This window comes from Schistocerca nitens, chromosome 1 (assembly GCF_023898315.1).
Source record: "Schistocerca nitens isolate TAMUIC-IGC-003100 chromosome 1, iqSchNite1.1, whole genome shotgun sequence".
Classification (NCBI taxonomy): domain Eukaryota; kingdom Metazoa; phylum Arthropoda; class Insecta; order Orthoptera; family Acrididae; genus Schistocerca; species Schistocerca nitens.
The window spans coordinates 814,268,410-814,340,498 of record NC_064614.1 but is presented as its reverse complement, the minus strand read 5'-3'; positions in this window follow the sequence as shown (position 1 = coordinate 814,340,498).

The following is a 72,089-nucleotide window of genomic DNA, read 5'->3' as shown; positions in this document are numbered from 1 at the left end:
CTGCTTCTTTCCGATGCAGTGACATGCATCCTGACCTGGTGTAAGATCACCCACAGCTTCACCTCGGCAGCTTGTTGTCTAGTGGCCAGCGTTTCTCGGTCCCGAGTTCAATTCTCGGCCGGGTTGGGGATTTTATGTGCCGGGGACTGGATGTTTGTGTTGTCCTCATCATTCCCTCATCATTCGTGATAGTAGCTAGATTGGACTGTGTACAGAATGGGAATTTGTATGGGCGCTGATGACCGCGCAGTTGAGCGCCCCACAAACCAAAAACAACTTCACACTAATCTCGTGTAGGCAGAGCTATCCTGAACAACAGTCTGTGGATATTTTTCTCAAATGGCAATTGCTTTACAATCATCGCTGATTTATTTAATCTAGACGAATGTGAAAACTGCGACGTCGATAGACAGTGGACGAAATTAATCCAAACTCCAAAGAAGACAACGGCTGCGCACTAACAGTGGAGGATTAAGATATGACAGATGTAGTATACTCGTAGACTCGGCAGTGATCTTTCTCGTGTGACCAGAAATATCGGTGTAAGGAAAGTGAGGTCCAGACAGGCAGAATTATGTGTTTCACGCTCTGGAATTTCACCTCGGAAGGAATGTGCTTATAAGGCAGTGACGTACGTGCAGAGACAGTGGGCAGAAAAGCGGCGTATGATCTGAGGAGTGTGTACTGGACTTCACAATGTGGTCACAGTGTGGGATGGCCGCCATTTTATTCTCGATTGATTGCACAGTTTCGCCCACATCGTTGGCTCGATTCTTCAGCACTGGCACGGATGTGTACTTGTCTTTGGTGGCTCCGTTCACTACGCGCCGGACTAGCGACACCCATACCATTGCGTCGCCTTCCATTGTCCAAAGAACAATGATGCCTGAGAGTGTAATGGGCACATGAATATGTGTCTGGCGTCCTGAAGGCAAAATTCAGTGTTTTCGGAGAAGTCCCAGTTTAATCTGAAATACGATGCTGGCCACAGACGTGTTAGACGGTGCCATAGTGTCCGCAATCTGGATATCTGCATTGTTGTGTGACATACTGGACTGGTGTGAACATTGTTTGGGTTGCCGATGAAACCGCTACTTCAGTGAAGTTTTAGTGTCCAGTATCTGTCTGTCCCCCAAGAAACTGCAAATGTCACTCGGTCACATCTGGCACGTTGTGCCGGCCGCTGTGGCCGAGCGGTTCTAGGCGCTTCAGTCCGGAATCGCGCTGCTGCTACGGTCGCGGGTTCGAATCCTGCCTCGGGCATGGAGGTGTGTGATGTCCTTAGGTTAGTTAGGTTTAAGTAGTGCTAAGTGTAGGGTACTGATGACCTCAGATGTTAAGTCCCATAGTGCTCAGAGCCATTTGAACCATTTGACAATGTCCGGCTGGTCGACAACTTACTGGTGACGCTCTTCGAGCAACTATTGCTGACGCTTCGTAAACTCGCTTGGAAACAGTGAGGAGAAAAATTTCTCAGGGACAATCCAAGCCTGCTTTGATTCAATGCTGCGGCTTGCTTGTATCACGTGCGGGGTTCACACCATAAAGAATTCTCAAGGTCTCATCTTGAAAATAACGCACCCAGGGATCATATCCAGTGCTGTACTCGTAATCAGTTATGTAATGTCAGGTATATATATACAAAATAGTGTTAATTCAGTCAATTGTCCTTGTTGTTGAAATTTCCACAAAAGTTAGTATAGTTATTCCACCTTAATCATATTGCAGTCTTACCATTCATCATCATCAACTTGTAGTTTATCACCCTTATGTAACCGTAATGATGTTTCTATGTCCTCATACGTCTACTGCCTTGATTTCTGTATTTCTCATTAACTTCCTTCTTTCACAGTCCGTTTATAAGACCTGTTGTTCAACTTCAGCTTTATCACTGGACATCGCACACAACATGTCGTTGCTGATAGTTGTACTTTAGCGTCTTAATCTGACTTCCCTCTGAAGGTTGGCCAAGTTTCGTGATCTGCCTACTGAGTGAGGTGGTCCCGAAACTCGAAGACATAAGAGGGTTGACGAAGAAGCGAAAGAAGAAATGATATGACTATTATACTCTTTTTATCTGTTGTATTTCTCTTATATTACTCTCCCCGTCCTGTGTGAAGAGCACCAAAATGTCGATTCCATTTAGCACACGACACAAAAACTAAAGAAAAAAGTTCATATAAACATAGGCCCGCAAATGGTTAGATATTGAGTTACGTCTAATGAAAGATTTTGTCTGAAATTCAGCAACATCGCTAATATGAAGCCATCGCAAAACTGTACGAGGATAAAGTAAAGCACGATTTCTAATGATTTTGTAGTTATTGGTCTGGTGAATCTAATAAAACATGTCCCAACGTGTACCTGCAGTAGTTTTCCAGAACATGCAGAGAAGCAAGAGATTATTTTACAAGTAAATTTGTTTACTTTCCATTAAGAATGTAGAAACGTTTATGTTATTGTTGACAACCGTTAGTGAGTTGTTTCAGTCGAACGAGACGAGTTAGTTTTCTGTATTGTTCAGTGAAAGAACATAACAACAACAGTGTATTTATGTGAAACCACATAGTAACTATTGTCGTTTGTAGATTATTTACGAAACAGGGATGCCTTTCAAATTTACTACAGAGGCATACGCCGATATGGTGTTTGTTTATGGCAAATGTGATAGTAACACTACTGCGGCAGTTAACGAACGAAATTGTCTGGAATTTAAAAAAAAATAAATCGGGCCAAGTAGTTAATAAATTAAAAATTTTACGAAATTACTTCTTTGATTATCTGGATGTCCTGGAAAACTACTGCAGATACATACCTGGGACGTGTTTTATTAGATTCACCAGATCAATAACAAGAAAATAAATCGAAATTGTGCTTTACTTTAACCTCATACAGTTTTGCGATGGCTTCATATTAGCCGAAGTTGCTAAATTTCAGGCAAAATCTTTCATTAGCCGTAACTCCAAAACTAAGCTTAAATGAGCTTTTTTACTTTAGTTTTACTTGTAGAATAACATATTAAAATATTTGCATACCTTCGTGAATCACCTTGTATACTAGCACAATTAGCAAATAGCACAGGAATTTGCTTAAATTTTTCCAGTGACTCCCCGAAAAAGTAGGAGGAATGAGGCTTGAGGTAGTTCATCAATTTAGAATAGAGAGTGCCATGGTTAAAACTATGATTTTCTAATGCTTATGGCAGCTTATTCAAAATGGATGCGGCAGAATACTGTACGCCTTTTTGCGGAAGAGTCAAGAAGATGTGATGAAAATGCTGATTGGATTTCTGCTTACTATTAATTGAGTGAAAGTTGCTAATTCTTTTGAATAAGTTCATATAGTTAGCAACAAACGGCAATAAAGAATAATGTATTGAGAGCCCATGTCAGAATACCCAGACTTCCTAACTAGGACGACAAGAAGTTCTTGAACTTCCACCACTCATTGCTCGAACTGCCCGGAGGACGAGTCACCCAACAATATAATGCCATATGTCATAAGCGAATGACAATAAGCAAAGTAGACTAATTTTCATGTGGGACTACTACTTATCGCAGATAATATTTAATGACAAATACTGCAGCGTTACCGGCCTCGGTAGCCGTGCGGTCCTAGGCGCTTCAGTCCGGAACCACGCGGCTGCTACGGTCGCAGGTTCGAATCCTGCCTCGGGCATGGATGTGTGTGATGTCCTTAGTTTTAAGTAGCTCTAAGTCTAGGGGACTGACGACCTCCGATGTTAGGTCCCATAGTGCCTAGAGCCATTTGAACCATTTGAACTGCAGCGTTGTTTTTGTACAAGGCCCTGAACATAAGCTTTCCATGACAACTTACAATCGATCTGAAAACCTACGAATTTGGATTCTTCCGACTCACTAACCATATGCTTACTGTATGTAGTCAAAGTATCAGTCTTCGGTGAATTTTGTGATACAAATCTTAAAAAGTGAGTGCTACTGTCGTTTAGCAACGGTTTGTTTTCTGCAAGCAATGAGGTTATGTCTTAACTGCACTATTTGTTAAATTGACTATATTGTACTCAACATCCTTCACCGATCAAGATGGTGCGGTTGTAAGCACAATTGATTCGCCTTCTGGAGGCTTGTGCTCCGTCTCCAATGACCTCGACGGCTGCGGGACGTTAATCTCTGATCTTCCTTTCTACATCAACATCCTTCCCTACTAAGCTGGTATCGTCAAAAAAAAAAAAAAAACAGAAATATTTTATAGACATCTGTCGGTATTAGAAAGCGCTTTGCAGTACAGTTCTGAATTTAGTTTCGGACGCACACTATAAACGTGCAAGAGTGCAGAACTGTTTATAAGACAATACTGATCTCATTATCATTTGTTATACGAACGACGGCGGCGCTTAAGCGTACGGTGGAGCAGCGAGCACAATCGAAGTTTTAATAACAAAGTAACCAGTAGTGACAACGCCGGCAACCACGGATAAGCGTATGTCGCCACGCTCTGTGGCTTGATGTAGCGGTTTTGATATCTCTCTCTCTCTCTCTCTCTCTCTCTCTCTCTCTCTCTGTGTGTGTGTGTGTGTGTGTGTGTGCTAAGCGATAAGATAACGTGCGGACTGCCAGCACGCCCTCCACTCCGGCACACCAGCTTTGGGCACGAAATACTACCACACTGTGAGCGAGGTGGGGCGCGAGTTGCCAACAGCTCTCTGCCGCAGCATACGTCGGCATATTTACTTGACGAGTGTACCGTTCATAAATGGAGCATTCATTTGTCATTTTTTTGTTGGTCTCATCTTGCTGATTTAGGCATCGCGCGACGTGTCAGACATTTCATTACCTGTCCCTTGCTCTTGCTAACTTACGGTTGCCTATAGTATAATTTAAAACTGAACAGGAACCGCTTACAGGATGTGCCTTTAGTCCGAATACGACCACTGGCTGGTCGAAATCGGTTACAGCACTGTGAAACGTCCATGCGATAGTGTCGTAAAAAATATACAACGTAAAAGAACAGAATCGATCAGTCACTTAACCCCCATGGACAGTATATCATTTTTTTTTCTAAAATTATTGTGTTTTTCTCACTCGGATATCTCAGTGCACAGTGAAAATCCAATGTTTTTCTATAATACCGACCAATCACTTGTAAAGTTTCTGCATTTCTAGTTAGTCGTTAATTGTTATTTATTTTGAGAGCTTTTTAAAATATTTTGGAAATTTCCTGAGCAGCCGCCGGCTGCTGTGGCCGAGCGGTTCTAGGCGCTTCAGTCCGGAACCGGGCGACTGCTACGGTCGCAGGTTAGAATACTGCCACGGGCCTGGATGTGTGTAATGTACTTAGGTCAGTTAGGTTTAAGTAGTTCTAAGTTCTAGGGGACTGATGACCCCAGGTGTCAAGTCCCATAGTGCTCAGAACCATTTGAACCTGAGCAGCTATTAGACGACTACAATAGCTGCCCTCTGTTTTACAAATCCCCCGCCTGCTAGACTACAACTACAGGCACTACCTGAGGAAGATAAATCGGCAACCTGTATGAATTCCTGAAACTATGGCTACAGTGATTGTCATTATTACTGTTACCGTATAAATTGCACGCAGATACATTCAAAGTACTTCGCATTAACTCTCCCGTAATATTCACGTTAAATCTCCAAAACGTACTGCGTTGTAGGATTGGCTCGTTGGCGACTGATGCACACGAAGGAGTAACAGTTCTCTGCGCTAAATCACATACCTTTTTCTACGGCCACGCAATCATCATCAGTTTTCCCATACCCCATGCGGTAGCGAACGATATTGCCAGATTTCAAGTGCGAAGGGCAAAAAGTCTGCCGTTAGTACTGCACGGAAGCCGTAGCCAAATATTACTGCAGGAGGGCAAAGAAACATAAACCAAATCGCGTTATGCGACTGGTTGGGATAGAGGCGGAATGCAACCACATAAAGCCCACTTCACCTTCACGGATTTTTTCTCGCATCTGGACGATAGTGGGACGCAGTATTTTTGGGACTCGGCGATGCGACGTTATGATTATCAGAAATTTAGAACACTGATAAAGTTCTAGTATACTGCCATATAAGACAACATGTACAGGGGGTGCGGTAAAAATATGGAAACACTAAAAACATAACACATTACCGTGGCGTAGAAAAACCGTTGGCCGCGCGGTTAGAGGCGTCATGTCACTTACCATACGTTAGTGTAAGTAATGTGTAAGTCTAGGGACCGACGGCATCAGTAGTTTGGTCCCTCAGGAATTCACACACAGTTGAACAAAAACCGTTGTCATTCAAAATAGATTCAATTCGTCTCGGAATATATGAATACAGTTTTTTGCGGTTTTCATGTGAATCTTGCACCAGTGTTTCTACAAAATAGTGGCAGGTTCAGGTAACGTGGTGGTGGTGTGGTGGTTAGTGTTTAACGTCCCGTCGACAACGAGGTCATTAGAGACGGAGCGCAAGCTCGGGTTAGGGAAGGATTGGGAAGGAAATCGGCCGTGCCCTTTCAAAGGAACCATCCCGGCATTTGCCTGAAACGATTTAGGGAAATCACGTTCAGGTAACGGTCATGGAGTTGAATAGCGATCAAAGCACCCATCTTTCGAAAGTACGCCCCAAACGCTCAATAATATAAACCAGCCCTGAGCTGTGTGTACAGGGGTCCTGTCGTCTTGGAACACAGATTCGCTGTAAGGGGAACAAACAATGTATTATGCGATGGACCTGATCCGCCAAAATTGTGTCACAAATATTGACGATAGCACGACCTTGCAGAGGTCTGGAGTGGGAAATAATATGAAACAAGATGCATCCGACCAAATGACTCGTTCTATAGACCAAGTTTTATATCTTCGGCACGATGTTTACCTGTTACGGGCATTTGGGTCACTAGTGATCAGTTTTGTGACTCCACCTCGCCCTGCAATTTCCTGCTTAGGATGCGCTTTAGTCTTGTATTGATGCTGACGAGGTATGCGAGTGCGACATTCATTTCTGAAGCGACTCTTGCAGCTGTCGTCCTCTTATTTTGCATCACAGCCCTCGTCAATGACCGTCTGACACGATCACTCAGCGCTCACTTTCGTCCGCGTTGTCACTTACCGAATTATGTTCTTCCGTTTTCTGTGTATGCGATGTAAATCTTCGATAGGGTTGGGAAACACTTCGACTGCCTTGGTTACGGCAGCACTCACTAAACAAGCATCAACAGTTTGCCCACGTTCGGATTCACTCAGTTCCAACATAATGCACTCACAACTGCGCAGAACACTATTCTAACCACTACTGACACATGCAACGTATTGAGGTCATATCTGCCGGCGTAGTGGCCGAGCGGTTCTAGGCGCTTCGGTCCGGAACCGCGCGACTGCTACGGTCGCAGGTTCGAATGCTGCCTCAGGCATGAAGGTGTGTAATGTCCTTAGGTTAGTTAGGTTTAAGTAGTTCTAAGTTCTAGGGGACTGATGACCTCAGCAGTTAAGTCCCATAGTGTTCAGAGCCATCTGAACCATTTTGAGGTCATACCTCCAGCGTCGCTCGCGGTTAAATACAATAGCGGAAGCTGTAGGCTTCGCTAGTTTTCCCATTTACGTTCAAGGACAAATTTCTCGCGGTGTTTCCATATTTTTGTCCAGCCCCTGTATCTGTCTCTGGTATCTGCACGTTTGACAGAACTCCATTTATAAGTTGATATAATGTTAACAATTGCATCTTACTCCTTTCTTAGAAATAAATATTTAAGCCAGCGGAGTCTCTCTCATGGCAGTGTAGTACATACGTCCACCTGGTGCCATCTTGCGCCTTTACTGATATTTCTTCGTCGCAGCAGAAACTGGCAGCTTTGTCTGTCACTGCTGCCGAGCTATTGCACAGTTGTCCCACGTTAGATAATAAGGATCGGAGAAAGCAGTATAGCTACATATTAGCACGTATTTGTGAGAAGCGATGTCCTGTCTATCCATCCAGGCGTAGGTTTATCATGGTTCTCTTAAATTAGTTATCGCGAAAACCTGGTTGTTTCCTTGGAAAGGACACAGCCGATATCCCTTCTAGACAATTTTACATCCTAGATTATGATCTGTTTATACTGATTTCGTTGTCATCGAGATGTTGAATCGTAAAATGTCTTCCCTTTATTTACGAGCAGATGATTTTTATGTCGATATTCGACCCAGATATTGTAACTTTCTTTTATAAAAGTTTTATTTGTTTCTGTTAATGGATATAAAATGCGTAATATTTGTCTTACGGAAAGTTACTGTGTAATGTGTTGTTGAGCAAATGGTGTACTTAATCAGTTTTACTGTAGTTCGAAGAAAAATGAACCAACTTAATATGGAAAACCAGTATGTAATGCCTATAATGAAATCATTCGCTCTGAAATTTACTCAGTCTCGTGAGCACCGTGTTCGATGGCCCTGTGCAGTAAACTGATAAAATTCCCTCTGCAAATAAACAATGAAATACATTTTTCTTAGCTCGTGAGTCGCAACGAATGTAATCTTGGTATTCTGTTCTCTCCACTGTAGGCATACAAAATATTCAGTCTTGGCTAAGCGAGGTCCAAAGCCGGCCGTAACATAGCTTCAAACAAAGAATGTCACACGACAAGGTAGAGGATGAGGTACTGATAAAAGGATAAGCTAAGAAAGAATTCTTCATTTTGAAAATTGTATTCAAAATAAAGTTTCTCCTTCACAGAAGCTAATATGAAACGTTTTACACTAATTTCAAAATCAATGAACTTCTCAACTGTACTACAATTCTGGCTTACTGACGTAGCTAACAATACTTCGATTGTTACATGACAAAAGATCTGACAAAATAGATTCCAAAATTTAACTTGTCTGTATGAGGATTGCAAAACACACATAATGTTACAAATCGGGCATACCAAATCAACCTTTGCATGAAATCTGATGGAAAGTACTTGGTTCCTACATTCTAGGGTCAGCCTCTCAAATTAAAAAAAAAAAAAAAAAAAAAAAGACCTTCATGTCTCTGATACGACTCCACCTAGTAACAAGAAACCAACAGCATATTATGCCCCTCCTATATTGTATTGTATTGTACCTAACCACGGGTCTAGAACGACAGAGAAGCTCCGTCCCCGCCGCAGCCGCAGCGGTCCACTTCATCCCTCCGCCGCCCCACAACGAACCATTCTTTCAGGGTTATTGTGTGGTTCGGCCCCCGGTGGACCCCCCCCCCTCCCTTCCCCCTCAGAGAACGTCTCACACCAGACGAGTGTAACCCCTATGTTTGCGTGGTAGAGTTATGGTGGTGTACGCGTACGTGGAGAACTTGTTTGTGCAGCAGTCGCCGACATAGTGTAGCTGAGGCGGAATAAGGGGAACCAGTCCGCATTCGCCGAGGCAGATGGAAAACCGCCTAAAAACCATCCACAGACCGACCGGCTCACGGGACCTCGACACAAATCCGCCGGGCGGATTCGTGCCGGGGACCAGGCGCTCCTTCCCAATCCGGAACGCCGTGCTTTAGACCGCACGGCTAACCGGGCGGGCTGGACCCATATAGTTTCACTTCAGATAACTTTTATTAACTGCACTATACTTCAAAATGACACACAAATGACTAAACTTTTAAATTGTCACTAAGTCTCTGTAAATAACGGTCGGAATATTCTATGAATCGTTTAATTCCTCCACGATAGAAACCTGCTCCTTGTCAGGGAACCATTCGGTAACCGCTGTGTGAATGTTCTCATCGCGGATGGAAAATATCTCCCCTCCCCGCCCCAAGATGTAATTTCAGGTTACGATACTGCATTACGTGTGTTGTTAAAACAGTTACGAGAGTTGCTGAAACGAACGATGCAAAGTTCCTTCGGATATGAATGCATGTGTTCTTAACAACACAGACACTACCGTATCGTATTTATCTGCCGATACCGGTCAGCGACTTTCAATTAAAACGTCTGCCATGTACGGGAATTACATAAAGTGTCTACGAGTACAGGTTGTGGCGCAGAAAGACGACATATGGAAGTGTGTGTGTCGCCGTGAACAGCCCAGGGTCTATGGTATTTCCGAACCGGGGCAAGAAAATGATAGTGGCGCCCCCCCTCCCTCCCCCCCCCCCCCCATCGAGCGTTTGAGATAGGCCTTTAAAAATTTTAAATATCGATTTTCCAAAAATATGATCATTTTGTAGCGCATACCGTTGTGAAGAGTTTGAGAAAACATATATGTTCGAGGAAATGTAAGACATGATATTTGGTCTTAAGTGTGTCAAAGTGCCGTGCCACACCTCTTCACACAGCATTCTTCTGACGCACGCTACTGTATTTCGCTCTGTGGAATTCAAATACATATATTTTGTAATGAAAGTCATCAAACCTATATTCAGGACAGTGGAAATTAAAATGCCTGATGGTGTCTCCCTGCTCCCAGTCGGCTGGTTTGATATACTACCCCACTTAAAAAAACTCACTAATTAATAATGGGTGGGATTATTTATGACCGGAAAGATAAGAACTCTTTAATAATTTTGCACTCTTTATTGCCTAGTAGCTAATAACTTTCCTCCCGCGTCCGGCCATCGTGATTTAGATTTTCAACCGCGCGACCGCTATGGTTGCAGGTTCGAATCCTGCCTCGGGCTTGGATGTGAGTGATGTCCTTAGGTTAGTTAGGATTAAGTAGTTCTAAGTTCTAGGGGACTGATGACCTCAGAAGTTAAGTCCCATCGTGCTCAGAGCCATTTTAACCATTTAGATTTTCCGACATTTCCCTAAATGGCTTCAGGCAAATGGTGGGATGGTTCCTTTGACAGGGCACGGCCAACTTCCTTTCCCATCTCTCCTAATCCGATGAGACCGATGACCTCCTGTTTGGTCAAAAAAAAAAAAAAAAAAAAGAAAAAAAAGGCTCTGAGCACTATGGGACTTAACATCTGTGGTCATCAGTCCCCTAGAACTTAGAACTACTTAAACCTAACTAACCTAAGGACATCACACACATCCATGCGCGAGGCAGGATTCGAACCTGCGACCGTAGCAGTCGCGCTGTTCCGGACTGAGCGCCGAGAACCGCTAGACCACCGCGGCCGGCACCCTGTTTGGACACTTCCCCCAAATCAACCCCTAATAACTTCCGCTTTTGTCTGACATTAAATTAAGTGTAGGAAACATAAAATCAGTGAAGGCAAGAGACAAAGCAAGACAGTACACATTTCTTCAATCCTTAGGTTCCAGCCTTTTCTTCTCTCTCCTTTCTGCGAAATAATCTATTACCTCATTAAAGTTTGTCAAACGTTTCGCTACATGAAAAATCAAAATCTCGTTGTTCAACACCGAAAAAGCTGTTAATACGAATAGTACCCCAGACTGATGTGGTTTCTCGATTTTATTACGTCTGTTTTGTCACTGTCTGGTAGATAAAATAAAATAGGCCTTTCTAATAATGCAGCAATTGTAACGCTCGCCAAATAAGTGAGACTGTTTTGGCACAAATGGTCATTTTTACCTACCTCAGTTACGTAAATAACACGACAGAAGATAATTCACGAAGTACCAATATCAAATGCCTATTAAGCCTATAACAAGCAGAAAGTTTCATAATACGAAATATTTTCACGTTCATTCATATGCTTCAGTTTCTCAAGCATGAGATCGAAAAACAGTAGTAGTCGTAGGAAATTTTTATATAAATTTGAAATCGTCACATTCTCCTTCCTCATTCTAACAAACAATCTTGTCATCACTGATTCTGTAACTAGTCCTGCCCTTGTCAAAACTTACTCCCTGGTTAACCGCGCTAACCCTGCCAGAATCTCCGGTATAGTTATCCCGCGTTTATTCTCCGGTTAGGCGTTATTACGTGTTCGCACAACGAGTTTTCCACACTGTTCTGAGAACAGAACTTAAGCGGCTGTTAACTGGGAACTATACAATTGGCCCTTAGTAGTGTGACGATCTGGCAAAAATTTTCTGTCAAAATTTCATTTTCTTCTGTAAACCGAGAAGATAATATGTAAACCTTCTTACCTGTTATTCCTGTTAGTTGTTCATTTCCACTCTGGTAGTCTGAATCTATGGATTTCACTAATAACTATAACAACGCTTTTCATTTGCACAACCAGTCAACCACATAAACAGACAGCAATTGACATTCACCCGTTCGGGTTTATTCGGCTCAGCTCGTATAACCCCGTCCCATTTTGTCTACGTGAAAGTCTTCTATTTCTAGATGCAACGGGGATTCTCCTGGCAGAGACATCATGTACACTATGTACGCATTGAAGAACCAATATATATATATTATTATTATTATTATTGTTGGCGAATTTTCCCTAAAAGGAAATCGTTCAGCTTTTGACTTTGAAGGCTTGTTCTTCCTGTCCTTCCAGTACTCCTTCATTCTCTTGGAGAGGGCCTCTTTTCTCTCCTCAGACCATTCTTGTTTGGTCCGCTGTTTTAGCGCTTCTGACTTTACTTCCCAATTGTCTATGTGTTTTCGGAAGGTGCTTCTGTCTGTGGTGTTTGTGATGCCAATTGCTTGTAGGTCTTTTCGGACTCCTTCCATCCAGGGTGTCGAGACTTTAAGTGTCTTGATGTGTTCTAGAATTTTCTTGGTGAGTCTTGTTTCAGGGAGTCTATCTACATGTCCGTAGAATTTAAGGCGCCTTTTTCTCATATCATTCTCGATGTTCGAATATGCTTCTACTGTTGAGTTCTTCTGTAGTCTGTAGCCATCTGGTGTGGGTCTTCCTCCTAAAATTTTCCTCATGATTTTGCGTTCTTCTTTTTTGATTTCTTCAATTTTGATTTTCCTGTTGAGTGCTAGTGTTTCGCTGGCATACAGTACGGCGGGTTTGATCACTGTGTTATAGTGTCTGATCTTGGTGTTTCTGGAAATGCATTGTTTGTTGTAGACGTTTCGTACCATGCCTAGTGATTTCCGTGTCTTCTGTTGTCTGTCTTCGTAAGCCAGTTTCTCTGTTCCGGTCGGTTCGATGATTTCGCCTAGGTATCTGAAGTGTGTGACCCCTTTAATTTTGCCATACTTGGTTGTGACGTCGTCGCCTTCTCTTGTTAGGACTTGCGTTTTTTCAAAAGAGATTTGTAGGCCGACTTTCTCGGCGCATTCTTTCAGGATTTCGATCTGTGTTTTTGCTGATGTTGGGTCATAGGTCAGTATCGCTAGGTCGTCTGCGAATGCTAGGTAAGGGATTTCCAGTCTTTTCCTTCCTAATGTGACTGGTCTCCAGGTGTTTTGTCTCCTGACTTCAGCTTCCCATTCGCTCATTACTTTGTCCAGGACGATGTTGAACAATAGCGGGGATAGTCCATCTCCTTGTCTTAGGCCAGTGTGGATTTCAAAGGGGTCCGAGATTTCGCCCATGAATTTGACTTTGGATTTTGTATTGGTTAGTGTCTGTTCGATTAGTCTTCGGGTCTTTTGGTCTAGGCCTTTTTCTCTGAGGATTTGGATGAGGGACTTTCTGTCGATCGAGTCGTAAGCCTTTTTGAAGTCGACGAAAGTGCAGATGATTTTTTTGTGGCTTGTCATGTGGGATTTTATGATTGATTTCAGGTTGAAGATTTGTTCGGGGCAGGCTCTGTTGGGTCTGAAACCCGCTTGGTATTCCGAGATGGCGGGTTCCAGTTGTCCTTGCGTTCTGGTGAGAAGGCAGGTTGATAGAATTTTGTAGATGACCGGTAGCAGGGAAATTCCTCTATAATTGTTTGTGTCTGTCCTGTCACCTTTCTTGTGTAGCGGGTGAATGAGTGCGGTCTTCCAGTCGTCAGGTATGATTTCGGTTGTCCAGGTGTTCTGTATGATTTGTGTGATTTCGTCTAGCGAGTTTGGTCCTAGGTTCTTCAGCAGTTCTGCCGTTATTCCGTCTTCACCGGCTGCCTTGTTGGTTTTCAGTTTCTTTATGCAGTGGAGGATTTCTTCTTTTGTTGGTGATGGTGAGTCTTCCGGTGCGTTGGCCGGTTCTCGGGGTTCGAAGGTTGAGTTAGGTTCCGGGCAATTTAGTAATTTTGAAAAGTACTTCGCGAGCTCTTCACAGTTTTCTTTGTTGGTAAGTGCCAGTTTTCCGTCTTCTTTTCTGAAGCAGAGGTTCTGTGGTGAGTATCCTTTGACTTGGTTGGCGAACGTCCTGTAGAAATCCCGTGTGTTGAAATTTCTGAAGTCCTCTTCGATGGAGTTTAGCTGATCGTTTATGTATTTGCGTTTCTCTTGTCTTATTGTTTTCGATGTTTGTCTTCGAATTTCATAGAAGTTGTCCTGTGTTTCTTGTGTTTTGTTGCTGTTGTAGTTTGTGAAAGCTGTTCTTCGATTTTGTAGGGCGATTTCGCAGGTAGTGTTCCACCAAGGGTGCCTGGGTTTTCTAGTCAGCGGGATCAGTTCTTTGGCTGTGTTCACAATTTTTTGTTTAAAGCTGGTCCAATCTTTCGCCTCTTGTTTTTCCCAGTGTTCTGTGATGTTCGATTCTCTGATCTTTCTTGCATCAAATTTTGGTGAGGTCAATTTCATTTTGTGTTGTCTTCTTGGTGTGAGTTTGATTTTGATTCTTGTTAGGTAGTGGTCCGAATCTATGTTGGCGCCTTTTCTCACTTGGACGTCGTGGATTTCTTTCTGGTAGTCATAGGAGATTGCCACGTGATCTATCTGGAATTCGCCTAGTGAGTGGACTGGTGATCGCCACGTCTTTTGTTTCTTGGGCTTTTTCATCAGGGAGGTTGACATGATTTTGAGGTTGTTTTGCTGGCAGAGTTCGATCAGTCTGGTGCCGTTTTTGTTGGTGAATTTGTGTGCAGGGAAATTTCCTACTGTTTTTCTGTAGCGTTTTTCTCTGCCGATTTGTGCGTTGAAATCGCCTAGTAGAATTTTCGCGTTTTCTTGGGGTATTTTTGCCAGGGTGGTTTCGAGTTTGTCCCAGAATTTGTCTGTTTCTTCTGGTTTGTCCTTGTTGTCTGCGTTCGTGGGGGCATGTACGTTGATGAGGGTGTAGTTCTTGTTGGCGTGTTTGATTCGCATGGTCATGAGCCTGTTGTTGATTGCGTTGACTTCTTTTACTGAGTCTAGGATGTTTTTGTTTACTGCGAAGGCCATGCCGAGGAGTGCTCCTCCTTTGCCGATTTTCCTGTTGGTTCCACTCTTGAAGAATCTGTAGTTTCCGTAGTCTATTGTGTCTGAATCCGTGTATCTTGTTTCTTGTAGCGCTAGGATCGAGATCTTTTGACTGGTGAGTTCCGTTGTTAGATTGTGTAATTTTCCCGTTTGTATTAGTGTCTGTATGTTGAAGGTGCCAAAGTATGTGTGTGTTTTCTTGGGTAGTTTGCCAGAGCGCTCCGACTCGCCCTTTAGTACATCTCCAGGTCCCCCAGAATCCGAGTGCCTGGTTGCCGTCTTGCGACGGGTGGATCGTCCACCTGGGGTAATGTTGTTTTTAGGTGTACTTGCCATTATGCTTGTAATTCGTCTGGCTTGCACCAGTTTGGTAGAACCAGGGATTTTCAGTTCCTGGAGCTCGCATCAGCCGCACCATTGGTGACAGACGCTGGCCAGAGTACCGGTGGTTACCACACAGACGTGTCTGGGCTTTTGTGTTAGTTTTCTTCGTTTCGCCGGTTTTTACTCCGGATACTTATCCTCGAGGATGTGATAGTTTTGGTCCGCCCCGAGTATTTGATTTCCTCGGTGCCACCCATATCTGGGAGGCTTTCCCCTATCCGCCACCTGGGGAGGCACCCGATGGAGGATCTATCAACCTCACACGGGAATATATATATATATATATATATATATATATATATATATATATATATATATATATATATATGCGCCTGTGTGTGAATTCCTAAGGGACTAAACAGCAGAGGTCATCGGTCGCTAGACTTTCACACTGCTTAAACTAACTTATGCTAAGAACAACGCACACACCCATACCCGAGGGACGAATCGGGCTTCCGGCGCAGTCCGTGACATGGCGCCTCAAATCGTGCGGTCCAACGTTTGATTCGTTCAGAAATCACCTTAGAATATGTTCAAAATACTCAGAAACCAACAGGGAAGCGTTTGAAAGTCATAGGAATAATCGATAGACCAAGCACCGTGGAATGGCCGACCGCGGCAGATAACCCGTTTCTACTCACCAGTTGGCCTCTCCCAGCGTGTGTTGCCATACGACTTTACTTACCACAAAAACTGAAAACTTGGAGTTTCAAGACTGTAAGCACATTAACTTCGGAGATCTAGCAGGCGATGTAGTTTCCTTTACTGTTTTTCATTCCTTTTATGAAATGTGCACAGTGTGTTCGGGTATGAGGAGAGTTTTGCAACAGCGTTAATTAAAATAGCTCGTCTCTTGAATTTTGGTAATGCTATGTTTGTCGGTGGCGAAAGGACATTCGTGCTTGCAATCGACCTCGCAGCGACTAACAGCGGCAGAGCGAGACAGAAGAAGGACGTAGAAAAACCAGATGGGAGCTTAATATTCGGGGGCACTCTCGGTTTCGACGACTACCGCCGTCGCTGCGGCGGCGAAAGCTTTCCGGTTAATGCGATTTTAATGCCAGCTCTGGCGGCGGCAGCGCACATCATGGATTTCCCATTAGGCAGCGGACAGGACACTCGAGTACCACGGAGGCGACGCGCCGGCGCTACGAGCAAGCTGTTGCTCCGATACGTGTGCTCGTCCTGCAGTTCCTTCGTCCGCCACGTAGCAAGGTATTTGCAGAAACTGAAGGAAAGCATGCGTGCGAACCCACGGCTGCATGCACGGCCAGGTTCAAGGCAGCGGACGTGCCGCCAGCTCCGACTCGCGCATGCGCAGACCGTCGCCCGCAGGTGTTGCGTCACCTTGCTTGCGCACTCTTGCGTCAGGAACAGCAGTGGCCATAAGAATTCACCTCTCCTCAAGTTCCCGGAGGGTCTGTGAAGGTGCGTTTACACGGGCCGCATTTTGTGGCAACGTGTGGCGGCAATACTATTACGTCAATATTTCTGCAATGTAGCTGCGATACACAACAATACTGCGATATGGACTGGCAATATTGTTGATGGCGTAGGCCATTGCAGGTAGTTGCCGTAGTATGACAAAGGTGCTGCCGGGGTTGTCAGTCAACGGTGGAGAGTATTGGTTGATTTATTTGGGGAAGGGGGCCAAACAGCGAGGAAATCGGTCCCATCGGATTAGGGAAGGATGGGGAAGGAAGGGGCCGTTCCCTTACAGAGGAACCGTCCCGGCATTTGCCTGAAGCGATTTAGGAAAATCGCGGAGAATCTATATCAGGATGTCCGGACGTAAGTTTCAGCTGTCGGCCTCCCGAATGAGAGTCCAGTGTGCTAACCACTGAGCCACCTCGCACGGTGGTGGTGAGTATTTCGTATGCCTGGGCCGCATCTACCTCTGTCCTTGAATGTAAATACTTCTTTCTCAGATTTGCTTTTGGAGGAGGTCCGCTGCGAACAAAACATGACTTTACCTCTTCTTTTTCCCAAACATATTTCACTAAAGTTTCATTATCATTAGTGGACTTTCATTTTCTTTGTGTTAAACAGGAAAAATGCTCTTTACTACTTGTACACACATAAATCTGAGTTCTTAAGATAGTATTTACAAATTTGAAGAACAGACAAAGCTTTGTACACATACCTGGTTTTCCTGGTGTTTTATCTACTTGTTGCACTGGTTTTCATTCACAATCTGTCGTCTGCAACCATAAAGAACTTAATGTAGAAAAGTTATTTACTTCAAAATTTTACGACTGGGAATGTTATGGCTAGGCCTATCATTAACCATTGCCATGCGGAAGATTGTGTATGTGTTTATGTAAGTGGCTTTCGGTTTGTGGTTTTTTTTTCATTAATTTAGTCCTATATATTGTGCGTTTGCGTGTGTGTGTGTATGTTTGGGTGTGTTTATGAATTGGTGTGGTCTGATAGTTCTTTGAAGGCAGAGAAGAACTATCAGTCAACACCAACCCATAAATACTCCCAGCCACCAACCCCTCTCCTCCCCACCCTCATACAAAACTACTTAAAATAGTAACAATAAACAAAACCCACACCCATTCACACACACACACACACACACACAATTAGTTAATGTTAGGCCTAATCATAACTTTCCCACTCGTTATAGTTCGAAGTAAATAACTTTTCTACATTAAGTTTTATATGGCTGCAGATGACAAACTGTGAAAGAAAACCACTGCAACAAAAAACTTAAAAAGTCGTGGAAACCACAGCATGAGGAAACAAGTTATATATATAAAACTTAGTCTGTTCTTCAAATTTATATGTTTACAGTTAGCAAAGAGCATTTTTCCTGTTTAATAGAAATAAAATAAAAGCCCATAGATGATGCCAAAACTTCAGCGAATAATGTTTCGGGAATAGGAGAAAAGATAAAACTGCCTTTTACTCGACGCGGACCTCCTCTAAAAACTATCTGTTTGTAAGCAAACATGATTACTTGGCTCTCACTCACAACATTTCTTCCTGCTTCCTTTTTCTCACAGCGATAGTTCTGCACTGCGAAGCCAAGTGATATGAGCAGTGAAACAATACTACTTCGGTTCATTTCGAAAAGTTGGCACAGGTTCGTCCAGGTGCTGACTTGTTCGTTGTCTACAGGAATGTAGAAGTGGGCAAACAAGAACACTATGAATTTGATAAATGTAGTACAGACATCAACCACTCGAGCTATGGAACAGAAAGTAAAGCGGCCATAACCAAGGCTGGTTTCAACGCTACAGTACAATACTAGGCATAGTCTGTTGGAGGGTGTGTCGTTTACCTTCCTCCAGCCTATGAACTGATTTAGTTTCGAAGTTATAGGGGTCCCACAGTCAAACGTGGACTTCGAACCTCAGTGCAGTTCAGGATTCTTTACATCAGCAAACACTGCAAGAGGTGAAAGAAGCGATAAGTAACAGCGCAGAAGTGGCAGACGATCGAAACAGTGATTTACGGTTCCTTTTTTTGGGGAGGGGGGGAGGGGGAGGTGTGGGGGGAGGAAGCTCTCATCGCCCATCGTAGTACATTTTCGCTCTCTCCATAAATGCCTTCTTTGGCTAGCTTCTCACGCTATGTTCTTCAAAGCGCTTTTTTCCCTTTATATTCTCTTCTTTTCCGTTTTTGTTGTTCTAGGATCTTCAGTCCGAACACTGATTTGATGCAGCTCTCTATGCTACTCCATTCTGTGCAAGCCTCTTCATCTCTGAATCTGCTTACTGTATCCATCTGTTAGTCTCTACGATTTTCACCACCCTACACCCCCCACACACATACACACACACTTCCCTTCAGTACTAAATTGGCTAAATTGGTGATACCCTGATGTTTCAAAACGTGGCACATCAACAGATCCCTTCTTCTAGTCAGGTTGTGCCACTAATTTCTTTTCTCCCCAATTCTATTCACTACCTCCTCGTTAGTTACCTGATCTATCCATCTAGTCTTCAACATCCCCTGCAGCACCATATTACGAAAGCTTTTATTCTCTTTTTTGTTTTAACTGTTTATCGTCATGTTTCACGTTCACATATGCCTGTACTTCATAGAAATACTTTCAGAAAGACTTCCTAACACTTAAATCAATATTTGATGTTAACAAATTTCTTTTCTTCAGTAACGCTTTCCTTGGCATTACCGCTCTACATGTTATATCCTCTCTACATCCGCAATCATCAGTTATTTTGCTGGCCAAATACCAAAATTTATCTTCTACTTTCAGAATCTCAGCAGCACTTGAATTAATTCGGCTACATCCTCTTTCTTGTTTTGCTTTTCTTGATGTCCATCTTTTGTCCTCCTTTCAAGACACTGTCTACATCTACATCTACATGGTTACTCTGCAATTCAGACTTAAGTGACTGGCAGAGGGTTCATCGACCCATTTTCATCCTACTTCTCTACCATTCCACTCTCGAATGTCGCGTGGGAAAAAGGAACACCTAAATCTTTCCGTTCGAGCTCTGATTTCTCTTATTTTATTATGATGATCAATTCTCCCAACGTAGGTGGGTGTCAACAAAATATTTTCGCGTTCGGAAGAGAAAATTTGTGATTGAAATTTCGTAAATAGATCTCGCCGGAAAGAAAACCGCCTTTGTTTCAGTTACTGCCACCCCAACTCGCGTATCATATCAGTGACACTATCACCCCTATTGCGCGATAACACGAAACGAGCACTTTGTGCAGTTTTTCGATGTCCTCCGTCAATCCTGCCTGGTAGGGATGCCACACCGCGCAGCAATATTCCAGCAGAAGACGGACAAGTGTAATGCAGGCTGTCTCTTTAGTGGGTTTGTCGCATCTTCTAAGTGTTCTGCCAACAAAGCGCAGACTTTGTTTCGCCTTCCACACAATATTATCTATGTGATCTTTCCAATTTAAGTTGCTCCTAATTGTAATTCCTAGGTACTTAGTCGAATTGACAGCTCTTAGATTTTTGCGATTTATCGTATACCCAAAATTTATCAGATTTTTTTTAGTACCCATGTGGATGACCTCGTACTTTTATTTGTTTAGTGCCAATTGCCACTTTTCGCACCATATAGAAATTCTCTCTACATCATTTTGTAACTGGAATTGATCGTCTGATGATTTTACTAGACGGTAAATTACAACATCATCTGCAAACAATCTAAGGGGGCTGCTCCAATTATCACCTAGATCATTTATGTAAATCAGGAACAGCAGAGGCCCCATGACACTACTTTGCGGAACGCCAGATATCACTTCTGTTCTACTCGATGATTTACCGTGTATTACTACGAACTGTGACCTCTCTGAGAGGAAATCACGAATCCAGACACAAAACTGAGACGATACTCAATATGCACGTAATTTTATTAATAGTCGCCACACGGAATCGACCCGAGATCCCCTGTTGACAGCACTCATTACTTCATGGGAATAAAGAGCTGTCGATTCCGTTCAACTGCTGATCCAGGTCCTTTGCTGTCTTTGACAGAATTACAATGTCATTGGCAGAACTTATTTATTTTCCATGGATTTTAATTCCTACTCCTAATTTTACTTTTATTTCCTTTATTTCTTGCTCAACATACAGATTGAAAAAACATCTGGGATAAGCTAGACCTTGTCTCACTCTCTTCCCAATCACTGCTTCCCTTTCGTGCCCTTCGACTCTTGTAACTGCCATCTGGTTTCTGCACAAATTATAAATAGCCTTTCACTCCCCTATTTTACTCCTGCCTCCTTCGTAATTGCAAAGGGAGTAATTTAATCTTAACTCCCTAAATTAAAATTCTACCTTTTCAAAATGGAAAAAAATAAAATAACATAGAAATATATCTCTTCGGATTCTGATATTCGTTCAGGTCCTGCAAAGACCATTAGCGCTCCACGAGTGTCGTGGTCATCAATTATTTCAGCCTCTCTTCTTCGTCAGTACAAACCAAGAGAATCGATGAAAAACTTATGATATCGTTTTTCATATTTTCTGTCGCATGTTTCTCACAGGATCCATTGTTAACTGTTGCAGATAAGACTGGAACACAGGTATGTCCGGAGTAGCTGTGGTTATCAAGTAGTGAGTTAAATGAGCCACGTTCTCAGTCAATAACCGGTGTTTGGTCCCTGGGAAAGGACGTTCAGATCGATGGTGGTAGGGCTCGTTTTGATAATTACAAACAATTTGTTCTGTGCCCACGACTAAATTTTTTTTTATCTGAATGAATGAATCCATGTGCGGGAGTACCCAGTAACTGACACTTTCTGCACAGCGGTTTTGGTGTTAGATTAATGATATGAAACTTCACACTCGGTGGAACCTTCCAATACAGGGTGGTCCACTGATCGCGACCGGGCCAAATATCTCACGAAATAAGCGTCAAACGAAAAAACTACAAAGACGAAACTTGTCCAGCTTGAAGGGGGAAACCAGATGGCGCTATGGTTGGCCCGATAGGAAGCCCGATATTCTATTACATAATTGTGTAGTACGTAAAGAAATATGAATGTTTCAGTTGGACCACATTTTTCGATTTGTGGTAGATGGCGCTGTAATAGTCACAAACATATGGCTCACAATTTTAGACGAACAGTTGGGAACAGGAAGGTTTTTTAAATTAAAATACAGTACGTAGATACGTTTGAACATTTTATTTCGGTTGTTACAATGTCCTACATGTACCTTTGTGAACTTATCATTCCTGAGAACACATGTTGTTACAGCGTGATTACCTGTAAATACCACATTAATGCAACAAATGCTCAAAATGATGTCCGTCAACCTCAATGCATTTAGAAATACGTGTAACGACATTCCTCTCAACAGCGAGTAGTTCGCCTTCCTTAATGTTCGCTCATGCATTGACAATGCTCTGACGCATGTTGTCAGGCGTTGTCGGTGGATCACGATAGCAAATATTCTTCAACTTTCCCCACAGAAAGAAATCCGGGGACGCCACATCCTGTGAACGTGACGACAAATCCACCTGTCATGAAATATGCTATTCAATACCGCTTCAAACGCACGCGAGCTATGTGCCGGACATCCATCATGTTGGAAGTACATCGCCATTCTGTCATGCAGTGAAACATCTTGTAGTAACATCGGTAGAACATTACGTTGGAAATCAGCATACATTGCAACATTTAGATTGCCATCGATAAAATGGGAGCCAATTATCCTTCCTTCCATAATGCCGCACCAGACATTAACCCGCCAAGGTCGCTGATGTTCTACTTGTCACAGCCATCGTGGATTTTCCGTTGCCCAGTAGTGCATATTATGCCGGTTTACGTTACCGCTGTTGGTGAATAACACTTCGTCGCTAAATAGATCAAGTGCAAAAAATCTGTCATCGTCCCGTAATTTCTCTTGTGCCCAGTGGCAGAACTGTACACGACGTCCAAAGTCGTCGCTATGAAATTCCTGGTGCATACAAATATGGTACGGGTGCAGTCGATGATGATGTAGTATTCCCAACACCGACGTTTTTGAGATTCCCGATTCTCGAGCAATTTGTCTGCTACTGATGTGCGGATTAGCCGCGACAGCAGATAAAGCACCTACTTGTGCATCATCATTTGTTGCATGTCGTGGTTAAGGTTTCACATGTGGCAGAACATTTCCTGTTTCCTTAAATAACGTAACTATCCGGCGAAAGGTCCGGACACTTGGATGATGTCGTCCAAGTTACAGAGCAGCATACATAGCACACGCCCGTTGGGCATTTTGATCACAATAGCCATACATCAACGTGATATGGACCATTTCCGAAATTGGTAAACGGTCCATTTTAACACGGGTAATGTATCACGAAGCAAATACCGTCCGTACTGGCGGAACGTTACGTGATACCACGTACTTATACGTTTGTGACTATTACAGCGCCATCTATCACAAAGCGAAAAAAGTGGTCCAACTAAAACATTCATATTTCTTTACGTACTACACAAATATGTAATAAAAATGGGGGTTACTATCTTCAAAACTCGCAGTTGATATCCGTTTGACCTAGGGCAGCGCCATCTAGCGGGCCAACCATAGCGCCATCTGGTTTCCTCCTTCAAGCTAGACAAGTTTCGTTCTTTGTAGGTTTTTCGTTTGACGCTCATTTCGTGAGATATTTGGCCCGGTCACGATCAATGGACCACCCTGTATATCACATCTAACCAAGAGGATTTTACAACAGAGAGTAGGAATTTTTGATGAGCATATCAGTAAACTCTGCCTCAGTCTGTCGAAGGGTGGCTGCTGTAAAGTGGGTATACTGCTAGATGTTGAATTGCTTACTTGTATCGGAAAGCTGTGGACTGGTGTAGCGATTCGTGCCTACGCAACTTCCCACGTAAAAAGGCGGGGGATCTCTTTCAGGCATGAATGTTGGCGGAGGAACATTAGCTCCCCTAAAGACGTTGAACAAGGTTTTAGTTACAGAATTTATAGTTGCTAATAAGGGCCAGAAAACAGATCTGTTGTAAACAATGTAGAAACGGACTAGAGAATTACGAAAAACCAAACCGCTTTCGGAAGTGGATAAGACTATCGTTAGAAAGGATAACTGGAAGATGCTAGCCTATCTGAATGTCCAAATAGCGGCTGTGACTAAGCCATTACAGAACGTAGAAATCAATACATACAAAGACAGCTGTCTGGAAAATAATATTCTTCATTCGTAGTAGAAGAAGATATATAGCAATGAGCCGTAGCCGTAGCCTATATAGGTTCTTAACCTTCACTATTTTAAAATTTTTCAAGCCCATCACATGTATTCATGAAGTGGACGGTATTTTGCATACTGTCTTGTTTGAACTACGATCGTACACATTACTTCCACGTCCCATAGCTCTGGTCGTAGTTGAGTTGTATTCTCGAAGTCCACTGTTCTGTCAGTGTACTGTTAAACCACAGCAAATTTTTGACGTAAACACTTGACTTCTATTTAAACAACCTAAATAAATTCCTTCCGTCTTCCCAACAAATCAATGAAAAAGTCTGGTACCAAGATATATCGATGGGAAGCGCATTTTCAAGCAGTTTATCATCCTTCTACATGAATCATTAGCATCCAAGAAATAAACGGTGATCACCACTCTGAATGTAACTACACAGGCAACCCAATTAAAGGTTCAAATGGCTCTGAGCACTATGGGACTTAACATCCGAGGTCATCAGTCCCCTAGAACTTAGAACTACTTAAACCTAACTAACCTAAGGACATCACACACATCCATGCCCGAGGCAGGATTCGAACCTGCGACCGTAGCGGTCGCGCGGTTCCAGACTGTAGCGCCTAGAACCGCTCGGCCACACTGGCCGGAAACCCAATTAAAGGGTTGTTTTTTTTTAAACACCGTAATTGTCTCCCATTGTGACGCAGGCGTTTGAAATTTGGAGCTAAGGTGACTACTGCCTTCATCTGTCATGGTGCAAAAGCGTGGCGCACTGCGACGTCATCCTCGGGATCGGTGACCCTGCCGGCAGCAAGGCCAAAGCTCAGAAGTTCATTTGGGGTGTAAGGTGGGTTAATGATGTCACATTGGCACCAATTTCACCACAATTCTGCCCATCGCCACCGTGGGTGTTTCAGACAGTCAAAGGTCGTCACACTTCCTTATACGCTTACTTCACCCCTTGAGACGCTTGTGTGATGGAGGTCAGAATCCCAACGCCCAGCCTTGAAAACATACCGTTTCCGTATGGTTGGTCAAGGCAAACTTTTCAGGCACATCGCAGTTCAGAATCTACCCACAAAGGCTTCTGGAAGAAGCAAAAAGGGAGTCAGTGAAACAGACTCTTCCGTTGGGGCGTTGATTCCCACAAATTTCGCGGTCGAAAATGACTGTTCGTAGCGTAATTGACAAAGCTCGACACTGCCGACAGCCTCTAGAAGATTGAAGCCTTCTCTAACGACTGTCTGGGCAAGGTGATTTGACCCCTTTGGAGTGTACTGCGACAGCAATTTTTGCTCTGGTATACAGGATGGGACCACTGGGGACCGTTCGAAACCATTCGACGAAATTTCATCGTAATCCGAGGCAGCATCGTGGTGTTCATGCTTTTTCCACCCTCCTGTTGCCTGATCATCAGGGGGAGGGAGGGGTGGTTGCAGCTTTGACACTCATGTGAAGAAAATGGCAAAAGGTCCCACTAGGACCTCTCAATTCAGCAACACTTTCTGTGCCATCCACGCACGTTTGTTGACCAATTTAAAAATGTACCTGTACAGAGCCTTAGACATCCAATCAGCTGAGTGGCGCTCCGCTGTTGCTCTAGCGCCTGAGAGTACGCAACCCTCTGACACTCCTTCGATTACACACGCCCACAAGCAAGAGTTGGTATTTAGCATTTTTTCACACGGCAGAATTTGTTCCAGATAGTGAGAATGGCTTTTCAAATATCTCAGTGCGCATTATAGTCTAATCTAGTCTTTGCGATCCCTACATCGATGATACATGGAGATTGGTAGTATATGCCTGGGTGCTTCAACTAATGGTGTATCTGCAATCTTTTAAAGTAAGATTTAATAGGATAGTCGGTGTGAGTCTTAAAGGATCTGCCAATTTAAGTTTTTCAGCATTTCTGTGACATTCGCCCGTGAGTTAGACACACCTGCAACTGTTTGTGCTTTCCTTGCATTTAATATCACCTGTTGGTCCCATATGGTTCCCACATCCTTGATAAGTATCATAAGGTGGAAAGAGCAAGTCTTTTGTAAGCCATACCGTTCGTAGACTGACTGCATTTTTCCGGTGTTCTATCAATGAACCAAATTCGGCCATCTGGCTTACCTACAACTGAGTCTGAGGGATCATTCCATTTCACGTCGCCTCAGATAGCGACATCCAGGTATTTGTACAAGTTAAATGATTCCAGTACTGACCAACTGATGTTGTGGCCATAAGATTCTCAGTTTTGTGAAGTACACAGTTTTACATATGTGCATATGTAAAGCAAGTTGCTAATTTTTGCGCTGCTTTGAAATTTTACTATGACCTAACTGAGAATTTGTGCAGCTTTTTTCATTTGATTCTTCATTATAAATAATTGCGTCATCTGCAAAAACTCTGTGGTTGCTTTTATTGTCGTCGGTTTGTTAATACACAGCATAAACAGCGAGAGTCTCCACTAGCCTGTAGCACTCCTGTAGTTACAGCTTCACTTCTGTGGGGGCTATCCATCGAAGATAAATGTTGCATCCTCCCTGCCAAGGAACGCTTAACCCAGTCAAAAATTTCGTTTCATACCCCATATGAGCGGTGTTTCGTTAGTAAAGCAATATCAAAGTCGGTTTCTTTCCGTAAAACATTTCAACGATTCGCGGTGCTTATCCCTTCACAAGAAACAGCGTGATCGCTTCTGAACTACGGCTACCACCGAGTCCGTTAAGCTCCACATTTCCGTTAGCGTGACGAACAACACTACATGGCTACATCGAGAAATCGATGTGTTTGTTTCGCGTTTCGTGCATCGTGCTGCGGAAATAAACGGCACGCAACTGTAATTCCGTTAATAATTAAAATCCTGATATTTGGAACACTGAAAGACATTCCTCACTTGTTATTTAATTTTCATCGATCATCGTTTCTCATTTGTCAGCTATTTCATGTACGCGCTTCGGAATGGTATTTGCCAATTTTGTTGTTAGTCAATGTTTATTTCATTTGTTTCGACGGTTTTTTCCGACCGAAAACGTATCTGAATGAAAACGTGACCATCTTTAATGGTTTAAAATCACCACGTTTTGAACACGGTTATCCCCTCGGCTAATACCTGCAAAGTACTCGTACTTAATTCTTTATTCCTTAGTCTGCTTAAAGGGTGTGCTCGGAAAGTAATGCAATTCATCGGCCAGCGACGACAAGAGACATGAAAGATAAGTGGAACTGAATGGGTTTTATGTCTAAAAGAGATTATAAGATAAATATCAACAAAAATAAATCAAGCGTAGGGGAGCCGAATTACATTTACTGATGCTCATGGAATTAGGGCAGGAAATGGCATGCTGAAAGTTCTAGATGAGGTTTGCTATATGGGCAGCAAAATGATTGATGACAGCCCAAATAGAGAGCATAAAAAATGCAGATCGGCGATGGCAAAAAAAAATCGTTTCTGAGGACGAGGAATATTTTGACAATGAATGTAAATGTAAACGTAACGAAGTCATTTTTGAAACTTTGTATCTTGAGTGTAGCCTTCTACGGAAGTGAAATGTGGATATAAATAATTCAGACGGGAAGAGAGCAGGTGCTCTTTATGTGTGGTACTACAGAGCAGTTAGGTGGGGACATCGGGTAACTTAATAGGAGGTACGAAACAGGTTTGAGGATAACGGAAGTTTATGGCACAGCTTGACTAAAGAAGAGACAGATTGGTAGGACATATTTTGGGATTATTAAGGAATAGTCAGTCCAATGACGGAGGGAAGGTTGAGGAGTAAATGACTGTAGTGTGAGGCTTAGGCGTATCTACAGTGAGCAGGTTCAAGAGAGTGTAGGTTGCAGTAGAATTAAATGACTGTATGGCATCATTGACCGGTAAACGCCGTCTAGCGTTGTTTGCCCGCCTAGAACAAGTCTTTTTATTTGACCCCATTTAGACGATTATGAAATGACCATGAGAAAAACACAACACGTAGTCCCCGAGTGGATAAAATATTCACCCTGCCGTGTATCGAACCCGGGACCCCACGACTCAGATGTATCAACGTTAACCGCTTGTCCACTAACTGCAGAATATATGTATATGAAGAGGCATGCCCATAGCATGGTCGGACGCGGAGAGCTGCACAGAGCCAGTCTTGGAATTGAAGACGTCAACAGCATTCGTTAAAAAAAAAAAAAGATATCAATACAGACGCATAAAAATCTTCGAAAAAATCATCTTTGGCATCTAGAAATGTTTTCGCATTTTTACATATAGTCTTTTCCTCGCAGTTCTGGTGGTTTTCGTGCTCCCAAAACGAGCTCCTCTGAGACCGCTATCGAAGCTCAGGAACAGGAATAATTCTGTCGGCGCCAGGACAGGACGGTAGGGGGTATAGCGCAAAGTCGCAAAGATATGCTGGAACTAGAATAGAGCTGTGAGGCCTTTTCCAGGTATTGACGCTCTGCCTCCGTGGTCGGGAGACCTTATCCTCATTTCTCGAGCTCACTTATATGGCAAAATCTGTATTTCATTCGCACACTAATTCGAAGGGCGATGTTCCATAAAGAAACTCCATTCGTTCATAATGTTGAGAATGCGATAGAGAAAGGTTTGCTGAAACATTTGGTATTTGAAAGCAAGACATAGTTTGTGGACATAGCTTGAGGTCATACTGTTCAAAAATGGCTCTGAGCACTATGGGACTCAACTGCTGTGGTCATAAGTCCCCTAGAACATAGAACTACTTAAACCTAACCTAAGGACAGCACACAACACCCAGCCATCACGAGGCAGAGAAAATCCCTGACCCCGCCGGGAATCGAACCCGGGAACCCGGGCGTGGGAAGCGAGAACGCTACCGCACGACCACGAGATGCGGGCGGTTTTACTGTTGTTCGAGATGTGATTACAGGGAGCCTCGTGACACATGCAGTATCGGGTGGTTCACAGAAGCAGCGATATTATTACTCTCAGAGCTCAGAGCGAACTGAGGAAAGCAACGTTGAAAATCTAAAACCGTACTAGGCGACAAATTTCGTAAAGCAGGTGCCAGTGAACAACACCCATTGCTCAAGTTTGCGTTGAAAACGATATGTAAAACAATCATAGCCGGCCGGGGTGGCCGAGCGGTTCTAGGCGTTACAGTCTGGAACCGCGTGACCGCTACAGTCGCAGGTTCGAATCCTGCCTCGGGCATGGAGGTGCGTGATGTCCTTAGGTTGGTTATGTTTAAGTAGTTCTAATTTCTAAGGGACTGATGACCTCAGAAGTTAAGTCCCATAGTGCTCAGAGCCATTTCAATCATTTTTTAAAACAATCATATAGGCCATAACATGAAAATATTATCGAAGTACCTGGTGGTTACAGTAAAAACTGCAGCTACTCACTTAACTCCAACGATGGCTGTAATTACCGTATGGGAGCGAACCTTTGTAAATATTCCAGTGAATTAACGCCGGACCGATTTACGTTGGGAAAAAAGTTCCGATTTCAGCCACCAGGTGGAAATCTGGCGCTTTGAATGTAAGAAAGAAGCGTAGAAACCTTTCCAGGTGGAATGGATTACGAACGGAACGGGGGCAGAAAATTTCAAACAAGTGAGAAAGGTATAATGTTGATTTTATTATTAACTGTTGCTTACACAATTTCTTCAATGTGAGCACCGGAGACGTCGCCGAGATGCTGCATACGACTAGATCAACAGTTGCTGGCAGCAATTCCGGTGGAATCTGTGCAGCGTATTCCTGTATACTGGTCTTCAGGTCAAGGAGAGACCGAACGTATTCCTGGTAAATGCGTTCTTTCAGACAGCCGCATAGCCAAAAGTCTCGATAACGAGCATACGTCAAAGTACACCTGACAGGCCCTCTGTGTGTATTCTCTTCAAAGAAGAACGGACCGAGAATAAAGGTGCTTGTGAATCCACACTAGACATTTACATACGGCGAGTGCAATGGCCCGTCGTGGACAACACCCGGTTAAACAGTGCCCCGAATTCGACAGTTCTCTGTTCTCACTGCACCCTCTAGTGTAAAATGTGCCTCGTCACCCCATAGAATATTGCCCGGTTACATGTCATCAATTGCGATCCATGCCAGAAATCTATAGCAAATTCACAACATTGCTGCGCATCATGAGGTTTCGTTTGCTGCACGCCTGGATCTTGTACGGATGCCAATGTAGAAAGGTCCACAAAACTTTCCGTACTGTTGACCATGGGATGGCCGATTGCCGTGACATTGCACTGGCACTAGCACTAGCCAGGGTACGTGCAACGTGGTCAGTTGCAGCGACATTAGCCTCCCTTGGGATGAGAGACGATTTGCCTGTTAAATCAGCCCAGCGACCTCAGAGAATCTTGGTCTTCGCAGATTAGAGATGGAAAAGATTAGCATCCAAGGAAAGGTCCTAGAATTAGTGTCGTTCACTGAAGGTTATAATACACAGATAGTATTGGAAACAAAAAGCTGGCTGAGACCAGGCGTCAGTGACAACGAAAGCCTAAGTTCAGATTGGAATGTTTGTCGTTAGGAAAGGTTAGAGCCCAATAGTGGCGGCGTGTTTACAGCAGTAAAAAATTACATAAAATGTAGCGAGGTTATCACGGATTCCGAATGTGAATCAGTATGGGTGAAACTGAGTATCAAAGAATAGTAAAAAATGGTGATTGGATGCTTTTATAGACCGCATGGGTCAGAATAAGTAGTTGTTGAGCGCTTCAGATAGAACTTGCAGAATATCATTAGTAATTTTTTCTGATCATGCCGTTGTAATAGGGGGTGACTTCGACTTGCCAGTTATAGATTGGGACTGTTACGCCATCAAAACTGGTGCCAGAAACAGGGAATCGTGTGTATTTGTTCTGGATGTCTTGTCTAAAAATTACGTTTGGCAGGTAGAGAACCAACTCGTGCGGGTATCGTCTTAGACCTCCTGGCAACAAACAGACCTGAACGTATCGAATCAGTTAACGCAGAGGAAGGTATCAGTGATCATAAAGCTGTGACAGCCTCTATGACGACGGGTCCTACAAGGACTGCCAAGAAAGGTAGGAAGATATATTTGCTCAGCAAGGGTGACAGGATACAAATTTCGAAATATCTCAGCAGTCAGTATCAAATATTCGGTGATGAGGACGAAGATATAGAGTACAGATAGAAAAAATTCAAAAGCATCTTTCGATTTGCCCTAGACGAGGATGTTCCGAGTAAGGTTTTAAGGAATGGCAAAAAATGGTTCAAATGGCTCTGAGCACTATGGGACTTAACTGGTGAGGTCATTAGTCCCCTAGAACTTAGAACTAACCTAGGGACATCACACACATCCATGCCCGAGGCAGGATTCGAACCTGCGACCGTAGCGGGAATGACAAAGATCCACCATGGTTTAATAGCCGTGTTAGAAAAGCGCTGCGTAAACAAAGAGCACATCATCTCAGATTCAAGACAAGTAAACATCTAGCTGACAAGCAAAAGCTGAACGAAGCGAAAATGAGAGTAAGGAGACTAATGAGAGAAACGTTCAATGATTTTGAAAGTAAGACGTTGACAACCGACCTGAGTGAAAACGCAAAGAGATTTTGGTTGTATGTAAAATCAGTAAGTGTGTCCATATCACCTATTCCTTCTCTCAGCGACCACACCGGCACCGAAACGGAAGATACCAGAGAGAAGGACGAAATACTGAATTCGATCTTCCGAAGTTGTTTCACCGCGGAAGACCGTAACACTGTCCCTCCTTTCAATCTCATACGAACGTCTAAATGGCAGATATTGAGATACCGATCGCGGTATTGAAAAGCAGCTACAGTCGCTTAGTAGCGTAAAAGGTTTAGGACCAGATGAGATACCTTTAAGATTCTATGAGGAGTCTGCGAAAGAACTAGCTCCCCTTCCAGCAGTAATTTATCGTAGATCGCTTGAAAAACGAAAGGTACCTAACGACTGGAAAGAAGCGCAGGTTATTCCCGTTTTTAAGAAAGGCCGTAAGACAGATCCACACAATTATAGGCCTACATCGTTGACGTCAGTTTGTTGTATAATTATGGAACATGTTTTATGCTCAAGAATCATGACGTTTTTGGAAAAAGAACATCTCCTCTATAAAAATCAACATGGATTTCGCAAACAGAGGACCTGCGAAACTCAGCTCGCTCCGTTCCTCCATGAGATCCACAGCGTAGTGGACAACGGCGCTCAGGCTGATGCCGTGTTCATTGATTTCGGTAAGGCATTTGTCACCGTCCCGCATTGCCGTTTAATGAAAAAACTACGAGCTTCCGGAGTACCGGAGCAGACCTGTGATTGTATTCAAGACTTTCTTGCAGATAGAACTCAACATGTCGCTCTTAAACGAAACTAAATCGACAGATGTAAAGGTAATATCCGGAGTACCACAGGGAAGTGTGATAGGACCGTTGCTGTTTACAATATATATAAATGATCCAGTAGAAAGCGCCGAATGCCCTTTAAGACTATTCGCTGATGATGCAGTTGTCTATACCAATGTGGCAACGCCAGAAGATAGTAAGAATTTGCAGACAGACCTGCAGAGAATTGATGAACGGTGCAGGCCATGGCAGTTGATCCTGAACGTAAATAAATGTAACATATTGCGCTTACATAGGAAAAAAATCCAATACTGTACAGCTGCACTATTGATGATTAGCAGCTCGAGACAGCGTCAGCCATAAGATATCCAGGCGTAACTACCCAGAGCAATGAGCATATAAAACAGCGAGTGGGAAAAGCAGAAACAAGACTCAGATTCATCGGAAGAATCTTAAGGAAACGTAACTCATCCACGAAAGAAGTGGCTTACAAGGCTCTTGTCCGACCGATTCTTGAGTATTGTTCACCTATCTGGGATCGCTAGCAGGTAGGACTGATAGAGGAGATAGTGAAAATCCAACGAAGAGCGGCGCGTTTCGTCACGGGATTGTTTAGCTGGCGAGAGAGCGTTACGGAGATGCTAAACTCCACTGACAGGCGTTACAAAAGAGGCGTTATGCATCGCGGAGAGATTTACTATTGAAATTTCGTGACACCACTTTTCAGGCGGAGTCGGACAACATATTACATCCCCCCACATACATCTCGCGCATTGACCACGAGAAAAAATTCGAGAAATTAGAGCCAATACAGAGGCTTAGCGACAATCGTTCTTCCCACGCACTATTTGCGAGTGGAACAGGATTGGAGGGAACAGATAGTGGTACCGAAAGTACCCTCCCCGATACACCATTAGGTGGCTTGCGGAGTATGATGTAGATGTAGATGTAGATGCACAGTATGATGGCTTGCAGAGTATGGTGTAGATGTAGATGAATCAGTTCAACCGGTATAGGGCGCCTTCCTCTTCCAAGTGCCACACCAAGCGCACTCGTGTTTTCGAATTTCATTATCATCTTCTTTAAACCATTTAGTGACATCGGGCCTCTCCTCAGACCTTTCAGTTGGCGATACTGTCTCACTGCATAAATGCAGCACTGTAATTCGTGCCGTTCACATAAAACAGTTTCACTAACAGTGCACGGTCTTTCTTCACGATAACCATACTGATGGCTTGTCAAATGACAGAGTGAACGTCACACGGTCATATTACCAAATAACAGCGTGTATTGATTGGCGACTCCATGGAGTGTTGTGTGCACCATGACCAAATAGTGGATAGAATTGGAAGGAAAATCAGCACTGGCCGTATTTTGTTGTTTTATTGTCAGCAAAATCGATTTTCAGTCACTTAGTGACCATCCTCAGTGCTGTAATATAAATTAAAATTGGTAAGCACTGGTATCGAGCTATAAACACAATCTTAGAGCTCTAAGCTTGTGGTTATAGCTTGATACCAGTGCCTACCAATTTTAATTGTATATTACAGCACTGAGGATGGTCACTAAGTGACTGAAAATCGATTTTGCTAACAATAAAACAACAAAATACGGCCAATGCTGATTTTCCTTCCAATTATAACAGCTTGTATGTCACACGTTCGTACAAACAGTATACTGTGTCAGATTTGCATCTGGTGGCCAAAATCGGAACCAGTTATTTTCCTGTATAAATCGGTTCCACATAAACTCGTGAGCTTATCTGCCAAGTTTCACTGCCGTACGACAATTACAGCCCACACTGGACCTCCACGAAAACCTGCTTTTTAATTGCAACTAATCGATACATAGTGAGTAGTATTAGAGTGTAGCCTTCCTTTAACCTCTCACCCTCCCCCCCTCCCCGACCTCACCCCAACCAATCTCCTCCTCGCCATCCTTTAGTTTGTCGAGTTTTGTTCGAGTTCCGCTTGTACCCGAGATGACGTGAGTTACACTTACAAGACGGGTAGACTAACAGAGCAGCAGCAGCAGCAGTACTGCGCCCGTGCTGTGTCAGTATTCTCTGCTGCCTCGCGGCTGCTCGTTGAATGGAGACTACTGTACTGGCGTATCGCTGGCGCCGAGCAGGACTGCTGGCGCCACATGGTACCACGAAGCCTGCCGCCGGTAGCCGCTTCCCCAGATAAGGCACAGGCCGCAGCTGTAGCTAGGATATCACGCCCAGCGCTACAGCCACACACAAACTACACGGCAGTCACTAAATACAAAGCTGTCCACTCACTTTGTTTCCGTACAAGCTTTGTGGTCATGCGAATAAGTGGCAGATACAAATCCAAAGATTTTGTGTTCACTCCCCCATCGGTCCTAAGATTTTATTCTTAGGCGATGTCAGAGCACTTCCAGTAAGATCATCAAGAGTAACGAGTAGGATCAAAAAGTTTCCGTTTGAAGGCGCTGCTGCAGCGCATATGCAACGTAGCGCGAATCGGATGCGGCTATACAGGGTGGTCCACTGATCGTGACCGGGCTAAGTATCTCACGAAATAAGCGTCAAACGAGAAAACTATAAAGAACGAAACCTGTCTAGCTTGAAGGGGGCCCGATAGATGGCGCTGCCATAGGTCAAACGGATATCAACTGCGTTTTTAAAAATAGGAACCCCCATTTTTATTACATATTCGTGTAGTACGTAAAGAAATATGAATGTTTCAGTTGGACCACTTTTTTCCTTTGTGATAGATGGCGCTTTAATAGTCACAAACATATGGCTCACAATTTTAGACGAGCAGTTGGTAACAGGAAGGTTTTTTAAATTAAAAGCCGGCCGCGGTGGACTAGCGGTTCTACGCGATCAGTCAGGAACCGCGCGACTGCTACGGTCGCAGGTTCGAATCCTGCCTCGGGCATGGATGTGTGTGATGTCCTTAGGTTAGTTAGGTTTAAGTAGTTCTAAGTTCTAGGGGACTTACGACCACAGATGTTGAGTCCCATAGTGCTCAGAGCCATTTGAACCATTTTTTTTAAATTAAAATACAGAACGTAGGTACGTTTGAACATTTTATTTCGGTTGTTCCAATGTGATACCTGTACCTTTGTGAACTTATCATTTCTGAGAAAGCATGCTGTTACAGCGTGATTACCTGTAAATGCCACATTAATGCAATGAATGCTCAAAATGACGTCCGTCAACCTCAATGCATTTGGCAATATGTGTAACGACATTTCTCTCAACAGCGAGTAGTTCGCCTTCCTTAATGTTCGTACATGCATTGACAATGCACTGACGCATGTTGTCAGGCGTTGTCGGTGGATCACGATAGCAAATATCCTTCAACTTTCCGCACAGAAAGAAATCCGGGGACGTCAGATCAGGTGAAAGTGCGGGCCATGGTATGGTGCTTAGACGACCAATCCACCTGTCATGAAATATGCTATTCAATACCGCCTCAACCGCACGCGAGCTATGTGCCGGACATCCATCATGTTGGAAGTACATCGCCATTCTGTCATGCAGTGAAACATCTTGTAGTAACATCGGTAGCACTTTACGTTGGAAATCAGCATACATTGCAACATTTAGATTGCCATCGATAAAATGGGAGCCAATTATCCTTCCTTCCATAATGCCGCACCAGACATTAACCCGCCAAGGTCGCTGATGTTCCACTTGTCACAGCCATCGTGGATTTTACGTTGCCCAATAGTGCATATTATGCCAGTTTACGTTACCACTGTTGGTGAATGACGCTTCGTCGCTAAATAGAACGCGTGCAAAAAATCTGTCATCGTCCCGTAATTTCTCTTGTGCCCAGTGGCAGAACTGTACACGACGTCCAAAGTCGTCGCTATGAAATTCCTGGTGCATACAAATATGGTACGGGTGCAGTCGATGATGATGTAGTATTCCCAACACCGACGTTTTTGAGATTCCCGATTCTCGCGCAATTTGTCTGCTACTGATGTGTGGATTAGGCGCGACAGCAGCTAAAACACCTACTTGGGCATCATCATTTGTTGCAGGTCGTGGTTGACGTTTCACATGTGGCTGAACACTTCCTGTTTCCTTAAATAACGTAACTATCCGGCGAACGGTCCGGACACTTGGATGATGTCGTCCAGGATACCGAGCAGCATGCATAGCACACATCCGTTGGGCATTTTGATCACAATAGCCATACATCAACACGATATCCACCTTTTCCGCAATTGGTAAACGGTCCATTATAATCGCGAAGCAAATACCGTCCGCACTGGCGGAATGTTACGTGATATCACGTACTTACCCGTTTGTGACTATTACAGTGCCATCCATCACAAAACGAAAAAAGTGGTCCAACTAAAACACTCATATTTCTTTACGCACTACACGAATATGTAATAAAAAATGGGGGTTCCCATTTTTAAAAACGCAGTTGATATCCGTTTGACCTATGGCAGCGCCATCTAGCGGGCCAACCATAGCGCCATCTGGTTTCGCTCTTCGAGCTAGACAAGTTTCGTTGTTAGTAGTTTTTTCGTTTGATACTTATTTCGTGAGATATTTGGCCCGTTCAGGATCAATGGACCTTCCTGTATAAGGACTGACATATAGGCAAGGGACTAGGATGGCATTCATTTCCGATGTGCGTGCGGTAAATGCAGAAGCCTGAACTATAGCGACTGTATTACCAAATGCGCACAAACAGGACCCGCGTGCTGCTGTTCTTTTCTTGGCTACCGGAGGACAATATCGCAAATTTTGTAACGCATAATTTACACCAATTCAAGTGGGAGGCACTCGTGCACCCGTCTACTGATCCTGATTTCTCCCCATGAAATTATCACGCCTTCTGCCCCTCAAAAAAGGCCTTGAGGTGTCGAACTTACCTGTCGGACGAGGATATGTAGCAGGCAGTTACGGACGTCCTCACACAGCAGGACACGGTGTTTTGCCAAACGCGTATTTTCAACCAGGTGCTTTGATGGTCAGATTGCCTCAATGCTCACGGTGATTTTGCCCAATTGGCTTACCAATTCTGGAATGTACAGCCGTCCAACGGAAACTTTTCCATCGCCCCTCATATTATAAAAATGTTAGTATCGATGTATGTTAAGTACATATGTGAATCGCCTGAAGTCATTCAGGGAATACGTGGGGAACGCAAATTAGGCTGACTCTACTGGACTGAAACCAAGTTCGTCCTCAATTGAGATCATTGCCTCATCTCTGTCCGTATTTTCCGTTAAAGACTTCACCCATTACAATAAATATCTTCCAGCATCAGTGCGTGGTATAATGATCCGGCCAGGAAACGTATGGCTGGGGACTTACAACTCCTTCTGTTTGGGAAGACTAACAGACTATTCTTGTGATACATTCGTTTCAGGCTTCGGGCATTCAGCGACTCATGAAATCCACACCCTTGCATTTCCAGTGGCGGATAATGGCAATACACTGAACAGCATTCATTTTGTCCGTTGTCAAATCACTGAAAATGTGTTGCACATGAAACACTTAACGATTTTTTGTGCCTCTCTGCCCTGAACGACTTTTCTAAACCTAAAAAAATTAATCATTCTTGCAGACCGTCAATACGCTAGCTATTTTTATGTAGGCCAAGCACATGTCACTACCATTTGGAGTACTAAATCCATGTAAAACTATCGGTGACTAATTGCAGCTATTAACCAGAGTCGTGTATTTTTTTCGATAGTACGGAAAAAATGGTTCAATTCTCTACACATGGTACATTTCAATCGAATTGATTGCATTGTTATAGAATGCAATATTGTAGTGCCTTAATTACTTATTTCTAATTTCTGCCACCAGTCACTTTTTTATTTTGTGTTTGATCTAACATAATACAACGCGTTTAGAACATGTTCTGTTTATCTTCAGACGTTAATACATACATACATACAGAGAAACGTCACATAAAAATAAAAAGTCTTAAACTATATTAATCTAGAACTCTTTTTTCCATTGTTTATTACTGTAGCGGCTGGTGTGCCATTTGGGGGAAGGAGGGGGGGGGGGCAGTGGATGGCTAGAAATCGAAATCAGTGATGTCTTCTGCTGGTGTTCTTCCTTGTGGTTGACTATGTATGATATCACAGCCTGTATAGGATGCAGATAGGTTTGCATCAGATACGTGTTACGAAAATAGTGTGAAGGGCTTTTATATGACAGTTGATCACTTACGATTTCATCATTTGCTGCTTCACTTGATGAAGTCGTAAGTGATGAACTGTCATATAAAAGCCCTTCACACTATTTTCGTAACACATAACTGAGACAAACCTATCTGCATCCTATACAGGCTGTGATATCATACATACTCAACCACAAGGAAGAACATCAGCAGAAGACATCATCACTGATTTCGATTTCTAGCCATCCACTGCCCCCCCCCCCCTCCTTCCCCCAAATGGCACACCAGCCACTACAGTAATAAACAATGGACAAAGAGTTCTAGATTAATATAGTTTAAGACATTTTATTTTTAAGTAATATTTCTCTGTATGTATGTATAAACGCTGAAGATGAACAGAACATGTTCGAAACGCGTTGTATTATGTTAGATTAAACATAAAATGAAAAAGTGACTGGTAGCAGAAATTAGAAATAAATAATTATCCGTCACAGACACGGTTCACAAACGTAGCCATTATGGCCGAGAATAATTCTAGTGCCTTTTCCTTAAGTATCACTTGATGAATTTTTTGTGTCATTTTGATGAGCATTTCGGAATTTCTTCTGGTCTCTTATCATTGTATGTAGTCATTTCCGCGACAAGAAAAATCATTGGGTTTTCCTGTTTACTCCACGAAGGTAACGAGCATCTAGCGACGGTTAACAAACTGAATAAAACCGTTACATATTTTCTCCATACTCAGTTGGACAACTCTGGCACTAAAGCAGCAAATTATAACTGTCATACTGCCGAAAACATGTACGTGGTCCCATTGACTGATGTAAAATTGTCATTTAATGTTTAAAAATTGCTTAATCGTAGAGCACTGGTTTAAATAGACGTATCGAAGTGGCACAGGGGCTAGCACACTGGAATTCCATGCTGAAGGAGCCGTATTGAAAACCCCGATCAGTCATCATGATCTCAAGGTTTTCCAAGGTTTTCGTAAACTGATCAAAGCGAATGCCGTGTTGGTTCCTTATAAATGACGTGACTGATAACAACCCGTGTCGATGTCCTGTACAGTTTTTAGCTCTGCCTCTATGACATTGTTGCCAGCGGGATGTTAAATAATAATTTTCCCTCCGGTGATGATTTACGTGTAAAAGTTATTTAGCCTCTGAGAATTAGCTTTGCCTTCGTACGCTGTTTCGCTGTGCTATGCAATGTGCACGATGAGCGGCGTTGCGAAAACTCTAAAGAACTTTTTACTGTCGGTCCGTGCCGCGTTATCTCGTTATGCAACGCTGACAGGTGTCTTGAGTACGACAATGTTGACTCCACGTCACGCGTGTCTCCTTGCAGGTTACGTAACTGAGGAGCTGCTAGTCCACAGATTACAGCGAGAAACTTCTTCTGTTCTCCACTGTGAAGCATTATACTGAAATTACCTTCATGCGAGCGTACGATACAGCTTTTCATATCTTTTGATCGTTATTCAATGACAGCATTACTCTCCATTTAGCGTGCAAAATATAATTCCAGGTCTTGGATATAAATTTCGTGAAACAGAGTCAACTTCTGTCTCAGAATCTTAGACCCACAGAAAAAGCGTTCTATAATTCCGTTTACGACTTCAGAAGTCAGGTTTTCTTCCCTTGCCTGGTTAAAGTATACCTTCTTCTGTGTGATTCCTGATAATTTTAGTAATTATCTAGTAGTTTACAGAGAGAAGGTCTATGATCTTTAAAAATCTTTTTTGTATCTTGTTGTTCTTTTTTCGTGTCACATAGAACAATTACACGTAGTTTTGTGATATTTGACTTATTTCAAAAACACGCTAAAAATAATCTTACAAGTTCAAAATGGTTCAAATGGCTCTGAGCACTATGGGACTCAACATCTTAGGTCATAAGTCCCCTAGAACTTAGAACTACTTAAACCGAACTAACCTAAGGACATCACACACACCCATGCCCGAAGCAGGATTCGAACCTGCGACCGCAGCAGTCCCGCGGTTCCGGACTGCAGCGCCAGAACCGCTAGACCACCGCGGCCGGCAATCTTACAAGTTTCCTTTGCATTATATTTTTCCTTCAGTTATAACCATTTCTGTAGAAACGCTATCATGTAAAAGCTCCATTGCTTTCATTACACATCCTATGAATTTAAACATTTCATGAGGGTTTACTACCAGAATGTTGTTTTCATTGTTAACTATCTGTATTCCTGATTCCAGAATTGGCAGAGGAGTTTTGAGCCACATGAATGTGACTGATTTTCTGTCTAATCATCCATTTCGAAGACTGTCAGTACTGTTCGTTGAGTTGCTAGTTACCGCCTTACCAGCTATGCACTTCGTCTGGGAGGACGGTGGCGACTTAAGCCATCGGTGCATTCCAGTAAGAATCTAATGTAAGTTCCCAGCAGCATCGGCTAGGAGTCTGAACAGATGCCTTACCAGTCTTAAAAGCTAAGTGCCCTTCTGCAATGTAAAATCTTATTGAAATACGTTGCTCTACAGATTACATTCTACGTCGAGTCGTACTATAACAGCAGGTTATTGCAAATAAAATTTCCCAAACGAGTATATTAAACTAGCCGGACTCTTTTTAAAGAATCACTGATTCTTCCTGGACCAGAGCAGTACCGCTAACTCATACCAGTCGACAGTGGCGCTCGTTTTTATGTCGGGAGAGTACTTTGTACCTCCAAGACAACCGTGTCCTGGAAAACCGATTACACTACTATCTGTTGATAGATTTTAAATATTCTGTTTCGAAAAATTAGTAATTATCTTGACTGAAAAAGTAGCCATATAAATAGTTTCTAAATGTTTCTATAACTGTCGCATTGTACCTGTCAAACAAAATGTACTACGATATGTATCTTACTGTGTGCTGCGAAGTATTTTGAAACTTACTGGGCGATTAAAACAGCGCGGCAGTCCGGGACTCGAAACCGGTACTTTCCCTTTCGTAGGCAGTGCTCGAACAGAGGTAACAAGGTACAATTCACGACCCGTCTTCCTTGCGTCAATTCTCCCAAGAACTCTCACCTACTTTCGAAACTTCACAGGAGCTCTCCTGCATTCACATGTGGAGGATACTGCGGAGAAACGGCTTAGTCACAGACTAGGCGATAGTTTGCTTGCTGAATGATTTTGTCGCGATACGGCGAAGTATGCACTGTTGAAACACTTCTTGTCAGATTAAAACTTATTGTATGGCGGTTAAGAAGCCAAGTCGACGACAAGGTCATTAGAGGCACAGCACCGCCTCGGTTAGACAAGGGTGGGGAAGAAGACCGGTTCAGTTCTATTAGAAGTATCCACCCTGGTACTCGTCTAATGCAGTTTGGGAGAACTAAGGTAAATCTTTGTGCGGACGACTGGACGGAATATGAAAATCTCTCTTAACTAGTACGAGTCCAGTGTGTTAATCACTGCATCACCTGGCTCACTAACTACGAATGAGCCGAGATCCAGAGACTCCTGTCTAGAACACTCACCGACAACGTTGATGTAAAAGTTATAGATGCTCAAAATTATCACTAACAGTGGCTGCACGTAATTAAAAATAATTAGAAATGAAATTACTTAGCGGCGTGGTACGGTGTAGTACAGTTCACATTTTCGGTGTGTAAGCCTAGATGAAACATAACTATTTCATGTTGAGCAATCGGCTAGTTGAGGTGGACGTTGGAAACCAAGGTGACATTCATTCACGTAATGTTTTCAGTGTGTAACAAACACACACGCTCGCCAGGCAGTCACCCGCTTTCGCGTGTGGACACGACTCAAATCGCTAACAGAGAATCACCACCATCCATAAATCTACCACCACCGTCACCACCACCATCACCACCATCATCGTACCGAATCACCACTATTATCGTGCCGCGCGAAGTGGCACACTGGCTAACATACTGCTCGAGAATCCAGGAGGTCACTGATTGAAATTCCCGTTCGTGCTAATATTTCCCTGACCTGCCTCGGTACAAGTCCTCCATGTCTCTCGTCCATTCCTCGCCTGGCACTGCGACAGATTAACTCTTCTACAGAGCCTAAGCAACATGGAATGACAAACCCATATCTGTCACTCAACCTTAGTTCGACTCAGCGCCCTTTCAGGTTACAGCTGTTGTTGCTGCCGGAGACGCCAGCTTTTTTTATTAAATTTCTCTCTCTGTAGATCCACAAACAATGTACAGACTCAATCGATTTAACTATGTATTCTTCTTACTGTTGTGTGTATGCGCAATAGGTAAGTATTCGTTATTTGATGTCCTTCCTGGAATTGCAATTTTAATGCCGAGAAATGTAGTTGTCTTGTTACCAATATTTATGTCAGCCACGATTTCCCTAATTCAGCGTACGCAAATGTCGGAAAAAAATCCTTTGAAATTGAAATGGGAGGCTTCTTTACGCATACTTATCATATTCGAACTTGTGTCTCATTTACAACGATCTCGTAGCCGCCCTTCTGTCTTCTTTATCAGTAGATAAAAACTGCTTTGCCGTCTTTGAAGATCGGTTACGACCAGAGTTTTCTGGGACACAAGAAGGGTTCTTTTTATCGATTAATTAGAAAGGAGTAAAATAATATCCGGTAAACACTAATCACTTCTTCCTCATCAAGTTGGTGAGGAACACGTAAGGTCACAGCTTCTGTCCACAAAGCTTTTTTTCCGCCAGTAAATCTGTCGTATTTTGACATATGAATAGTGTGAACTTCCATCTTATTCATCTCATTCCAGTCTGAGTGCTTTCTACCTGCTACCACATCTAAAGTTAGTGTCTAAGATGTATAGGACCAACCGAGCGAGGTGGCGCAGTGGTTAGACATTGGACTCGCATTCGGGAGGACGACGGTTCAATCCCGCGTCCGGCCAACCTGATTTAGGTTTTCCGTGATTTCTCTTAATCACTCCAGGCAAATGCCGAGATGGTTCCTTTCAAAGGGCACGGCCGACTTCCTTCCCCGACTTCCCCGACTTCCTTCCCCGTCCTTCCCTTATCCGAAGAGACCGATGACCTCGCTGTCTGGTCTCCTTCCCCCCCCCCCCCCTCTCAAAAAAAAAAAAAAAAAAAAACATGCTTAGGACCAATTAAGGTGTCATTGTAGGTGTTGCTGAGTATTTGGCAAACATTCGATCAAACTTCTAGACTGCAACCACCTCACTAAAAGACCGTTGAACAAAATGCATTGACTCATAAGAACTTTAGTCTTGTGACAAGGTCTGTAGACCGCGAATGGTGACATACACTGTGTGAGAGGATGACGTTCGTAACTCTAAGTCAATAGAAGGGAAAGCCTCGAGCTCGTGCGTATCGCGCTGAACACCTGCAGAAGCTGCCAGTGGTGAGGTGAAGAGGTCGGGAAGATCTCTGCGGGAAAGCGGGAGAAAGTATGCAGAAAAAGGAGGTGGGGGTGGTACCACTACATACGGCACGCTTTACAGGCAACGAAGAAATGCCGTGGTGGGTGCAGCAACTACCTATCCTGTGCTAACATTTTACAAGCTGTTTCACAAAATAGCCTCCGCCTACTATTTCGAGAGGCTGAATATGTACGAGATCAGGAAATAGCGCAGACTCTGGTAGCGCCATGTAATTATTTAGGCTGTTACAAACCGCTACTCGAAAAAGTCACTTTTCATGGCTAAAGGTAGTTCTTGTTCTTTCCACAAACTCTTTATTTGAAGTAACATTAATAATTAACGTTATTAACACGATAATAATTACGTACTCAGTATCGGGGATTTCCTGCGGATCTGTTACTGTACTGATTTCATGTTTGTGAAATGCAATGGATGATATCCAAGTGGAAATCCTACTTCCAACACAGAATAGACAAGTCATATTCCTTTTGATGAAACACATTAGCCACAGAATGACTGACGGTTTGAAAATAACGCCGCAACTTACTGTTTTTAAGATAACTTATTTTCTCTTTTATTTTATAATTTAACAGCATGCTTTGGATATTAAAAGAGCTATGTATGCTGTCAAGCAACAAGGAAAGCTCAATGAGTTTTTCTCTTTCTGTGGGAAACCAAGTACTGAAACGCAGAAGAGATTACAGGGTATTTCCTAGCGACAAGATGGATCAATCAGCGCTCTTTCTGCAAGAGGTCCTAAGCATGGTCTGTTAATCGATGCAGCCGTGTAAGTGTCCCATTGAGGGTCCATGCTCAACTATTCACCACCAGAAAGCTATTTAAGATATACGTAAATGTGAAATTGAAAATGTTGGCATACCAGAATCGCACAGTTTAAGCGTTAGGATCCCAAAGATACTCAGCAGCGCCTATAGTATATTATTTCATTTTTACAACACGCGAGAGCCAACTTTCTGTAGAACGTGATAATGTATGATGGCGTCCTTTTTCGTAGAAGAAAATCAAAATTACCTATTTTTGGATATTGAGAGTTGGAGGGCATTTCGTCAGCATCACTTGCATCCCCAAAAATGAACGGCTTTCTGTTGTGTTATGGCGGTAAGACTTATCGAATCATATTTCCCTGGAAGAACAGGAAGGTCATCATCATCATCATCATCATCATCATCATCATTTAAGACTGATTATGCCTTTCAGCGTTCAGTCTGGAGCATAGCCCCCTTATATAATTCCTCCATGATCCCCTATTCAGTGCTACCATTGGTGCCTCTTCTGATGTTAAACCTGTTACTTCAAAATCATTCTTAACCGAATTCAGGTACCTTCTCCTTGGTCTGCCCCGACTCCTCCTACCCTCTACTGCTGAACCCATGAGTCTCTTGGGTAACCTTGCTTCTCCCATGCGTGTAACATGACCCCACCATCTAAGCCTGTTCGCCCTGATTGCTACATCTATAGAGTTCATTCCAAATTTTTCTTTCATTTCCTCGTTGTGGACACCCTCCTGGCATTGTTCCCATCTACTAGTACCTGCAATCATCCTAGCTACTTTCATATCCGTAACCTCAACCTTGTTGATAAGGTAACCTGAATCCACCCAGCTTTCGCTCCCATACAACAAAGTTGGTCGAAAGACTGAACAGTGCACAGATAGCTTAGTCTTGGTACTGACTTCCTTCTTGCAGAAGAGAGTAGATCGTAGCTGAGCGCTCACTGCATTAGCTTTGCTACACCTCGCTTCCAGTTCTTTCACTATGTTGCCATCTTGTGAGAATATGCATCCTAAGTACTTGAAACCGTCCACCTGTTCTAACTTTGTTCCTCCTATTTGGCACTCAATCAGTTTATATTTCTTTCCCACTGACATTACTTTCGTTTTGGAGATGCTAATCTTCATACCATAGTCCTTACATTTCTGATCTAGCTCTGAAATATTAGTTTGCAAACTTTCAATCGAATCTGCCATCACAACTAAGTCATCCGCATATGCAAGACTGCTTATTTTGTGTTCACATATCTTAATCTCACCCAGCCAGTCTATTGTTTTCAACATATGATCCATAAATAATATGAACAACAGTGGAGACAGGTTGCAGCCTTGTTTTACCCCTGAAATTACTCTGAACCATGAACTCAATTTACCGTCAACTCCAACTGCTGCCTGACTATCCATGCTTTTGCTTGCAAAAGTTTGCCTCTTGTTCCATAATCTCGTAGAACAGACAATAACTTCCTCCTAGGAACCAGGTCATATGCCTTTTCTAGATCTATAAAGCATAGATACAATTCCCTGTTCCACTCATAACACTTCTCCATTATTTGCCACAAGCTAAAGACCTGGTCCTGACAACCTCTAAGAGGCCTAAACCCACACTGATTTTCATCCAATTGGTCCTCAACAATTACTCGCACTTTCCTTTCAACAATACCTGAGTAGATTTTACCCACAACGCTGATTAAAGAGATACCTCTGTAGTTGTTTCAATCTTTTCTGTTTGCATGTTTAAAGATTGGTGTGATTACTGCTTTTGTCCAGTCTGATGGAACCTGTCCCGACTCCCAGGCCATTTCAATTATCCTGTGTAGCCATTTAAGACCTGACATTCCACTGTATTTGATGAGTTCCGACTTAATTTCATCCACCCCAGCTGCTTTATTGCACTGCAATCTATTGACTATTTTCTCCACTTCCTCAAATGTGATCCTATTTCCATCATCATTCCTATCCCATTCTACCTTGAAATCTGAAACATTACTGCTCGTATTTTCACCTACATTGAGCAACTCTTCAAAATATTCCCTCCATCTGCCCAAGGCATCCACGGGATTCACCAGCAGTTTTCCTGACCTGTCCAAAATACTTGTCATTTCCTTCTTACCTCCCTTTCGAAGACTGCTAATTACACTCCAGAATGGTTTTCCAGCAGCTTGACCCATAGTCTCCAACCTGTTTCCAAAGTCTTCCCAAGATTTCTTCTTGGATGCTGCAGTTATCTGTTTGGCTTTGTTTCTTTCTTCAACATAACTTTCTCAGTCTACCTGAGTTCTAGTATGTAGCCATTTTTGATACGCCTTCTTTTTCCTTTTACAGTCTGCCTTGACTATGTCATTCCACCAAGCTGTTTGCTTCATCCTACTTTTTACACACTACTGTTCCAAGACATTCTTTAGCCACTTCTAGTACTGTGTCCCTGTACCTTGTCCATTCCTTATCCAATGACTGTAATTGACTACATTCAACTAACTGGTACCTTTCTGAGATCGCTGTTATGTACTTGTGCCTGATTTCCTTATCCTGAAGTTTCTCCACTCTTATCCTCCTACATATGGACCTGACCTCCTGCACTTTCGGCCCCACAATCCCAATTTCACTGCAGATTAAATAATGATCAGTGTCATCAAAGAATCCCCTGAATACACGTGTGTCTCTCACAGCCTTCCTAAATTCCTGATCTGTTATTATATAGTCAATGACAGATTTGGTTCCCCTGCCTTCCCAAGTATACCGGTGAATGTTCTTATGTTTAAAAAAGGAGTTTGTGATTACTAAGCCCATACTGGCACAGAAATCCAAGAGTTGTTTCCTGTTCCTGTTGGCCTCCATATCCTCTCCAAATTTACCCATAACCTTTTCATACCCTTCTGTTCGATTTCCAATCCTGGCGTTAAAATCACCCATGAGCAGAACACTGTCCTTGTCCTTTACTCTGACAACTACATCACTGAGTGCCTCATAAAAACTATCCATCTTATCTTGATCTGTCCCTTCACAATGCGAATATACTGACACAATCCTAATTTTCTTGCTAGACACTGTCAAATCTATCCACATCAGTCGTTCGTTTACATACCTTATTGCAACTACGCTGGGTTCCATTTCTTTCCTGATGTAAAGCCCTACACCCCATTGTGCTATTCCTGCTTTGACTCCTGACAGATAGACCTTGTATTCTCCTACTTCCTCTTCTTTCTCACCCCCTTACCCGAATGTCACTAACAGCTAAAACGTCCAGCCCCATCTTACTTGCTGCCTCTGCCAGCTCTACCTTCTTCCCAGAGTAGCCCCCATTGATATTAATAGCTCCCCATCTCATTACCATTTGTTTGCAAAGTCGTATTTTAGGAGTCCCTGGTTTGTCAGTTAGAGGTGGGACTCCGTCACCTCCAAAAGTCCGAGGCATTTTGCTCTGATTGTTGCCAGCATCATATTTAAAGTACCAGGGAAGCAGGTTGCTAGCCTTCCCTGCCCCGAGTCCCATTGAGTTTTACCCCTAACGGTTGAGGGACTAAGCGGTGGATTTGGCAGTCTTTGACGTATGAGCACAAACGTGACCACGACTCAGAATATGTCCGAGATGCCCAGCCTTATTCCAAAGTAACTGGTATCCCGACCGTCGGGACCACTTACTTGGCCACTCATACGTTGCCCGTGGTTCATGAACTAGGACATGACTGCAGGAACCCACACCATGAACCACGAACAGGAAGGTCAGCCAAATTAAATCAATGGGACCCTGTGTAGCAGAATGCATTAACATTTTTTAGCGACTGGCGGACGAAGGTAATCGGAACATACCATCCAGCAGGACCGCGAGAAAAAAATCGGTGAAAATAATTTGGCAAAGCATTCAATGTCCTCTGCTTGTACTTGATTTACGGCCTCAGACTCTTTTTTTATAGCGATATTTAGAAACAACAATTTACAGAAATAAATCGTCTTTAATTCCACGAACATTCGAGCCATAAGTCAACGTTTAGGAGCCAAAAACACCTACCGCCATCGAAAATGATCTGAAAGTAACTTTACTTGTCAATATGAAAATTATGACTATTTGAAGGATGTTTTTCACACATAATCCTCAAAAAGGAAAAAAAGTACTATGTTTTATGTACCGACATTTAAACAGAACATTAAAAACGTGTCTGTAGAAAAATGGCTCTGAGCACTATGTACTTAACTTCTGAGGTAATCAGTTCCCTATAACTTAGAACTACTTAAACTTAACTAACCTAAGACCATCACACACATCCATGCCCGAGGCAGGATTCGAACCTGCGACCGTAGCGGTCGCGCGGTTCCAGACTATAGCGCCTAGAACCGCTCGGCCACTCCGTCCGACCGTGTCTGTAGAAGACTAGTGACAACATTATAAAGAAATACAATAAAAGCTACAGAACTGAAGAACTCGAGGTAACAGAGAAGCGCAAGTAAACGATCACAGTGATGAATTTGTTCCTTAGTGCGTTGTATAGAAGCAGTTTTTATAATAGTACACTCACATAGTATTGGTATTAAAGGAGACAGGTATTACGAATAATTTTAATTATACATGAATCTGAAATAAGAAAGTAAATTGTGACTGTATATGTAGTTATGTAAATTTGACGAAGTAGTAGAATGCAGACACAACTGTGAAAGAAATAATGTGGAAGTTGGAAAGAGAGATATGCAGTTAACATAATCAAAAGTAAGTTGCTAAACGCATAATTATAGATAAAGCTACAATCGTACATATGAGAGACAATAAGCGAACATTTGAGACTTCGTCGTAAATTACTTCACAGCTAGCTATGTAAGAGAACCTGGTTTATGGCTGCCCACAAAATGAGTAAGATTGGCGCGGTGCGTCATCATACATGAAACAAATTTGTATAAGTTATTGCATGGAACAGCCTCCAGCAAGTTAGGCAATACATTAACGAGAAAGTCAAAATAATGCGCTCCAGGTAACCTTTGTGGTAGCACGAATGGCCCTATTAATCTATCGCCAAGTAGAGTGGGACATGGATAGAAATGATTCTTTAACAAGTAGTCGACTTAAGGTGATGGAGGACATGACGATGTTGATATCGACATTGACGATGAAGCTGAAAAAGAAGGAAGTTTAAGAATGTCACATTTCGTCGACGACGATGTAAAAGAAAAAGGGACGCAAGCTAGAATGTGAAAAGGACAGGGAAGGAAACCGACTGTGTGTTTTCCAAGGGATCAATCCCGGAATTTGCCTTAAATTATTTCTTCTCAGACATACACAGCATTCAAATACTATTTCTGAATGAATTCGCTGCATAATCTTTCCTTACTCCTAGACAGCCTTACACCTGCGTGCTTTTTGATGTGCGCTGAAATGCTATTCATTTACATATGCTCCACTTCATGCTAATTTGACGTTTACGTGATTCTTCTTCATAGGGTTGCAGTTTTAATGCTAGCAGTGTATTTAGTAGGTCGTTACGACTTTGCTTCCTTACAGGATCTGAAAACTGCAATGTCAGGCTAGTCCGTGGACCAAAAAAATAAAATAAAATTTACCATGTTTTGGAGCGTCGTAGCCGACACTTATTTATTTATTTATTTAATCGTATGGTGATTTTATACAATATACAGTTGATACAAGGCGAGTGATTTTATACAATATATATACACTCCTGGAAATTGAAATAAGAACACCGTGAATTCATTGTCCCAGGAAGGGGAAACTTTATTGACACATTCCTGGGGTCAGATACATCACATGATCACACTGACAGAACCACAGGCACATAGACACAGGCAACAGAGCATGCACAATGTCGGCACTAGTACAGTGTATATCCACCTTTCGCAGCAATGCAGGCTGCTATTCTCCCATGGAGACGATCGTAGAGATGCTGGATGTAGTCCTGTGGAACGGCTTGCCATGCCATGTCCACCTGGCGCCTCAGTTGGACCAGCGTTCGTGCTGGACGTGCAGACCGCGTGAGACGACGCTTCATCCAGTCCCAAACATGCTCAATGGGGGACAGATCCGGAGATCTTGCTGGCCAGGGTAGTTGACTTACACCTTCCAGAGCACGCTGGGTGGCACGGGATACATGCGGACGTGCATTGTCCTGTTGGAACAGCAAGTTCCTTTGCCGGTCTAGGAATGGTAGAACGATGGGTTCGATGACGGTTTGGATGTACCGTGCACTATTCAGTGTCCCCTCGACGATCACCAGTGGTGTACGGCCAGTGTAGGAGATCGCTCCCCACACCATGATGCCGGGTGTTGGCCCTGTGTGCCTCGGTCGTATGCAGTCCTGATTGTGGCGCTCACCTGCACGGCGCCAAACACGCATACGACCATCATTGGCACCAAGGCAGAAGCGACTCTCATCGCTGAAGACGACACGTCTCCATTCGTCCCTCCATTCACGCATGTCGCGACACCACTGGAGGCGGGCTGCACGATGTTGGGGCGTGAGCGGAAGACGGCCTAACGGTGTGCGGGACCGTAGCCCAGCTTCATGGAGACGGTTGCGAATGGTCCTCGCCGATACCCCAGGAGCAACAGTGTCCCTAATTTGCTGGGAAGTGGCGGTGCGGTCCCCTACGGCACTGCGTAGGATCCTACGGTCTTGGCGTGCATCCGTGCGTCGCTGCGGTCCGGTCCCAGGTCGACGGGCACGTGCACCTTCCGCCGACCACTGGCGACAACATCGATGTACTGTGGAGACCTCACGCCCCACGTGTTGAGCAATTCGGCGGTACGTCCACCCGGCCTCCCGCATGCCCACTATACGCCCTCGCTCAAAGTCCGTCAACTGCACATACGGTTCACGTCCACGCTGTCGCGGCATGCTACCAGTGTTAAAGACTGCGATGGAGCTCCGTATGCCACGGCAAACTGGCTGACACTGACGGCGGCGGTGCACAAATGCTGCGCAGCTAGCGCCATTCGACGGCCAACACCGCCGGTCCCGGTGTGTCCACTGTGCCGTGCGTGTGATCATTGCTTGTACAGCCCTCTCGCAGTGTCCGGAGCAAGTATGGTGGATCTGACACACCGGTGTCAATGTGTTCTTTTTTCCATTTCCAGGAGTATATATATATATATATATATATATATATATATATATATATATATATATATATATATATATATATGACAAGATTAAACCTTAAAGTCCGTGTTTTTCAACCAATTAATTAAGCTACAGAACTGAGTGTAAGAGTGAACAAGTCGTCGGCAATTCCAGGGTATGAATGAAGTGCACAGCGTTGGACTGAATGTTCAATTGTCTGGTCTTCTTGATTACATTCACACATTGGTGAACTGATCCAGCCCCATTTGTACCTGAAGTAGCTACAACAACCCTGTCCAGTCCTTAACCTGTTGACGCGGCACCAGAGGTTCCTCGATACGTCAAAACCTTTTGGATTCTTTGTGGGATCAAGGTAATGGGCTCTTGTTCTCAATGTTTTTGTTGTCAATTCATGCTTCCAGCTTTCATTTAGATCAAAACCATCCGCGATGAGTTGTCCTGCAGTAACACTTGCTGGACCTCTTGACACTGCGACGATGGGATAAATGCTGAAGAAACTGTGGGTACTATTTCTGTCATAACATGCTTAAGCGTGGAAGAAAATATGACGTTATGAGAACTTGAATATGACAGACCGTTAAACATATAAGCGTCAGTCAGATAAAAAAGAGATGGAAACAAGTAAGTATACTGTTTACTATTTCAAAAGCATTCACCATAACTGTTAATATGTTTATTGCAATGTGATACAAGACGGTCAGTGCCTTCATGGAAAAATGTTTGCAGTTGCCTACAGAACCATTATTGTACTTACGTGTGCACTCTTTTGTTCGAAGCAGATCGACGGCCACAAATGCTTTCTTCGGGGCTCCAGAATTATGAGAATTCCGTGGGGAGAGATTTCGACTGTAAGCAGAATTTTTAAGGGCTTACCAGCGAAACTTCTGTAGCATAGTTGAAACAACAGGCACCCCAACTCCGTGAAAGCAGTGATGACCTTCTTTGACAGCTAGGGCCCGCTGCTCATTGACTTCCTGACACACGGCTGACCAATCAACGCACAGCGAAGCGTGGACACTTTGCAAAAATTGAGGCACGCCAGCAAGTCCAGATGCGGAATGTTGAAGGACGGAATCATTCTGTTGCAGGATAACGCCCGCCCACGTGTTGCCAAGTTTGTTTCGACTGCGCTGCAGTAGTTTCGCTGGGAACCCCTTACGCAACCTTCATACGGTCCCGATCTCCCACCATGCCATTTCCACATGTTTGAAGCCCCCCCCCCCCCTCCAAAAAAAAAAAAAATCATAGCCGTCGATTTGATTCGGACCAACAGGCGCACGCCTGAGTACAATCATGGCTGAGTGGGCAACTACAAATTTTTTTCTATGAAGCCATTGACCGTCTTACACGCATTGGGATAAATCAATTGGGAGTTAAAGCGATTAGTTTTGAAAAAAAAATTGAGTTACTTTTTTCCCATGTGTCTAGTTTTCATTTGGCTGACCATGACATGATACCTACGACAACCGTGCGCTTTGGCAATCTAAGTCTGGATTACACTGATAGTTTTCAAAATAAGTGTCATACTTGTCGTGGACCATAAATCTTAGGAACACATACAGGCTCCGTTGAAGCCAGAGGTGGAATGAAAAATCACTGCTGAGGGAAGAGAAGTGGCTGGTTTTCGCTCGTGACAGCCTCGCGCAGCCAAGGTAATGACGCTATTTTGGCGTTCGTTGGTAGCACCTGGGAACTCGAGTTCACGGTCCGTCTCCGTACCTTGGAGGAATGCTTCGTAATAATCGCCCCGCCTGCTGCAGACGCATTCTCCACAGCTAACTGCGGACCACTTACCGAACCTTCAAATTGCTGGCCTCGGCGAATTTGGGTCTTCTTTTTCTGATGATTGTAGCGTGTAAATCCGTAAATGATTCAGTCTGCCACAAAAAAAGAAAACCTTTACTTTAGTTCGTAGTTGCATTTCAGATGCCCTCGCTGTGTTCACGGGATGTTTGCGCGGTGAATGTTACTTCTCCTGGCTCCCGTCAAGGATTTTCTTCTTCAAATTAGTTTTTGATGTTGGTGTACAGAAAGGTTATCGAGAATTAGCCACTAGTTGAACAGCATAAGGGTTGGGGATCCAAGCGCTTATGCTGTTGTTTAACAAACGTTTATCAACATATTTTTTTAAAAAATTGTCAGATTTCAAGTTACTTCTTTGTGAATTCCAAGCTATTTTTTGAAAACTGACAGAGCGAGATTACACGGCACATAAGAAGTTATAGATTTACTGGGGTAATTAATTAAAAAACGCCTTCGGTCACAACTTTTCGTGTTTCATTAAATACACGATGCATTTGGGGTCCACTGTGGGTCCATCATCAGGTGTAATTTGTCTTCATACATGTTTTATTTCTTGTTTTGAATGAGATGAAATGCATATTCCTGTCACGAAAAGGTTTAATGTTAGGTTATGAATTTCGTAAGTTGAACTCGGAAAATATGTGCAATATAGTGAAAAAGATGAACAGTGTAAACTTACCACATAATCCAAGGAAAGCGTTTTTAAGGTTTTAGTACCAGCAAACATTCTTTTCTCTGTTGTTTTCGTACATGTCACTTCATTCAAGAGGCACATTTCCACACACTTGTTTATAAACACTTTATAGATTTTCTTGTACATGGTGTTGTCAAAGATGAATTTATTCATAGTGCTAAAGATGTAACTATTAAAGAATTGACATATGCAGGAATTAACTTTAGAATAGGTCTTTAAAATTACCGAAATAACTATGGCTTACGAAATCTGTTTGTTCATTTAACATACATTCTGGTTTTTTAGTTTTGTGGAGGTGTATCTCCAGTTGCTCTAACAGATTTAGGGTCTTACCTTTGGATTCGTTGTGTAGTACTACCAAATGGTTTTCTAGACTGTTGATCACATGTTTCGTTTCCAACATATGTTGTGCAATGACTGATTTTTCGAAATGGTTGATCTTGAAAACGGGTTTTGAAGTTTCTGCCTGTTTTCCCTGCATAGCAGGCAGGACAGCTAGGGCATAATACTTTGTACACTCCACTGTTGTTGTATGTTTGCGTATTTGATTTTACGTTATGGATGAGTAAGTTTCCTAACTTATTAATAGTTGAGCATGCCATTGTTATATATGGTTTTCTGAAAACCTTTTCGTGGCAGGAATATGCTTTTCACCTCTTTCAAGAGAATAAATAAAACATGTATTAAGACCAATTACACCTGATGATGGACCCACAGAGTTAGGAATGCATTGTGTATTTAATAAAACACAAAAAGTTGTGACTGATGGCGTTTTCTTAATTCATACCTCCAGTGTATTGATTACAGTCACGTTTGAAGTTGCAAAATACGTATAAAATTAAATTATAGGTTTAATTGCCGCGTCAAATTCCGATAAAATCGCAAGTTTTCGATGACGTGAACCTTTTCTGTTATTGTTGTTTCCATTCCCCACAAACTGGGAGGTCTGGCAGCGGATAACAATCGCTCCACAACCAGAGGTTACATATACTTCATGTATGGTTAAAATATACAAAATATCGGAATAACTCATTATTTTTTTTAAAAAAGACATTGCTGGACACAAAAACAAATGACAGTAAATAAATGTTTAAAGAAAACACACATAGGAGGGAAAACTGATAGTTTTAAAACTTTATGGTAATTTTGTATTACAGTTAAAATACGAGAGTCACTGATGATAGTGTGAGTGATGTCATAATGTAATGGTGATGCTGATGATGCATGAAAATGATAAGGGTCATTTTGATACTGAAAAGATGAGTATGACTTGGGCCCTGTGTGACAGCCGGTAGCAATTAAAAGTTAGCAGGGTGGGGGAAAGGGGAAGTAAAAAATGCAAGGATCATGTGAGGTGGAGTGTCGTGGCTAGGATCGGAAAGAGAGTCACATTTTGGCACCGATTTTCATCGTTGTGGAGTCGGAATTGGTTGAATTTCCGTCGGGAGAGGATGGATAAGGCATGAAGGTGTATGGAAGGTATAACATGGTTGTAGTGGCGCAGCAGGGTACATTCTACAGGACAACGACTAATAATATAGGCAGTGTCCCAACAGGCAAGGAATCAGACCAGTCTTCCGGCCAACCAGGTAAATTAAAGAGATTTTGCTACGCGTCGCCGATGGTTGCGTCGAGCTTTTTTCTTTTCTTTATTGTTATTTCATGCTCCTCGCTCTATCTGGGAGAAAATATGTAGATTTTAAAAACACATTGCAGTAAGGTGAAATTCTTGTGAAAAAAACATTTTCACTTAAAATCTGAAGGACCGGCCCTGCGGTGAGAAGTATTGCCGGAGGAGAGAGTATGTTCCATAGGATTGAGGGGTGTCGACAGAAAGATAGCGGTCTGTTAGATAGGAAAACAATGGAAATTAGAGGTAAGAGTTCAGGTGGATAGTGGGGAATACAGTCGGTGTGAAGAATAGAGAGCGAAGAGTAGTGTGTTGTGTGGTAGGGCAGTAGTTCCAAGAGGAAAGGGGTGGGGATGGATGCAGAGGGAAAAGGATTGAGGAGCTCTGATGTCGAATGGAGTAGTTGGGGAAAAGTTAAAGTTGGTAGGACGGATAAATATTGGGGCGGATCTCTTTGTCTGGAGGAAGGAATTGGTTGAACTTGCTTTAGGATAGAATATGGAGTGTGGATAGGTGTCCCGCTCTCTAGAAATCCCAACGCTCCCTCCAAATCCACCTCAATCAGTTTACTTCCTAGTGCAAATATCTGTTTGTGAAGGCACGGTAACATACCAAACTTGGTGATCAGAGGGAAGACAATGAGGTGATTAGAATTTAGTTTGCACATTGCATTGAGCATCAGCTTCTCCTTAAATACAGGTATTTGGAAAGTTCAGTGGTGGTCGAGCACAACCTATTAAATAAACACAAGATTTTGTTTGACCAAACGCGGATACTTGCTCACACATCGAACTGTTGGGATTTTGTCGAAACAACTATGCGGTTGGTAATGCATTAAAGCGTGCTGCTGATAAAGAAAGAACGCAAAGGATGACTTGTCGAAGTTTACCGCCTGATGCGAGTGATGGCGCTGAAAGCGACGATGGATAGAGAGCGCAAACAAAATCTATGAACATAGACGGCACCACCACAGTATGCGCCATTTCCATGTTGTCATTCTGATGTAACCCAGCAAGTGAGATCCCGTCCTCTGGGCATAGGAGTGGGAGCCTCGCCAGCTTAACGGCTGATGACACAGTCTTCCTCGCCATCTGTCACACTCTCCAGAAATCCCAACGATCCCTACAAATCCATTTCAATCAGTTTACTTCCTAGTGTAACCAGTGGCATCTTGCGATTAACCCCTCCAACAACCAACCAATAATTATAGGGCGCAACACCCAATGATTCCATCTCCATGAATTCTACATCACCATTTAGACCGTCCCATCCAGCTAACTAACAACTTGGACTAACCTTCGACCGGCAACTAACGTGGAAACTTCGCCTACTAACCATCCAACAGAAAGCCCGCAACAGCCTGAAACTACCATAACTACTAACTGGCCGAGCATGGGAACCACACCGTTCCACTGCCCTTCACACGTACAAATCCCTGATCCGCTCCGTCCTTTGCTATGCAAATGTTGCATGGGTATTCGCCCCTCCTAAGTTATGTAACTCCCTCCAGATCCCCGAACGCCATGCTCTCCACCTCGCTTTCCGCATCCGTTTACCTTCCCCCACAACGATACTTCACCAATGCATCAAATTCCCTCTCCTCTATGACAATGGACACCTCTGAACAAACCACCCCGTCAGTAAACTCGATTCCAACAATACTATTGTGTCCCCCTCCTTTCCAATCCTTGTGTGCTGCTGTGCCTACACACACTGGTCCAACACTTAGAGTTGTTGTCTGGGGTGCGATTCTCTATGACAGCAGTAGCACCTCATGGTTATTGTACGCACCATGATTGCAAATTTGTACGTCAGTGTGGTGATTCGATCTGTTGTGCAGCCATTCATGAACAGCATTCCATGGTGTTTTCCAGCTGGTTAACGCTTGTCAACATACCTTTGCTGTAACCCAACATTCTCTACAAAGTGTGGGCATGTCGCATCGGCCTGCTCGATCACCAAATCTGTCTCCAGTCGAGCACACATAGGGGACATCACCGGACGACAACTCCAGCGTCATCCATAACCAGCATTAACCGTCCCTGATATTGACCGACCAAGCGCAAATGGTTCAAATGGTTCTAAGCACTATGGGACTTAACATCTGAGGTCATCAGTCCCCTAGACTTAGAACTACTTAAACCTAACCAACCTAAGGACATCACACACATCCATGACCGAGGCAGGATTGAAACCTGCGACCGTAGCAGCAGCGACGTTCCGGACTGAAGCGCCTAGAACCGCTCGGTCACAACGGCCGGCGACCAAGCGCAGTAGGCACGGAACTCCTTCCAGTAAACTGACAGCCGACACCTGTACAACAAATGCGTGAACCTTTTCGTGCTTGCATTCAATATTCTCGTGGTTACACCGCCTACTAAAATTCCAGCATTTGACATGTGCAATGGCTAATCTCGCTCTTACATTAAAGTGTGTACTTGTAATATTAATCACTTAAAAATGTTTCCTGGACAAATGTATTCCCGAATTTCATTACTCTAAATTAATTATTTTTTGGTGTTAAGATTTTTTCCGCCGGTGTATGTCGAGCAGCTGCAGGGAAAGTAGCTCTAGAAGCAAAAGTTGTATTTTCACGACACTAACTTATCATTCCATAGAGCGATGGTAACCGCTGACATTAACTACACGCCACTCAGTCTGACAAAAACATTTGCCACTGTCGTAAAATCCAAGGCAGAAATAAATGACACCACGATGGTATGTCGGATTGGAATTGAATTGCGCGGGAAACATGCGAACGACCACATTCGGGATAACGTCAATTTGCAAGCTTCGAACAACCGTTTAATGAACGCATGTTTTCATACAGAATCTGAGAGCTTTCTCGAAACTGTACAAGACCAGGTCATTTAGACGAGGGAGTGTCGGAAGTATATCCTGAAGCAGCAAGGAATACATGATGGCTGCAGGAAGTGCGGGGTTCAGAATAAGACCATGTCATACTTCACACTTAGGTGTAAAACCCTAGCACCCCCAAGATATTTGTAAAGGCATGATGTGATTACCGAAATAATCCAGATGTTGGAGCAGCGGTATCCATTAATGAAAGAATTTCTTCCATTCTACAGAGACTGTAACTAGTTAATGAAAAACAAAATGTTGTGGAATCGCACCATAACAACTGATGAAACTCTGCCGGCCGAAGTGGCCGTGCGGTTAAAGGCGCTGCAGTCTGGAACCGCAAGACCGCTACGGTCGCAGGTTCGAATCCTGCCTCGGGCATGGATGTTTGTGATGTCCTTAGGTTAGTTAGGTTTAACTAGTTCTAAGTTCTAGGGGACTAATGACCTCAGCAGTTGAGTCCCATAGTGCTCAGAGCCATTTGAACCATTTTTTTATGAAACTCTCTAAAGTAATCGGGCGAAATAGCATATCAATTACATACGCTACACTTCCCAATAATCAACATTTCCAAACTACATACAGTGGAATATCGGGAAAACACAGAGACTCTGAATATGAAATAAAAGACATGTGGGAACAGAATTCTGAGCTCATCGTCCCCGTGGTAGTATTGGAAACCGGAAAATTTAACCTTGTTTGTTTCGATACTTTAGATTGTTCACTACCTGGTATCAAGGAAGAAAGGTAAATTTTAACGCCCAATCGACGACAAGTAAGCTGAATGAAAATGGGGAAGGAAACCTGCTATGCCCTTAGAAAATGAACCACTCCGCCATTTGTATTAAGAGATATAGGAAAACCAAGGAAAATCTAACCCTGAATTGGCGAAAGGGAATTTGAACCCCGGTGAATGAGGAAGTGATCAAGAGCTAGTACGAGGGAATGACGAAGAGACTAATGATAATATGAGAACCAATAAAACATTGGAATATAAAGGAAGAAAATGTGAAGAAGTAAAGAGCCTAAACTTCTAACGAAAATCATTAAAGACGTAACAACCTCCGGTGTGACAAGGTTTGCGGATCTTATTGCATTGATCGGGTCTGTTATTACCTTATGCTTCACGAAAGATGCGATGTACTGTTGTTAAAAAGATTTATCGTAAGTGCGTAGGCTTCTACCTTCAGTTTTAATTTGAATAAAATCAGTTTAAGTTTACCTGGGTCATTATCAAGCAATAAAACAAGTATAGAATGAACGTTTCGCCCACCTTTGCGCCGGCCATCTCCAGGGAACTAAACTACTAGTGGTCTAGATCACTGCAAAGGTGACCGAAACGTCCCTTTTATGTTTGTTTTAGTGTTTCAGAATAACACAACCTAAAACCAAAGCGATTTTGTTCAGATATGTACCAAGTTTACTAAAAGAAAAGAAATTAATGGCCATTTCGAAAGGTGAAAACAGCATCAGCTATTTCAAAATGATTTATTAATCACGACTGATTTCATGATATTGCTGTCATATCTTCAGGTAACAAAAATGTTGTCCTTTCAATACATGATGTTCTTGGAAACTTCGTAAGTATAAATAATGGAAGTCCCCTATCTTCCAACGCAAAATTGGCGTCACATGCTACAAAACCGTCATGAGTAAAATAACCAGTGGAGGCAGAGAATTACGTAGCCTTGAGATATGTAGAACATTTTCTCAGACACAGCAGCCGGCACCAGCACTGCTAGTCGCTTTGTCTGAGAAGATTCATCACATATGTCAGGGTTACGTCTTTCTCTACCCTTACTTCTTATTTTATTCTTGACGGCTGCGTCCTATACGGCGCAAATTTTGAGCTGGAAGATAGGGGACCTATTAATTACCCTCATGGAGCTTTTAAGGACATTGTATACTGGAAGGACAACAGTTTGTTTCGTGAAGATGTGACTATAATTTCATGAAACTAGTAGTGATTAATAAATATTTTGATGGAGCTGTAACTGTTTTCATCATCTGAAACGTATAATCATAGCTGTGGTTGCCCATCATACCAAGTGGTTTGTAACTGCCATTTCTTCTTTACTTACCTTCTATAATAAGCAAACAACTAATTTCGTTAAAAAGCTTGATGACTTATTTCGTGGTTTTATATGTTCTAAATATTGGTTGTGCTGAAAATCATACTTGTTTCCTGATAAATGTATTTAAATGTACTGACACTCTATAGCAACTCACTGCATTACATTCAGAACTGACATGCGTTCGTAATTGATTAATTAGCTATTTTTGTCTGACATGACGTGCTCGCACGATAACACCTTAAGGCTGTTTTAATATTCCAAACTGTATCATTTTCATATTTTCCTATAGCACTATAGTGGAATTCTGATTGGTTCTTTTTTTTTTTTGGGGCGGGGGGCGGGGTTGGGGGAAGGTTGTAAATCACTGCGGTATGTTGATAATACTTCCCGTCACCCACATTTTAGAATCTAATTTTTCTTAACGGGGATCTTTTGACGATAAGGACACTCCTTTAGGAGACAGATTATTTTACGAGAAAAGAAGTCTTAAAATCTCTACGCAGGAATGAACTTTTGGGCCATATGGTTCGTTACTTGGATTCGCAGCTAGCCTCGTCGCACTGCGCCCTCGCTGGCGTTATCCCGTGGGAACGCCAGAAGTCAGCCCACCGCTGCACGAACACAGGAAGGGCGTGTCCCACCACCACTTCCGGTTCGTTTGGGTGGTAATCTCCCTGATACCGTACACCTGCCTTGACATTAGGAGCGGAGTACATGTATCCAAAGAAATATTCCCCCGCGTACATTCATCTATCCAAAAGAAGAGCACACAGAAGGACAAGGACGATTGTGTTCGTTGTTTGCAGGTATACTATACTACACGTACGAAACCATTACACGCTTAACTTTGAAGGACCAACATTTATTACGCTATACGGCCAAAAATTGTACGTGTTCGTATGGCGTCGGCTCCCTATAGATGTGAACAAAGCGTACAGATGTCACAGCATGGAATTTTACACGCCTTAGATGCAATCTTGTGATACTCAAACCCATCGATGGCACGCAATGAAAACCTCTTAACTCCATGTGCCTGTGAAAACTCGTAATTCCAGTAAACAGTAACTACATAATGAAAGGGACAGATTTGTAAATGCCTAGATTCCTCTTATCTGTCAACAACTAGACTTCTAATATAAAGTCATGTAGCAGTTTTCTGTACCACTTTACATTAGTTTTTAAGAAACCGTTTCTGCTTCACGTGCAAAAGTTAACGGAATGAAGTTCTGAGGTCTTCATTGCCTACCATCGCCGTGCTGTTTGCACCCAAGCGCTTAGTTCCTGGAGTTTAATGGATGGAGGTGGAAGCTGACTACACATCCCATGACAGCCCACTTATACTTGACCAGGCAGCGATGCGATCGACACAACCGATTACCCACAGCTGCAAGGCACGCTCGGGAGTGGCAGCGGTAAGAGGACGAGCGTTGTCCTGTTGAAACGGAGCATGGGCGCGGGCGTTCAAGTACGGCAGAGCCACCGATTGAAGGACCTCGTCCATGTACCTCGCGGCTGTCACGGAGATCGTGAGGAACTCTAACGGGTAGCAAACCAGGCTGGCAGGACGAGCGGTGGGAGACGGTAAACCGCTCCACAGCGCCATCAGACACGGACCTGGTGGCTGTCGCCTCCAAGGCAGAAGCGGGACTCATCAGTAAGGATGACCCCGCTGCGAGTGTGCGTGGCCTCGGCTTCATAGTCACCGAGACTAGATGCGTCGGCGCAATGCTGCAGGGGTTTGGGTGGCAGCCGTCGCAATGGTCGGCGAGCGGTGAGCCGTGCGGCATGCAACTGCCTGCCAGTGCTACTGGCACTCACGGGTTGTTGTATAGAAGGCATGAATGACCCCTGTCTTTGTTGTTGGATATGTTCGTCCGTGGCGGATAATGCGTTGTTCCTTCCTACTTGTGGCGCGTGTCGGACGTCCACATCCTACTGTCGTCCATGCGCGCCTTTCTGTATCGACTGCCGCCAATAATGGGCAATGGTGATGTGCGTACAGCCGGTGCGGTGCACACTACGATCATACAACCACCAGCCACCCACATCCCAACAATCCTGTTGCCGGCCGGTGTGGCCGTGCGGTTCTACGCGCGACAGTCTGGAGCCGAGCGACCGCTACGGTCGCAGGTTCGATCCTGCCTCGGGCATGGATGTGTGTGATGTCTTTATGTTAGTTAGGTTTAAGTAGTTCTAAGTTCTAGGCGACTGATGACCTCAGAAGTTAAGTCGCATAGTGCTCAGAGCCATTTGAACCAGTTGAACAATCCTGTTATTTTCCGTAAACGTAAATGATCTGATGGACAGGGTCAGCAGCAGTAAGGGGCTGCTTGCTGATGCCGCTCTGGTGTACCGGAAGGTCTTGTCTTTGACTGGCTGCAGAGGGATACAAAATTACTTAGACAAAACTTCTTGTTGCTGTGATGAGTGACAGCTTCTCCAAATGTAGAAAAACGTAAGTTAATGCAGATGAATAGGAAAAACAGTTTCGCAATTTTCGAAAATAGCATTAGCACTGTGCTGTTTGACACAGTCACATCGACTAAATATCTAGGCGTAACGATTCAAAACGATATGAAAAGGAACGAGCGTGTAAGGATTGTACTAGAGAAGACGAATGGTCGACTTTGGTTTATTAGCAGAATTTTGGGAAAGTGTGGTTCATCTGTAAAGGAAACCGCATGTAGAACACCAGTGCGAGCCATTCTTGAGTACTGCTCAGGTGTCTGAGATCGCCACCACTCGGATTAACGGAAGACATCGACGCAGTTCGGAAACATGCTGCTAGATTTGTTACCGGTAGGTTGGAACAACACGAAACTATTACGGAGATGCTTCGGAAACTTACATGAGAATTCGTGGAGGAAAGGCGATGATGGTTCAAATGGCTCTGAGCACTATGGGACTCAACTGCTGAGGTCATTAGTCCCCTAGAACTTAGAACTAGTTAAACCTAACTAACCTAAGGACATCACAAACATCCATGCCCGAGGCAGGATTCGAACCTGCGACCGTAGCGGTCTTGCGGTTCCAGACTGTAGCGCCTTTAACCACACGGCCACTTCGGCCGGCGAAAGGCGATGACTTTTCGAGGAACACTATTGAGAATATCTAGAGATCTGGCATTTGAAGCTGACTGCAAAACTGTTCTCCTCTCGCCAATATACACTACTGGCCATTAAAACTGCTACACCACAAAGATGACGTGTTACAGACGCGAAATTTAACCGACAGGAAGAAGATGCTGTGATATACAAGTGATTAGCTTTTCAGAGCATTCACATTGCGTTGGCGCCGGTGGCGACACCTACAACGTGCTGACATGAGGAAAGTTTCCAACCGATTTCTCATACACAAACAGCAGTTGACCGGCGTTGCCTGGTGAAACGTTGTTGTGATGCCTCGTGTAAGGAGGAGAAATGCGTACCATCACGTTTACGACTTTGATGAAGGTCGGATTGTAGCCTATCGCGTTTGCAGTTTATCGTATCACGATTGCGGTTTATTGTATCGCGACATTGCTGCTCGCGTTGATCGAGATCCAGTGACTGTTAGCAGAATATGGAATCGGTGGGTTCAGGAGGGTAATACGGAACGTCGTGCTGGATCCCAACGGCCTCGTATCACTAGCAGTCGAGATGACAGGCATCTTATCCGCATGGCTGTAACGGATCATGCAACAACATCTCCATCCCGGAGTCAACAGATGGGGACGTTTGAAAGACAACAACCATCTGCACGAAACAGTTCGACGACGGTTGCAGCATGGACTATCAGCTCGGAGACCATGGCTGCGGTTACCCTTGATGCTGTATCACAGACAGGAGCGCTTGCGATGATGTACTCAACGACGAACCTGGGTGCACGAATGACAAAACGTCATTTTTTCGGATGAACCCAGGTTCTTTTTACAACATCATGATGGTCGCATCCGCGTTTGACGACATCGCGGTGAACGCACATTGGAAGCGTGTATTCGTCATCGCCATACTGGCGTATCACCCGGCGTGATGGTATGGGGTGCATTGGTTACAAGTCTCGGTCACCTGTTGTTCGCATTGACGGCACTTTGAACAGTGGACTTTACATTTCAGATTTGTTACGACCCGTGGCTCTACACTTCATTCTATACCTGCGAAACCCTACATTTCAGCAGGATAATGCATGACCGCATGTTGCAGGTCCTGTACGGGCCTTTCTGGTTACAGAAAATGTTCGACTGCTGCCCTGGCCAGCACATTCTCCAGATATCTCACCAATTGAAAACGTCTGGTCAATGGTGGCCGAGCAACTGGTTCGTCACAATAGGCCAGTCACTACTCTTGATGAACGGTGTATCGTGTTGAAGCTGCATGGGCAGCTGTACCTGTACACGCCATCCAAGCTCTATTTGACTCAATGCCCAGGCGTATCAAGGCCGTTATTACGGCCAGAGGTGGTTGTTCTGGGTATCGATTTCTCAGATCTATGCACTCAAATTGCGTGAAAATGTAATCACATGTCAGTTCTAGTATAATATATTTGTGCAATGAATACTCGTTTATCATCTACATTTCTTCTTGGTGTAGCAATTTTAATGCCCAGTAGTGTACATTTCGTGTAAGGACCTTGAAGATAAGACAAATCGGGGCTCGTACGCAGGCATGTAAACAGTCGTTTTCCTTGCTGTGTTTGCGAGTGGAACGGGAAGGGAAATGACTAGTCATGGTACAAGGTACCAGACCGCCACTCATCATGCGGTGGCTTGCGGATTGTGTTTGTAGATGTACTGTATAGGAGCGAGATAAAGGTTAACCTGAAAAAACATAATATTATGAAAATAGGGGAAAAGAAAGTGACGTGGTTGATAGAGATACGGAAAGAGAAAGGCGTATAAAAGGGAGAAGAAATAATATGAGTGAATACTCCTGCCAGATTAAAACTCTATGCCGGACCGAAAGTCGAGCTCGAAACCTTTGTCTTTCGCAAGCAAGTGCTGCACTAACTGAGCTACCCAAGCACGACTCGCAACCTGCTTTCACAGCTTTACTTCGGTCAGTACGTCGAGGTACCGAGTTCATGTCTCGGTCCAGCACACAGTTTTAATCAGCCAGGAAGTTTCACATCAGCGCACATTACGCTTTAGAGCGAAAATTTAACTAAGGAAGATTAGTGTTTAATATCCCGTCGACAATGACATCATTAGAGACGAAGCACATGCTCGGATTACGGAAGGAAGGGAAAGGCAATCGGGCGTACCCTTTCAAAGAGACATTTGGAATTTGCCTTAAGCTGTTTAAGGAAATCACGGGAAACCTAAATGTCTTAAGAAGAAGACAATAGGAGCATTTATTTTACTGTTTGTCAAAGAGAAAACGGGCCACATGCATTAACTTTTAGGGGCCGTTATGAGGATGACAGGAGGAAATATCTTCTTCAAAACAACAGGGCAATTGGCTGTGTGCAGAGCGCAGGACAGCTTGCTCCAAAGTCGGATAGCAGCAACAGAGAATGAATTGTTGTTGTTGTTGTTGTGGTCTTCAGTCCTGAGACTGGTTTGATGCAGCTCTCCATGTTACTCTATCCTGTGCAAGCCTCTTCATCTCCCAGTACTTACTGCAACCTACATCCTTTCCAATGCTAAATTTGTGATGCTTTGATGCCTCAGAACATATCCTACCAACCGGTCCGTTCTTCTTGTCAAGTTGTGCCACAAAATCCTCTTCTCCCCAATTCTATTCAATACCTCCTCATTAATTATGTGTTCTACCCATCTAATCTTCAGCATTCTTCTGTAGCACCACATTTCGAAAGCTTCTATTCTCTTCTTGTCCAAACTATTTATCGTCCATGTTTCACTTCCATACATGGTTAAACTCCATACAAATACTTCCAGAAACGACTTCCTGACACTTAAATCTATACTCGATGTTAACAGATTTCTCTTCTTCAGAAACGCTTTCCTTGCCATTGCCAGTCTACATTTTATATCCTTTCTACTTCGACCATCATCTGTTATTTTGCTCCCCAAATAGCAAAACTCCTTTACTACTTTAAGTGTCTCATTTCCTAATCTGATTCCCTCAGCATCACCAGACTTAATTCGACTACATTCCATTATCCTCGTTTTGCTTTTGTTGATGTTCATCTTATATCCTTTTTTCAAGACACTGTTCATTCCGTTCAACTGCTCTTCCAAGTCCTTTGCTGCCTCTGACAGAATTACAATGTCATCGGCGAACCTCAAAGTTTTTATTTCTTCTCCATGGATTTTAATACCTTCTCCGAATTTTTCTTTTGTTTCCTTTACTGCTTGCTCAATATACAGATTGAATAACATCGGAGAGAGGCTACAACCCTGTCTCACTCCCTTCCCAACCGCTGCTTCCCTTTCATGCCCCTCGACTCTTATAACTGCCATCTAGTTTCTGTACAAGTTGTAAATAGCCTTTCGCTCCCTGTATTTTACCCCCGCCACCTTTAGAATTTGAAAGGGAGTATTCCAATCAACATTGTCTAAAGCTTTCTCTAAGTCTACAAATGCTAGAAACGTAGGTTTGCCTTTTCTTAATCTTTCTTCTAAGATAAGTCGTAAGGTCAGTATTGCCTCACGTGTTCCAATATTTCTACGGAATCTAAACTGATCTTTCCCAAGGTCGGCTTGTACTAGTTTTTCCATTTGTCTGCAAAGAATTCGCGTTAGTATTTTGCAGCTGTGGCTTATTAAACTGATTGTTCGGTAATTTTCACACCTGTCAACACCTCCTTTCTTTGGGATTGGAATTATTATATTCTTCTTGAAGTCTGAGGATATTTCGCCCGTCTCATACATCTTGCCCACCAGATGGTAGAGTTTTGTTAGGACTGGCTCTCCCAAGGCCGTCAGTAGTTCTAATGGAATGTTGTCTGCTCCCGGGGCCTTGTTTCGACTCAGGTTTTTCAGTGCGCTGTCAAACTCTTCACGCAGTATTGTATCTCCCAATTCGTCTTCAATTACATTCTCTTCCATTTCCAGAATATTGTCCTCAAGTACGTCGAATGAATTGACGAATTTTTTTTTTTTTTTTTAAATATGGGTGTAGCTAGGATACTAGGTAAGCGAGATCTTGTGTTTCGACTATGATGAGGTGAAAGGCAGTTAATCCCTGATTCGAGTTACTGGGGCACATGCGTACTGAGGAGCAAACGAAACAGACTGAGGATGGCAGTCATGTAACTTGTCGGGTAGCTACCAACCCAACTGGATGTATTAAACACTGCCATGATCAAATAGACGGGTGTTGCTAACGTAACGCACACGATCATTTATGGTTAGTTGTGACCGTCTAGTGACGGTCTTGTGTTCTTACCGCTCGAGTTGTATTCAATTACATCTCAAAGCTGGAGGCTCGGTAGAGCGAGTGATTGCACGAGTTTACGGTGGTGGTGATGGTTATTGTTTAACGTTCCGTCGACAACGAGGTCATTAGAGACGGAGCGCAAGCTCGGGTTAGGAAAGGATTGGGAAGGAAATAGGCCGTGCCCTTTCAAAGGAACCATCCCGGCATTTGCCTGAAACGATTTAGGGAAATCACGGAAAACCTAAATCAGGATGGCTGGAGACGGGATTGAACCGTCGTCCTCCCGAATGCGAGTCCAGTGTGCTAACCACTGCGCCACCTCGCTCGGTACGAGTTTACGTTTCACACATTTTAAAAATATGTTCTGTAACTTTTTAAGAGCATAGAGGCAAGTGGAAGTCTTCCACGTTGCGGTGACAGTACTTCCTGGCCAGTTGAATCACTCATCCAAAGCTGCACCCAAGTTTTCACTGTCAGTTGCAACAAGTGTATGGAAACTTCCATGAAGTATTCTCTTATGGCACAGGAAACAAAGAATAAAAACAGACATAACAGTTCTATAGGCGTGCTCTCACGTCAGATCTATTGTCTTCTCTGATAAATGATGGGACAACACCAGTAACTCTTCTGATAGGTGCAGGGAAATCCCTTCACCAGAACAAGTACAGCTCATTGTCAAAAAGTGCCTTTGTTGGATAAAAATTATATAGTGCTTCGTAATTACATTTCTCTTTAGAGCTTTGATACGGCTCTTATACCCGCCCGCCCTTGCATGAAATGAAAAAAAAAAAAAGAAATATTCCATTCACTGAAATGAGTCTCTAAGCAGGAGGCGTATCTACAGATCTCGACGGCATGCGGGCCGAACTTCATATTACGGCGCGTTCCATTCTTTTAATCATAACAATGTAGTAGTCTAATAGCGTATATTAATTTCTGAAGAACAAAAGGCTCATTCGGTGGATTTACGAATATTAATCACAGACATTAAAGGGAAAGATACGAGTAATGAACGAATGAATGAGTGACGTCACAGCTATATGCAACTTCCCTAGCTGAAACCTCTTTGGCGGCTTACATTATCAGCTGTCATAACTGTAACTGTACGAGGCAGTCAAATGAAAGAGAGACACATCGAAAAAAGTAAGTAAACTGTTTATTATTACAAAGGTAATCGCCATAACTGGTAACACATTTATCCCACTTGTAAACGAGATGGTCAATGCCGTCACGGAAAAATGTTTACGTTTTCCTGCGGAACCATGATTATACTCCGTTGTGCACCTCTTAGTCCGAAGCAGATCGACTGATACGAATGTCTTCCATCACGGATCCAAAAATACTGAGATCGAATGGCGTGGGATCAGGATTATATGGAAGATGTCTAAAGGTTTCCCAGCGAAACTACTGTAGCGTAGTCGAAACAACCTTGGCAACATGTGGGCCGGCATTATTCTGCAACAGAGTAATGCCGACGTCGACATTTTTGGGCCTCTGTACTTGATGTCAGTGAGAGAACAGGTGTGAAATAACCTAAATAAAGAAATAAAGAGACACAGTAGAAAGACGAGAGATTCTGGAGGAAAATGAGAATGAGTTTAGATTGTCACGTGGTTCCTAGCTGGACAAAACAGGAGCTGGTGATGATTGGATGATCGTAACTAGGGATTTGCAATGTTAGCAAACCATTGATGCTAATTTGGATTACATTATCGAAGTTTGAAAGTCCATACCCGATAACAACCGGTCCCAAGACATTGAACTTTGCTAAAATTAATGTTAAATAATGAATATAAAGATTGGCGTAAAAAGCAATATGTATCTAATACCATATTTATTAATCAATAAATAGAGAAATGGTCCAGGTACAAACGGATTCTTACCGCTCACTCCACTTTAACGTATCATACAGTACTTCTGCAATTTTGTAATGCGTTTCGCAAGAGTGTTGAGTTTAAAAAAATGAAGTATCAACAAAGCTGACGTCGCTCGTCGGTGAGTATGGTGTCCCTACGCCGTCGTATCATTTCGTAATCGTCTTAATATTAACACTGACAGACCAGAAATGAAAGAGAGTTGCAAATTATCATTATTCGTAATAATTATTTTTCAAAGCAACAGACAAAAAGAAAACAGTTATTCGAGAACTGTCAGAACAGAAACATCTGTCACATCTTAATTGTGAATATGTTGATTTCCTTTATGTAGCTATTTATATTTACGTGGGTGAACTGTAGTCTTACTTACTATAATCGGGAAAATGTATTTGCATAATTGGAAGTATCCTTCATAGAAATTTAAAACTTTCCAAAAAATACAGGCACACACCATCGCTTGGTCACTTTATGAAGGGTTACGGTGCGGAGACTCATAGGAGTAGCTGTTTCGAGTTATCTCTGTCGGTACTAAAAGCTTTTTCAGCGCTGCCAACCTAGTCAGCAAGAGTTATAAGTCAACAATATGCTGAGCACAACTACATTCTCATGAACATAAGATGACGTAAGCACACAGAGTTTTAGGTCACAAAAATATTGAATGTAATCTAATTAAAGATTTCATTGTTGAAATTGCCATTGAAAAACTCTTCGCACACTTTTTGTAGAGTTAAGGCTCGTCCGAAGACATACGCCTTCTATTTAAACAGCTAGTGCCGTCAGTCATCGCAGTGTAAGTCTTCATAAAGAGAACAAGAAACACTTGATATCACGATAGCGATAGGCCTTAGTCTACACTTAACTACAATAACCAATGAACCTCCCTTAGTTCGTTCAAAAATTTTGCTCGCTTTCCACCCCACCTGACCTCCTCACCGCACCATGACCACGTTTAACGATCGAGAAATTGTTGTACGCTAGGCACGTCCACAAAATTATTAGTTTAGACCTCTAAAAATAACTCACAAGCTTTTTTTTAACTTTCTGGCAGATAAAACTGTGTGCTAGACCGGGACTTGAACTCGGGACCTTTGCATTTCGCGGGGTAACGCTCTACCACTTGAGCTACCCAAGCACGACTGACACCCCGTCCTCACAGCAGTAATTCCTCCAGTACCTCGTCTCCTACATTCCAAACGTCACAGATGCTCTCTTGCGAAACTTGCAGAAGTAGCGCTCCTGGAAGAGCCGGTAGAGCGCTTGTCCGCGAAAGGCAAAGGCCCCGAGTTCGAGTCTCGGTCCGGCACACAATTTTAGTTTGTCAGGACGTTTCATACCATCGCACAGTCCGCTGCAGAGTGAAAATTTCATCCTGGAACTTTTTTTTTGTGTCACCATCAATGCTCAGTATTTTGTCTTGCTTCAGGGACTCCATTATCGAATTTTAAACTTCCATCATTGATATTTTGGAAATCAGAACATCATCGAACATACCTAAACGAAACTAGTAGTGAAATCATTATCTCATAGGCAGCTCTTGGTCATTCTCAAATGTGAGTATTCTACAGTTACCACTGCATTTTTCTGATTGTTGTGCAAAGCGGCGCTTGTGCGGAGGTGGAATTAACTGACATTTCTGCGGAGCTCAAGACATTGCACATAGATTTCCTGTTTTGACGTCGGTTGGCATCGGCGACTTATAACCAAACTGTCACATTCTAATCTGGCCAAGACATCGGGCAGAGCCATTGACCAGTCTGTCAACACGACCAGGTTTTCTGTTTCCACATTCGTTAGCTCCGCCATTTCACAACCAAACTGTCACATTCCAACCTAAATTAGAGCTCGTGATAAGCTACAGATCAGTCTGTCACCACAACCAGTGTTTTTGCTTTCTCATTCGTTAGCTTCGCCAATTCACAATCAAACTGTCACATTCCAACCCACCCTAGACTTCAGCCTGAGTTACAGACAAATCTATAACTACTAACAGGTTTTTTGCTTCCAAATTCATTTGCGTTGCCAAATCACAACCACACTATCACATTACAA